The sequence below is a fragment of the Silene latifolia genome, chromosome 9 (assembly GCF_048544455.1).
Source record: "Silene latifolia isolate original U9 population chromosome 9, ASM4854445v1, whole genome shotgun sequence".
Taxonomy (NCBI): domain Eukaryota; kingdom Viridiplantae; phylum Streptophyta; class Magnoliopsida; order Caryophyllales; family Caryophyllaceae; genus Silene; species Silene latifolia.
Window position 1 is genome coordinate 114,291,801 of NC_133534.1, and position 72,089 is coordinate 114,363,889.

Sequence of the window (72,089 nt, forward strand, 5' to 3'; positions counted from 1 at the left end):
GTCTCAAGTCTACGCCACTTCTTGGCGGCGGGTAAAGTGGGAGGTGGTCGGAGTGGAAGGTGGTAGTCAGGCAGTGGTGGAAGACGGGCGCCCCTAGTGACAGTAAGCAAAGGGCCTAGACGGGGGAGAGTGTCACAAGGTAGGTCCACAGATAAGGAACCGTCTACCTTCCATGTCTGGTAGTCGGCGGTCAGCCAATGCTGACAGTGCATAGCATCCAGGCTCAAGTACCTCTCTCCCCGGATGTACGATATGTCACGAGGCCAGACGGGGTAAAGGGAACGGGCAAGAATGGTGGCTATGCCACCGCAGGCAATAGATCCCGTCTCCTTCAGCCCCTGGGCCTGGAAGTACTGGGCGGTCAGATAGGCGATGTTGAGGGTAAAGGGACCCTCGCAGTCAATGTTCAGGTAACCGCCTAAGATTGAGAGCTCGTTGTTGTTGATGTTGTTTGGCTCCTTTCGGCCAAATATGGTGCTCCCCATCAGTCTAAGAAAGTAACGGGTGGGGGGAAGGTGGACCTGTGCGAGCTTTCGCTCAGGAAAGGTGGTCTGGGCCAAGGTCCACCAAAGCTGAACAATGACCCTCCTAGGGGCTGTAGCGTCGCCCGTAGAGGAAAGGCCAAGTCTGCTACCAAACTCCTCCAAAGTCATCGAAAAAGTCCGGTTGAAAAACCGGAAAGACACACAAGGACTAGTGGGGGTAGCGTCGTATGCCCCGGAGGAGAAGGTGAAGGAGCTGAGGAACTCAAGACTCAGCTCCAGAAAAGTACGGCCACTCATAGTAATGAGTCCGGCCATCCCCGTGCCCCGTAAAAGCTCACAAACTGACTCGTAGATGCCGAGTCTCTCAAGTGTCGGTTTATCTAAAAACCGGGTAGGTAAAAACTCACAGCCTAGGAGGTTATAAAACCTCTTACGATGTACATCGTTAATGAAAATTACCTGCGGGTAGTCTGGGTGAGAGTCGAGGGAGTTATCCCCTCGAACAGTGCCCGTGCCAGAAGGAGCAGCTGAAGTGGAAGTGCTAGGAGCTGGCGTAGAACGGGAACGTCCACGACCTCGGCCCCGGCCTCTAGAACCCGAAGTAGAAGCCCGTCCAGTGACGGTGCTAGGAACTAAGGCCGCTCTAAAGGTAGCTGCAACTGCAGGTGAGTCCGCCACAGGTGTGAAAACAGCGGCTGGAGGAGAGGATGTGGCTACCGTGGCCACCACTGAAGAAAAAAGACTAGCAGCAGTGCTAGCAGTGGTGGTGGCCGAATCGAAGTGGCAAAAAGAGCTAGCAAAGCGGTGCTAGCTGGCGTAAAAAACAAAGCGGCAAGCACTGAAACTAAGAACACGGAGAGTCTTGGCCAGGTGCGGAGACGGTAGTAACAGCAGGGACTACCACCTCAGACAGAGACAAAGATGGACTGGCAGAAGAGCTCGACGAAGGCATTGAGCTAGAATCCATCCTGAATAAATAGGGCAGGGGAATTGATAAGAAAACAGCGGCTAAACAGCATGGAAACCAGCATGGTAACGGCATGACAATTCCCAAACAGTCGAAAAATTCGACTACAGCCCGAAAATTCCCAAAATTTCCTCAAAATTTCAAATTGAAGCATGTAAACAGCGATAGGGGCGGGGTAGCAAGCATCAACAGTAGCAACTAAACAACAAATGAAGTTGACTAAGCATATGACAGCAGCAAAAACCAAGCTTACAGTCGAAAATTTCGACTGTACTGAACCCGTATCGCAAATTTATCGCAAAATTCGAAATAAACATGTAAGAAGCAATGAGGCATGGGGATTGATCATCAAGTAATTCATAGAAGGGCATGCAGGGACAGTCATAGTCGAAAAACTTGACTAAGCAAGGAATTTCGAGACCCTAACCTAATTCACCTCATAAAAATGCGAAATAATTGAAATTAAAATGAAATGAGGTGTAGGAATTACTTACTTGATGCTAGAGGTCCTACAAAGAAGAATTAATCGACAATAAATAAGCAAATTAGGCGATTTTTGAACGAAAACCGCGGAACCCTAATTCCTTCAATAAACCGAGTAAAGCAACACGAATGAAGGGGAAAGTAGAGGGCTTTTGTCAATTAATTAACAATGAACACAATGTAGGTGACGGATTTGGTAAAAGGGCAAAAGAAATTGGGGATTTGGGGGTGTTTTTAATCGAAAATAAGAAGGGAGGTCGAAAAATTGGGGAAAAATGAATTAAGAATCAAAAGTAAAGGAGTTAAAGGAAAAACTCCCTGCGTCTCTTGCGATTTCACTCGATCGAGTGGTTTAGAACTACTCGATCGAGGGCTTTATGGATCCATCTACTCGATCGAGTAGAATTTTACTCGATCGAGAACTCCCCATTTCTGCTTTACTCGATCGACTGATATGACATTACTCGATCGAACAGAATCCACTCGATCGAGTACAAAAAGTACTCGATCGAGCTCTTTTTCTCGTGTAAGCTCTTGAATTCGTCATTCTTCCTTTAAATTTGCGTAAAAATTCCCCAAACCTGCATAAAAACACTTGCAAAAATATCCCAAAATACCAAATACGCAAAGTAACAGTCTATAGTCTCTATCTATGCTAAAAATTATCTTAATTCTAATTGTCCTAATTAAAAGTAATAAAAGAAATTCAACGGAAAATTAAAAATCGTTTATACAAGATGGTACACGGGGCGTTTACCCGCTCACTTCCCAAAGCAATTCAGTAGCCCCTCGGAGGGTTCCTGACTGGAGGACGTCACCTCAGCAACATTGAACGTCCTCTTCAGCTTCCATGAGCTTGAACTTGAATCATTCGGAGGAGAATAGTTCACATCCACATATGCTCGAACTTTTCTCACCCTTGCTCCTTTCTCACCGGCTATAACACTGTCACTCCCAACTTGACTGACATTAATTGCACAATGCCCTTTGACAGCTCTTTCATTGTTTTCATATGTACCTGCAGCAAGGAAAACAGACGAACTTTCCTCCTTTTTGCTCTCAATCTGAGGCGGAGGGGTCACAATAGCAGCACAATGCTCCAAATTTTCATTTGGAGTGTCAATAATAGGGTCAATAAAAGAGAGGGCATTGCAAGGCTGAGCTTGCATGGGAGCCCTCCGGAACTTAGACTGATGGAATATCAGCTCCTCGTCCCCAACCTGAAAAGTCAATGTCTTGCCCCCGACGTCTATTACTGCACGGGCAGTAGATAAAAATGGTCTCCCTAAAATAATAGGGGTATGTGCATCTTCGGGGATGTCAAGTACAACAAAGTTAACGGGAATAAAGAACCTCCCGATCTTAACAGGTACGTCTTCTATTACACCTAGTGGCCGTGATATGCTACGGTCGGCCATCTGAACAGTCATGTTGGTGCAATTAAACTTTGTCAAACCATGTCTCTTAGCCAGAGACAGCGGTAAGACACTCACGCTAGCGCCAAGATCGCATAACGCGTTATCAATCAAGTGGGTACCAATATGACACGGAATCGAAAAACTACCCGGGTCTGACTGTTTGGGAGGTAACTTATTCTGAACTTAGGCCGTCCCTACCACAGTTAAGGCTACCGTCTCATTATCACTAATGTGCCTCTTACGCGATAAAATTTCTTTCATAAATTTAAGGTAAGAGGGTACCTGTGTCAGCAGTTCGGCGAATGGCACAGTACGTGACCTGCAAGCTTCTCAGGATCTCGGCAAATTTGCCGAATTGTTGATTAGCTTTAGTATTCTACAGACGCCTCGGGAAGGGAACCGTGATGGGTATCTCGAGTCCCTTGTTTCTCTCTTCCAACGTCTCAGCCGGATCAATCTCTGTATCCTTTGGACGCTTCTTTCCTCTCGAACGAGGTCTTTCAGGTGATTTATCACTCAATCGAGCACTAGGAGGCTCTCGATCAAGCTGTCCATTATCCATACTACTCGATCGACCAAAATTCCCATTTGATCGAGTGGTTTCCTCAACAGCATCACTCGATCGAGTAGAAAATTCACTCGATCGAGCAGTTGGCTTTTCATGTTCACTCGATCGAGTAGAAATTCCACTCGATCGAGCACTTTCTTCAGCAAATCTACTCGATCGACCTCTAGAAACTAGTCAATCGAGTACTTTCTTAGCCGCCAGCTCATTTCCTTTGACAGAACACTGTTCATCAGCTTTTATTTCCTTCCTCGGGGCTGATTTCAACACTTCCGGTCCCTCATATGAACGACCGCTTCTCAAATTAATTAAATTTAACGTCTCATGTGGATTTTTGTCAGTTTGTGACGGTAAATGACCCGGTTTCCTTGTGGACTGGTTAGCGGCTAACTGGACAACTTGAGTTTCAAGTGCCTTAATAGAAGCATCTTTTTGTTGGTCGCTTAACTTCCACTGTTTTGTCAAAGACTGCAACATAGTCTTCAACTCACCTATCTCACTTACCCCACCAGAAGACGAGGCACCTTGATTAGGTATAGGAAAGGAAGGAGGCTTCTGAAAGCCTTGTTCAGTCTTATGTGGAGGAACATATGACTGCTGCTGGTGCGGAGGAGGGGTAGGATTGAGCACATTTTGACTAGTCCACCTCAAATTGGGATGGACTGCCCCTTGGTTATTCTAATAGGAACCCCCTCCTTGCCTGTATTGTTGAAAGGCAAGGACCAGTTCCTTCTCTCTAAGACAGCCAACAGCAGTATGGCCGTCGTTGCTACCACACCTCTCACATGTGACGATCTCCCCTTTATTAAGCATATGGACCGTCTGAGGCTCCCCAGCAGAATGTAACTCCAACTTGTCAAATATAACATTCATGGCTTCCAGCTGAGCCACAACTTGCTTATCGACTGCATGAACTGTTCTAATACCATCCCTCGGGTTTCCATATTCAGCACTGTGGTTTGCCATCTCTTCAATAAGGTTCCATCCCTTATCATCGTCGGTATTCTCTTGGAATCTCCCATTGGATGCCGCATCAAGTATGGCTCTGTGATCATCATACAGCCCATTGTAGAACTGGTTGGACAGAAACCACGGGTCAAAACCATGGTGAGGAAGAGACCTCACCAACTTCTTAAAACGGGACCATGCTTCATAGAAAGTTTCGGCAGGTGCCTGCTTAAAACTCGTAATCTTTGCCCTCAGCTGATTGGTGCGCTGTGGAGGGAAATATCTCTTATAAAAAGCAAGAGCAAGGGTCTCCCAGTTTGTAACCCCTGCGGCCGTACGGTCCAAATCAGTCAGCCACTCCCTGGCTGCATCAGTAAAAGAAAAAGGAAACAGAACTTCCTTAATCTTGTCTTGAGTTACCCCCTTTGTGGCGGGGATAGTAGAACAATAGTCCGTAAAGACCTCCATATGCTTCCTCGGGTCTTCACCTGCCACACCTCGATAGAGATTTCTCTCCACCAGATTGATATAGGAAGGATGTGTTGGAATATGTGTCCTCCGACAATAATGCGATCACGACTGTTGATCATGATGATCACATGTTTAAGTCTCATTAAAATGAATACAATTGGGAAGTAATATTGTTACTGTCAACTGGTCAACATATATCGGTAATGATTGGCTGACTAGAGTTTGACATTACTGTCGTGTGACGGTGGTGATCGATTGACCCCTAGGTCATACCTAAAGGGCAATACTCTTAATTGATTATTTAATTAATCGTATAATGTTGCGAGTTAATTAAATTACTTGAAAATTGACGGACGATTTTGGAAGTAAAATTTACGCATCATATTGAAATGTGATTAAATAAGATACGGTCTGAGTAATTGAATTGTATCATTACTCGGATGAAATAATTGTTTAATGTAACAATTAAATTGAATGAATTGTTATAAATACAATCAGTTGTAATTTATAAATGGTAAAATATTGTGGCACAAGTAATTATGAAATTACTAAATCGATTTTTGTATGTGACGTATTTTATTAATACGTTGATTTTTAATATGTTAAAAATACATAACAAATTTATGTTACATATGACATGTTACATATTGAGAAATTGACAAAAATAATATGGACTCCATATTATGATTGTACCGAAATTAGTGGGGTATTAGGTTAATATTGTGTTGATTAACTTATTATGTAAACATAATGATTGCCTAATGGTCTAGCCATGCAAGCCTATGAACATTGTTAAGAGCAACAATTTCATGCATTGGCTCACCCATAAAGCTCCCCTCCACCCGGTTTTTGATGACAAAAACCATCATTGGTTTTTCATCTAATTTTACCTAATATTACACTAAAATGTGTTAGTGAATTTATTCTTATTCATTCATCCAAAATTAGTATTCTAGAGAGATAAAAAGCTCTCTATTTCTCCCTCCATTTAACCGAAATATTCAAAGTGTTAAAAATATTTTGGTTCAATTTTCTACTTGATTAATATTATACTAGTATTTGTAATATTAATTAAATTAAGAAGAAAGCCTTGGGTATAAAGCTTAGGGAGAGATCTTATACTTAGATCTTGTTCATACATAAGGGAAAGCTCAAGATCAAAAGAGAAAGGTGATCTCTTTTGTGCCCTAATAACCGAAAATCATCATTGTAAGGACATGATTTCTCCTCTATTTTATTATTGTTTGCATGCATAAAATCCGTTTTAATTTTATGACAAATTATTTTAGACATATATGAGTATGTTAGTATGTATATGAATCTACATTTCCTTCAATCGGTATCAAGAGCCATGGTTGTTTGCATGCAAATCGGTTAAAAGTTTTTCCGAGTTATAAGAATAACAAATAAAACTTGTAAAATTTGTGTTATTATGAGATATCACGAAATTAATCCATGCATGTTAATATTTCTGGTCCTAAAATGTTTTAGGATATTTTGGTTAATTTTTCGGATTTTTATTGTTCATAATTTACAGTAATGACATTTAAATGTGATTTTATGAGTTAAAATGTCATTTTTAGTCTAAAATTAGCTATACTTCGAATTTTAAGTTGATTTTTGGATATGTTGTCACATATATTATTTTGAGATAACCTGTAAATTTTCATAATTTTTGGACTTGTTATGCTCGAAAAATGAATTTCTCATTATTAAATTTGGATTTAAGTGAAAAATAGGTTAATATGAGTTAAATTTCGAATCTGGTCATAGAAAATTAATATGTTGTCACATGAAATTTTACAAGATGTGTGTAAAATAATTGGCTATAAAGAAGTCTTTTTGCATGATTTGTGAATTTTTGAAGAAAAATAGCATAAATAGTGACATTATTAGTGAAAATTAATAAAACATAATCTATGACTTAGGAAAAACGTCTAATGTTGTATTTTATTATCTTTTTCAGATCTTAAATTGAAAAGTTAGTGAAAATAATTTTTCCATGTTTTTATGATTATTTTATTAAAAATCGATAAACCGCAACATTGTTTTTCCGGTAAATTTTCGAAATTTTTAACCTAATATTTTGAACATTATGAGTGTCATGGAATTTTTCCAGAATGTTCATGAGTTTAAATTTCAAATTTTGAATTTATTTGAAATTTTGTGATTTATTTGAAGTTTAATAGCTTATTTTGTAATTTTTAGTCCATTTATGAACAATTTTATGAAATATGGGTTAATTATGGTCAAATTATTAGTGAAGACTATATTTTGAGTCCTAAGAGGTTAGGGTAATTAACTTATGCATAAATATGAGTTTATGCATTTTTCTGATTATAAAATGTTGAAATCACACAAATCCGTAAAAACCGAGTAATATACGATATTGTCTATTTAAAGGCGATTTAGCATAAAAATTGAGCATGTTCATACATATTATAATGCTGCATTTTCTTTATGATTGTCATAATTTTAATTTATGTAATTTTTGAATTATGTAATTTTACTTAGTATGGCCTTAGATTTTAATTGGTATTTCCCGAAATGTATGGGAATATCGATTCGGTTGTAATTTTAATTGTGATCTCGTATCACCGTTTTGTAATTTAATAGATTTATTTTATTTTAGTTACAAATGTATAATAGGAAATTATGTAATTTGTTATGTAATTTTATTCATTCCGGAGTTCCCAAAGACGGATTTCTTCAAAAATGGCGATACATAAAGACGGTGTTACCTCGAGATGCGTGCCACAACCGAAGTTCAAGGGACCAATGGAGTTGGTTTCCGAATATGTAATAGTTAAATAGTTTTTCTATTTTAGGAAAGGCCATACTAGGATTTATTTATCTATATGCTTGCATTTTATTTTTATGTCACATGCATCGCTAAATCGCCATAACTAAAACATGCATCCTTATTTTATCGAGTTTATCGACCGTGTCAATTCAAATTATCGTAGTTCACCGCTTTAGTTCACTTAAAACGTGATATATAATAAATTGACATGACCTCTCGCTAAAACAATTAATTGAGACATAGCCTTACCAAATAGTAGAAACCATGAAAACCTATTTCGCGAGGGAGTGCACTCGGCTACCCCGGGGTACAAACCTTGTTACGTAGGGGAAGTGGGTGATAAATGTCTAATCCACCGAATTCATGTTGATGAGGGTTTCATCGGCTACCCCGTGCCTAAGTTAATGTGGGTTTGGATAATGGACACATTTATTCGAAATTTGGATTGAACTCAACAAAAGTAATCGATAAGGGTTTCATCGGCTACCCCGTGCCCTTGTTGATGTGTTTTGGGCTATAGATAAATATTAGAGTAATTTTATCGACCAAGAGTTCTAAAAGTAGAATCGATTAAAAGTTAATCCACCGAGTTATATTGATAAAGGTTTCATCGGCTACCCCGTGCCTAAGTCGATATGAATTTGGGTCTTGGAATCATTTATCTAGTTGGGTAGAGGTCACTAGAAAAATGCCTAAAACTTGTTTAAATCATACATTTTTACGAGTATTATTAAAACGACAATTGTTTTACTCCTTATATTTTGTTTTGTAGACCACTTCTTTTTCATAACAAATGGCAACATCAACACCAACTCCTAATGCTACACCACTCGCTAGTTCGTCTTGGCTCCGATCCTTTATGGATTATGTAAACTTGAAAATAATGGGCCAAATTTCTCCGAATGGGATGCCCAACTCAAATTAGCCGCCGAAGGTGACGACAAGCTTCGTTACCTTACCGAGGCCTCTCCACCCGAACCCTCCACTAGGTCCACCGCGGCCACTAGGGAAGCCTATGAGACTTACCAAAAGGAGTCCGCCGCAATGAAAAATGTCTTGATATTTGCGATGGAGGCGGACCTCCAAAGGAGAGCCTTCAAAATGGGCAATGCTAATGAGATTTACTCCAAACTTGTGACCATGTTTTCACAAACTCCGCGGATCGTCCAATATGAGGCGGCCGCGGCATTCTTTGATCTCGACTTCAAAGAGGGCCAAAAGGTTAGCCCTCATGTGCTCAAACTCATGGAGCTTGTCGAGACCTTGAAAATTCAAAAGGTTGAAATCCCCAAAGAACTCATCGTAGATAGGATTCTACACTCCTTGTCCAAAGTCAAGGAATATGTGCAATTCCGGGTGAATTTCAACATGCAAGACAAGGATGTGTCTCTTGAGGAGTTGCACAAGTTACTTGTGCAAGCCGAGAGGGACATGGGGTTAAATGTGAACCCTCCCAAAGATGTGCTTAACATAAGCACTAAGAGTAAGGGGAAGTTCAAGAAGAGTGGAAGGAAGGGTAAAAAGCAAGCTCCCACATTCACCAAAGCTAAGTCTTGTGAAGCTAGCCCCTCCAAAGTCAAGAAGGGTCCTCTTGATAAGTGCCATTATTGTAATGGCATGGGTCATTGGAAAAGAAATTGTTCCAAATACCTTGGTGATATCAAAGCTGGAAAGATCACTCCAGTAGGTAAATGACTAACCTTCTTTTATGTTTCTAAATTCAACTATGGTATTATGATGCAAAGTTGTGATTATGTATCTCCCTTTTTATTGTAAATAGGGCCTCCACCAAGCAAAGACAAGGGAAAAGAAAAACAAGCATGAGAAACCATGGAGAAGCTAAGGATAGCTTTTATGGAGCTTTGTTTTTCATTGTCTTATTTTAAGTAATGTTTTGGATTTTTAGAACTTTAAGTTTCCATGTTTGACATGGAAAGGTATTTTGGATAATGGGTTGTATTTTGGATGATGGTGACTTGGTTTGCAACCCAAGTCACCCGTTTTATCATTTATCCTTTTAATGTACTAAATTTCATCTTTAAATGCTTGCGTTTTGAAACATAAGTTCATTCACTTAAAGTGATCTAATAGACAAATATAATGACGGGTTTCATTATATGTCCACATGCTTAAGGCATGTGTATGATCATTTATAAAGTGATTTTGAGTCTATGAACTCTCTTAAAGGAATGTCAATCACCAAGAACACATATGAAATCAATTACAATTAGTCAACCTATGAGGTAGTTCTCCTTATACTTCAACATCATTAATTTGTGTCTCATATGCTATCTTTGAATGATTAGTGTATTTATTCTAAAGATAGAGTGGGAGAAAAATGAGGACACAACACACAAGGCAAGATAAAATTGTGTACTTGTGTAAATGAAGATCTACGCAAGAGAAAATGATTTGAATGAAGGTATATCTATTTACATAGTATGCCGAATAGATGAGATCTATGGTCTCAAGTTAATTCTATATGACTAAAGAGACCAAGTGTAGTTAACATAAGAGTATATTCTCAAGATAACTACATGAGGAGACCAAAAGAAAGTTTTGGAAGAAAATGACTAATGTAAAGTCTCAACAAGTTTTGACTATGTTTATGAAACATTTGACCAATAGTTTCAACCTTGAGATTTACTTAAGAGCCTAAATAAATCATAGCAACATACTAGTTATGATCGAGTTGCAAGGATTGATATACCGATATCTTCAATAGCCAAAGTTTTAACCACGTAGATGTCATGCTTAACCTCACTATGAATGGTTAAACCTCCTCCCAAAGGATATTTGCGAAGGATGTATTCTAAATATGTTTATATTTGAAAATGACATTACTACACATCATTATGACATGAGTGTGTTGGAGATTTAAAATCTCTTTCCGTAAGGTTAAGATGAGACCACTTCAAAATAGGCATTTTGAAAGGATATGATGGGAACATATATGGTTTTATCCTAATAACTTGGCAATGCAATTTATATTACAATTCTTGATAAATTTCGATTGAGAAGTCAATTTCGAAATGTGTAGAATTGAGTGGGAGTTAAGAAAATCTCATGTGAAGACATGGAATTTAGTGGGAGCTATCATCCTTGAATGTTTAAAACTCATCACTCATTAAAGAATGACGAGCAAATACCTTCTTTCATAAAGAAGCTTTTGAGTTTTCAATTCTGGATGAAAATGGACAATGATGAATCCAATTACATCAGGGATGTTGGATTAGTATTAAGAGATACACATCACATCAACATACACATAGGTTATTCATATGAATGAAAATGGAATTACCATTAGCAGTCATGGTCGTCCATAGAACCCACGAACGGTTGATCTCATGATTATTAGTAACTAATGTTTCCGCCATTAGAATAATCATGTACATGTCCAATTATGAATCATATGCATAAGAGCATGATGATAGAATTGGTGAGCCATAATGGAAACGTCATGTATTCTCAAGAAGAATCCGATGAGCGATTTCGGTGTTTGACGGAATACTCCATTATGTGACAAGAGGTTGCACATATTGTAGAAAATCCGAGCACATATGAGGATTTATGAGAATCCCAATTCTTTCAAGCCTTGAAAGAGAAATGAGAAGTTTTGAAAGATGCTTGGTTGAATAAGAGGTTATTCAAAAACAATCTTTCCTAGTAAAAGCTAGGACTTGTGAGAAGTGCTAAGCCAAATAATCTTTTCAATTGTTACAAGATTCTACAAAACATATACCTAGTGCATTGTGTGTGGATGGAATACTTGATCAGTACAAGTTGTATTATTCATCGCAAATTCGTTCGTTATGAGATGATCGATAAGAAAGTTCTTTCAAGTTAAAGAACCAAAACCAAGGTCGAGAACCTTGATGTGTACTTGGTAAGATTCATGCTATGAGAGAGAACATGAATGTGAAGGAAAATGCAAGTGTAAGAAGTTTGAACACATGGACACATGGGATGTTAAACTTCTATTGCAGTCAATGTGTATTTACACTTATGATATACATCACAAGGTTGTAATATGATATTGACTACCCGAGTGTGATGTTGACATTTGTCGTTTGAGTTATTATTAACTCACTTTGTACATTGTTATATCCAAACGGGTTGTAGAGACAATTGAACCCCGTTAAAGTGAACATGGATTAACATTGTTTTTGCCCATAGTTACTTATATGAGGTGACGTCTCGAAGTGACTAGAGTGTGATGCGATTGATGGCAAGTTCAAGTGCCATAGAGTCATGTGAGATGACTAGTCGATCACATAGGCAGATTGTTAGGAACTTTTTGTCGGGCCTAATGACCGCTTATAGAGTTCTGGCAAATTTATATAGCCTGGTCGTGGCGAGAGCTACTATAGTATTCAAAATGAGTCGATTCTTTTGACTAAAGGCTATTCACCTAAGATGGCACAGTTTCAGATTAACTTTGATTTGTGTTACTACGACCTTCGTAAATGGGGTCAAATGGGCATATTTTGGGTTATGATGGCTGTGGCTAGTCGAAGGGAATGAGTGCAATAGGAATTGTCCACCCCTAGTCAGGGTTATAACAATATCTCAGGGCCACTCGAGGAGCAATAAACTGGAAATGCGTGGCCACGCTCGGAAGGTATCCAGAGTGGATAAATCCGGTCAATCAGTTATTCTCCAGATCGAGGAAACCACTCTCGATATGATCACTTGCAAGTACGACTGAAAGACACCTTGCATTGAGTGGGAGATAGTAATAGGACAAGAGAATTGGTGACGCACACTTGTCGAGAACAAGTGGGAGATTGTTGGAATATGTGTCCTCCGACAATAATGCGATCACGACTGTTGATCATGATGATCACATGTTTAAGTCTCATTAAAATGAATACAATTGGGAAGTAATATTGTTCTCGTCAATGGTCAACATATATCGGTAATGATTGGCTGACTAGAGTTTGACATTACTGTCGTGTGACGGTGGTGATCAGTTGACCCCCTAGGTCATACCTAAAGGGCAATACTCTTAATTGATTATTTAATTAATCGTATAATGTTGCGAGTTAATTAAATTACTTGAAAATTGACGGACGATTTTGGAAGTAAAATTTACGTATCATATTGAAATGTGATTAAATAAGATACGGTCTGAGTAATTGAATTGTATCATTACTCGGATGAACTAATTGTTTAATGTAACAATTAAATTGAATGAATTGTTATAAATACAATCCGTTGTAATTTATAAATGGTAAAATATTTTGGCACAAGTAATTATGAAATTACTAAATCGATTTTTGTATGTGACGTATTTTATTAATACGTTGATTTTTAATATGTTAAAAATACATAACAAATTTATGTTACATATGACATGTTACATATTGAGAAATTGACAAAAATAATATGGACTCCATATTATGATTGTACCGAAATTAGTGGGGTATTAGGTTAATATTGTGTTGATTAACTTATTATGTAAACATAATGATTGCCTAATGGTCTAGCCATGCAAGCCTATGAACATTGTTAAGAGCAACAATTTCATGCATTGGCTCACCCATAAAGCTCCCCTCCACCCGGTTTTTGATGACAAAAACCATCATTGGTTTTTCATCTAATTTTACCTAATATTACACTAAAATGTGTTAGTGAATTTATTCTTATTCATTCATCCAAAATTAGTATTCTAGAGAGATAAAAAGCTCTCTATTTCTCCCTCCATTTAACCGAAATATTCAAAGTGTTAAAAATATTTTGGTTCAATTTTCTACTTGATTAATATTATACTAGTATTTGTAATATTAATTAAATTAAGAAGAAAGCCTTGGGTATAAAGCTTAGGGAGAGATCTTATACTTAGATCTTGTTCATCCATAAGGGAAAGCTCAAGATCAAAAGAGAAAGGTGATCTCTTTTGTGCCCTAATAACCGAAAATCATCATTGTAAGGACATGATTTCTCCTCTATTTTATTATTGTTTGCATGCATAAAATCCGTTTTAATTTTATGACAAATTATTTTAGACATATATGAGTATGTTAGTATGTATATGAATCTAGATTTCCTTCAGGACGGATGTCAAATGTGTTCCCATCCTCAGTCTGGAGATTGAAATCTTTAGGAATATACGATGCTTTAGGCTCCGAGTGACTAGCAATGTTCGGCATCTTTACTGGTTGATCGGCAGAAATAGGAATGTCTTCTTCTAAAGACTGGTCTTCTGTGAAAAGAAAATGATGTAGCTCTGGCTCGAAAGTACTCAAGTCTTCCTTTCGTGATTCTCTTTGCAGACGGAGTCTATGCCTGAGCAGTCTTTCTGGCTCAGAATCAGCTACAACTAACTCAAACCTGTCTGACCTGGGCATAAACAACACTGAAAAAGAATAATAAGCACTGCCTCAAGGAATAAAAATTCCCTAAGACAGATAAAATAAATGAAACAAAGACAGATAGGGCAATTGCCTCTCCGGCAATGGCGCCAAAATTTGATACGTCTGTCGTGTACCTATTAAAAATAAACTAACTAAACTAACTATATAGCTAGGGAAGTCAGGTCGATCTCCTCAGGGAGGCAAGATATCTGTAGAAGTCCGTCTATTTGGTCACAAATGGGGGGTTGTTTAAATTGGTTTTCTAAACTAGAAGGCTTAAAGGAAAGAGAAGCAGAGATAGAGCAGTAAAGGCAGGAAATAGAGTTAAACTATCAGATAGAGAAGGGACATGTCAGGATTTAGGTTCACTACGGTAGTCCAGTGACTCAACTGTAAACAACTTAGACAAATTAATGCGAGACGGATATGGAAATGTCCTTCCGGTCCACTTTCTACCCTAAACTTCCACTAACTTAACTTCCGTCCTCGTCTGGGTAGTCTACTGTTCACAGCAGGTCTATTTAGTCCAATCTTCCGATCCAGGATTAATTTTAGCCAGATTAAAGGGTGACTCAGAAGCGTGCACTCAACTAAGTCGGTAAAAATACAATTAAATTGCTATGTTGACAGAATCTCACAATTAATTCATCTAAACTATTCACTACATCGTCACATTTCTACCGTAGATCCCCTAATCCCAACATGAATTAGATTTAGCTACTCATATCGCTATTTAAACTATTGAAACTAACAGCAGATAAATAACCAGCATTCAACATATTAAAACTATAATTAAATTGCATAAAGTAAATTAGGGCAGAAATTAAATGAAGTAAAACAAAGGATTAAAGTAAACAAAGATCGATTATTATTAAGAGAGGAGAAAGAGATTACAATCGTACGAATCTGGCGTAAAGAACGACAAAATCCAAGCGAAATAATCCCGAAAGCAAAGTTACATAGAAAAGGGAAAAGCAGCGTAGTGTTTTCTGTGAAAGCTAAAATGATCGATGATTAAAAGATTCTAATGACCTAGTAACGTAATGCTTAAATAGAAAATAAACTAACTCCAAAAGCTAAAACAAGCTTACGGGCTAATTAAAGCCCACGCCAGTAGGAACCACTCGATCGAGTAGAATAGATCCACTCGATCGAGTAAAACACAAGAAAATCTACTCGATCGAGTAGAATAGTTACTCGATCGAGTAACCTCTCTTTTTAGCACTTCTGGATCGAGTAAATAACTACTCGATCGATCAACTAAGGCCGTAAAAACCACTCGATCGAGTAATAAAACCACTCGATCGAGTCTTCTTCCTTCAAATCAGCCAAATCTCGTACCCGACTGCCTCGTAAACTGTGCCTTCATGCATTCCAATGCAGTATCTCACTCTGGAAAATTCCGTCTCCTCTAAATGCATGCAAAAAAGACGAAAAGTGGTATGATTCCACTACTTTCGTGTTCATTTCTACAAAACGGACAAAACGAACCAAAGTAGCCAATTCGGGGCATAATACTATATAAACAGTACAAAAATGCATGGAAATACGAGCTAAAATAGGCTATAAAGACTATACAATATGCACGTATCATGTAGCATGAGCCTTATACATGTGGTTGAGCAAATGGAGCATGGTAGAGATCCATCATGGTTGGTGCTTGGAGAGATCATTCAAGCTTTGGACAAGGAAGGCTCTTGTGGAGAAGTTCCTTCATTTGGGTCCCCTAGGATCCTCCAAGTGTGGCTATTGGAGAGGCTAAGGTATGTAGAGCCTCCAGTTGATTCTTCTTCTTATTCCTTCCGTCACCTTACCATGAGGAAGAAATTGTACTCGGATAGCTTTGCTTCCACCGAGGCTTATTGGGCCGCAAGATTGGCGGAGGAGGGTGGTCCTCACATCCTTGGGTGGTGCCATGGTGGCACTTGAGGTCTTTTACGGGGTTGCCCGCTTCGAATGCTAGTCCTCGTTCTTTGATGGTGGTGGGTTTGAAGGTCGCTTCCTTCATTTATCCCAAAAGGCTCATGAGGCAAATGGGGCGTCAATAAAAGGTGCCCGCTCAAGATACCCTTGACCAAGAGAATGTTTTCCGAAACTCCGAGCTTGTGGAGGTTTTCGAAAGATGGTGGGCCACTCGGCCGCTTTGGGAGGTACCGGACCCCGTTGCCACGACATGGGTGACTCCCGCTTATGTCAAGTGGTCACGTACTCCGTCCTTGGAAGAGAGGTCCAAATTTCGTAAGGACGAGGTCGTCGACTTGAAGTATCGAGAGGTTGGCAAGGCCAACCGTGCCTTCTTCGAGGAGTATGTTGATGGAGCTAGTCTCAATGTGATGAGACCACCAAAGAGGAGAAGCTCGGGTCCCAAGAACATGGTGGGCCGTGCATGGGCTCGTTTTGGGCCGAACATGGGGTCTTGCACTAGACCGGAGGCCGTTGCCGTTGTAGATCCGTTGAGGATCCTTTTTGAAGAGGAAATCCATGCTCGGCGGGCCAACAAGAAGAACAAGGGGAAGATGTACCCCGAGGGAAAAGGCAAGGGTAGAATAAAAGAGTGAAGACCTCCATTACCCACTTTATTATTATGTTGTATTAGTGTTGTGAGTTTTTATTATGTTGTACTAGCTATGTTTTGTGTGTTTTGTGCTAGTTTTATTATGTGAGGTGCTTTAGTCGACACCTTAGTTTTGACAAGTTGTAGACTCGTCGAGCTTTATTTGTTGTTGAAATTGTAATCCCTCCTATTATTAATTAAATAAGAGGATTGCTTGTGTCAAAAATTGTGAACGCTTGTTTCTTCCATCCATTTTGTAAAGGCAATTCGGCACGAATCGTCCTAAACATTTGCACTTGGGAAGTGGAATTTTTGGTGGGAAGGGAGAAAGGCTTGTTGTATTTTGTGGGAAAGGGGAATGTTTTTCCCTTTTCTCCTTTTTTGATGGGGATGTTGTTTTATATGTGGGTGATGTTTTTTGATTATGGGGATGGTTATATCCTTCTTGTGTAAGAAAGGACTGCCTACGTATCCACCTGGAGAGGTAAAATCAAACCATGATCATAGTTCGAAATGTTTTGTAAATTTTGATTGGATTTTGTGGTTGTATCCCTCATGTATAAGAGGGACTGCCTACGTATCCACCTGAAGAGGTGGAATCAAACCATGCTCGTAGTTCAGGGGGTTTTTGTTTGTTTTAGTGCAAATGGATGTTGCCTTTGACAGATCAAAGGACATTCGAAACGGGCAAGGTGCCGCGACTTAGACTCGATAAAACATGCAATTTCAAATCAGAACGTGTTTGAGGAACTTGACTTGAAAAGGGTTAAGGTGGACGCTAGTTGTAAAACTAGGCTTGGATCGTTGGTTGCTATGGTTCAAGGGTAGTATTTCTTGAGTTGGTCTAGGTTGGTCGGGTTTGTAAAATCCTCCCCATCTAGGTCACTCAATCTCACTGCGCCACCGAAATTATTTTCTTGACCAGGTATGGCCCGGCCCAGTTAGGTTTGAATTTTCCCCTCGGATCGACGGGTAGCGGTGCTCGAATTGACTTGAGGACCAAGTCGCCCTCCTGGATGTTCATGGGTTTGACCCTCTTGCTGAATGCCCGTTGTATACGTCGTTGGTATAGCTGGACGTTGTGCAAGGCGTTGAGCCGCCGTTCGTCTAGAAGAGTGAGTTGTTCGTACCTTCGACGGGTCCATTGCGCCTCAGGGACTTGACTCTCCAGTAGGATGCACAGAGATGGGACCTCTAACCCTACCGGTTGAACTGCCTCCATACCGTATGCTAGGTAGAAGGGTGTGGCACCTGTCGGTGTTCGAATGGAGGTTCGGTATCCCCAGAGTGCGAATGGGAGTTTGCTCGGCCAATCGCGATAGTTGTCTTGCATTTTCTTGATAATGGTGACGAGAGTTTTGTTAGCTGCCTCCACCGCTCCGTTGGTTTGGGGACGGTAGGGGGATAATCGATGTCGTTTGATCTTGTATTTGTCCAGCAAGGTCTGAGTTTCCGCCCGGAAGTGAGAGCCTTGATCGCTGATGATTTCATGGGGTACCCCATATCTGCAGATGATGTTGTTCTGGATGAACTTGGCCACTTGTTTGGCGGTCAAGACTGCATAGGACTGCGCTTCCACCCATTTGGTGAAGTAGTCGATGGCGACGAGGACGAAACAATGCCCCTTGGTGCCCACCGGGTTAACTTTCCCGATGATGTCGATGCCCCAGGTCGAGAAAGGCCAGGGTGGCGTCATGGTGTATAAAAGGGATGGTGGTATATGTTGTATGTTGACGAAGATTTGGCAATTGTGGCAATGTTTGACGTAGTTACGGCAATCGGCTTCCATGGTGGTCCAGTAGTAACCTAGCCGTATGATTTTTCGGGTAAGCATCATTGCGCTCATGTGAGGGCCACATTCTCCGTCGTGGACCTCTCCCATGACTTTTTTGTCTTTGTGATGGTCAATGCAAAGGAGTAGAATCCCTTGGGGTGTTCTTTTTGAAGGAAAAGTAGATCTATATACTTAACATACTCATATATGTTTTATTTTAATTTGTCACTTTAAGTGGATAATCATATGTTTCTAAGAGAAAGCATTTAAATACGGATTTTAGAACAAAGGATAAAATGATAAAACGGGTGACTTGGGTTGCAAACCAAGCCACCATTATCCAAAATACAACCAATTATCCAAAATACCTTTCCATGTCGAACACGGAAACTTAAAGGTTCTAAAATCCAAAACATGAATAAAATAAGACAATAAAAAGCAAAGCTCCATGAAAGCTATTCCTAGCTTCTTGATGGTTTCTCATGCTTGCTTTTCTTTTCCCTTGTCTTTGCTTGGTGGAGGCCCTATTTACAATAAAAAAGGGAGATACATTATCACAACTTTGTATCATAATACCATAGTTGAATTAGAAACATAAAAGAAGGGATAGTCATTTACCTACTGGAGTGATATTTCCAGCCTTAATATCACCAAGGTATTTGGAACAATTTCTTTTCCAATGTCCCATACAATTACAATAATGGCATTTATCAAGAGGACCCTTCTTGATTTTTGAAGTGCTAGCATCATTAGCCTTAGCTTGGGTGAAAGTGGGAGCTTGTTTCTTACCCTTCCTCCCATTCTTCTTGAACTTCCCCTTGCTCTTAGTGCTTATGTTAAGCACATCCTTTGGTGGGTTCACATTTAACCCCATGTCCCTCTCGGCTTGCACAAGTAACTTGTGCAATTCTTCAAGAGACACATCCTTGTCTTGCATGTTAAAATTCACTCGGAATTGAACATATGCTTTGACTTTGGACAAGGAGTGTAGAATCCTATCTACAATGAGTTCTTTGGGGATTTCAACCTTTTGAATTTTCAAGGTCTCGACAAGCTCCATAAGTTTGAGCACATGAGGGCTAACCTTTTGGCCCTCTTTGAAGTCGAGATCAAAGAATGCCGCGACCGCCTCATATTGGACGATCCGCGGAGTTTGTGAAAACATTGTCACAAGCTTGGAGTAAATCTCAATAGCGGTGCCCATTTTAAAGGCTCTCCTTTGGAGGTCCGCCTCCATCGCAAATATCAACACGTTTTTCATTGCGGCGGACTCCTTATGGTAAGCCTCATATGGTTCCCTAGTGGCGGCGGTCGACCTAGTAGTAGGTTCGGGTGGAGAGGCCTCGGTAAGGTAACGAAGCTTGTCGTCACCTTGGACGGCTAATTTGAGTTGGGCATCCCAATCGGAGAAATTTGACCCATTCTTTTCAATTTTACATCGATCCATGGAGGATCGGAGCCATGATGAATTAGCGAGAGGCGTGGCGTTAGGGGTTGGTGTTGCCATTTGATATGAGAAAAGAAATGGTCCACAAAACAAAATAGAAGGTGTAAAACAAATGTCGTTTTAATAATAATACTCGTGAAAACTAATTTAAACAAGTTTTATTGCATTTATCTAGTGACCTCTACCCAACTTAGATAAATGATTCCAAGACCCAAATTCATACTAACTTAGGGCACGGTGTGCCGAAATACCCTTTGTTAACATAACTCGGTGGATTAACCTTTTAATTGATTATACTTTTAGAACTCTTGGTTGATAAAATTTACATTAATATTTATCTTTAGCCCGAAACACATCCGGAAATCGTCGTGAATACTTTCGTTGAGTACAACCCAAATTTCGAATAAATGTGTCCATAATCCAAACCCATATCAACTTAGGGCACGGTGTGCCGAAATACCCATTATTAATATAAATTCGGTGGATAGACATTTATCACCCACTTCCCCTACGTAACAAGGTTTGTACCCCGGTGTGGCCGAGAGCACTCCCTCGCGAAATAGGTTTTCATGGTTTCTACTATTTGGTAAGGCTATGTCTCAATTGATTTGTTTTAGCGAGAGGTCATGTCAATTTATTATCTATCACGTTTTAAGTGAACTAAAGCGGTGAACTACGATAATTGTATTTGACACGGTCGATAAACTCGATTAGATGAAGATGCATGTTTTAGTTATGGCGATTTAGCGATGCATGCGACATATAAATAAAATGCAAAGCATAAAAATAAATCCTAGTATGGCCTTCCTAAAATAGAAAACTATTTAACTATTATATATTCGGAAAACAACTCCATTGGTCCCTTGAACTTCGGTTGTGGCACGCATCTCGAGGTAACACCGTCTTTATGTATCGCCATCTTGAAGAAATCCGTCTTTGGAAACTCCGAAATAATTAAAATTACATAACAAATTACATAATTTCCTATTATACATTTGTAACTAAAATAAAATAAATCTATTAAATTACAAAACGGTGATACGAGATCACAATAAATTACAACCGAATCGATATTCCCATACATTTCGGGTAATACCAATTAAAAACTAAGGCCATACTAAGTAAAAATTACATAATTCAAAAATTACATAAATTAAATTATGACAATCATAAAGAAAATGCAGCATTATAATATGTATGAACATGCCCAATTTTATGCTAAATCGCCTTTAAATAGCCAATTTCGTATATTACTCGGTTTTTACGGATTTGCGTGATTCAACGTTTTATAATCACAAAAATTACATAAATTCATATTTATGCATAAGTTAATAACCCCAACCTCTTAGGACTCAAAATTTAGTCTTCACTAATTATTTGACCATAATTAACTCATATTACTAAAATTTGTTCATTAATGGACTTAAAATTATAAAAAAAGCTATAAACTTCAAATAAATCACAAAATTTCAAATAAATTTGAAATTTGAAATTTAAACTCATGAACATTCTGGAAAAATACCATGACACTCATAATGTTCAAAAACTTAGGTTAAATATTTCGAAATTTAATCGGAAAAACAATGTTGCGGTTTATCGGTTTTAACAAAATAATCATAAAAAACATGAGAAAAATTATATTCATCAACTTTTCAATTTTAGATCTGAAAAAGATAATAAAATGCAACATATGATGTTTTTCCTTAGTCATAGAGTATGTTTTATTAATATTTCACTAATTAAGTCACTATTTATGCTATTTTTCTTCAAAAAATCATAAATCATGCATAAAGACTTCAATATAGCTATTATTTTACACACATCTTGTAAAATTGCATGTGCCAACATACTAAATTTATATGACCAGATTCGAAATTTATCTCATATTAACCTATTTTTCATCTAAATCCGATTTTAATAATGAAAATCCATTTTTCGAGCATAAGAAGTCCAAAAAATTATGAAAATTTACAAGTCATCTCAAAATAATATATGTGATAACATATCCAAAAATCACTGGAAAATTCGAAGTTTAGCTAATTTTAGTCCGAAATGACATTTTGTTCATAAAATCATATTTTTAATGTCATTATTATGTAATATGAACAATAAAAATCCATAAAATAACCAAAAATATCCTAAAAACATTTTAGGACCAGAAACTTTAACATGCAAAATTATTTTCGTGATATATCATAATAGCACAAATTAAACAAGTTTTATGTGTTAATCGTATAACTCGGAAAAACTATAACCGATTTGCATGCAAACAACCAAGGCTCTTGATACCGATTGAAGGAAAAGTAGATCTATATACTTAACATACTCATATATGTTTTATTTTAATTTGTCATAAAATTATTTGGTGATCTTATGCATGCAAACTTATAAACAATATAAAGAAGAAATCTTTATCTTACATTGAATTTTTCGGTTTATTAGGGCACAAGAGAGATCTCCTTCTCTCTTGTTCTTGTGCTTTCCTTTATGGATGAACAAAGACCCAAGTGTAGGATCTCTCCCAAAGCTTAATACCCAAAGCACACTCTTAATAAAATTAATATTATGAATACTAGACAATATTAATTTTGTAAGAAAAATTGACCCAAAATAATTTGGTTTGATCTCCTAAAAACCGGTTTAAGAGAGGAGAAAGGAAGGTAAATATTTTATCTCTCTAAAATATTTTTTGGTGAATGAATAATAAATGAATACTAGAACAATATGTTATGTATTGTTTATCAAAAGATAGGGCAAAAACCCCTTTGTTTTTCCTTGTGAAAAACCGGGCAAGAGGAAGGGAGGGGAGCCAATGCATGCCTTTGTTTGTCTTCACAATGTAAACTAGGTTGCATGGCTAGTCTATTAGGGAAATGATTGTGTTTTCCATTAGCATAATCAATCACAACATTAGCCTAATCATCCTCTTTATTTTCGGCACATATGGATAACATGGAATCCATTTTATTTTTTGTCAATTTGTCAATATGTCACATGTCACATAAAATTGTCATGTATTTTTAACATATTAAAAATCAACGTATTAATAAAAAATACGTCATACACAAAAATCGACTTAGTAATTCATAATTACTTGTACCAAAATATTTTACCAATTATAAATCACAATGAATTGTATTATTAATAATTCATTCAATTTCAATTGTTTCCTTAAACAATAATTTCATCTGAGTAATGAAACAATTCGATTACTTAGACCGTATCTCATTTAATCAAATTTCAATGAGACACGTAAATATTACTTCCAAAATCGTCCGTCAATTTTTAAATAATTTAATTGACTCGTAACGTTATACGATCAATTAAATGATCAATTAAGAGTGTTGCCCTATAGGTATGACCTAGGGGATCAACTGATCACCACCGTCGCACGACAGTAATGTCAAACTCTAGTCAGCCAATCATTACCGATATGTGTGGACCAGTTGACAGTAAAATGTTACTTCCCAATTGTATTCTTTATAAAGAGACTTAAACATCTGATCATCATGATCAACAGTCGTGATCGCATTATTGTCGGAGGACACATATTCCAACACTTTTGTATAATTGGTCTTGGTTTATCACGAATTGTGATGTAAGTAAACGGATGGCTCTTTGTCCTCTTTGGTCAGAGTTAGGAGGGAATTCGTTTTTGGTTTTGTAATTGAGGATGGCTTGGTACCAAGGTTCATCATGGCTTTCCTCGTCGTTGTTGATGGCACAAATGTGAGCTGGCTCGCTTCTTCTCTCGACACATAGGGGCATCAACATCATGTCGTCAGGTATGTTGACGAGCGCGGCAAGTTTTGCCAGGGCATCAGCAAATTGATTTTCCTCTCGTGGCAAGTGGAAGTAGTCGACTTGGTCGAAGAACTCGGCCTCTTGATTTATTCTTGCTTGGTAGGGAGCTAAGCTGTCACTTCGGATTTTCCATGATCCGGACACCTGATTGATGATGAGAGAGGAATCGCCGTGGACCCTCAGTCTCTTGATGCCGAGTGTGATGGCTGCTTGCAGGCCGATGAGGCATGCTTCATATTCAGCGGCATTGTTGGTGACGACGAAGTCTAGTTTGACCGAGATCGGAACGTGTTCTCCTTCCGGTGATATTAGGAGGATTCCTACCCCGAAGCCTTTCAGATTAGATGCACCATTGAAGTATAGGTCCCATGCGTCGGAATCAGCACAAAGGATGTCTTCGTCAGGAAGTGGCCATGTGTCGGTCGTTAGATCCTCGTTGACGGGATTTTCTGCCAGGAAATCGGCGACTGCTCTTCCCTTGATAACCTTAAGGGGTACAAACTTGAGATCAAACTCGGACGGCATGAGTGTCCACCTAGACAGCCTTCCGTTTAGTACGGGTTTTTCGAAGATGTATTTGACCGGGTCCATCTTGGAGTAGATGTGGACCGTGTAGCTGAGCATGTAATGCCGCAGCTTCTTTGTTGACCATACTAGGGAAAGGCATGTCTTTCCCAGTTGGGTGTACCTTGTCTCATACTCAATGAACTTTTTGCTGATGTAGTAGATGGCTCGTTCTTCGCCGTCGACTGTTTGTGCTAGCATTGCTCCATGGTCGTGTGTCTCAGAATAATCGGGTATAGGGATAAAGGAATCCCCGGTTGAGGTGGCATGAGGACATGAGGTTTGGATAGGATTTCCTTTATCCTGTTGAAGGCATTTTGACAGTCGTCGTCCCAATCGGTGTGATCGGAGGCGCGAAGTTTCTTGAATATTGGTTCACAAATCATGGTGAGCTTGGCAATGAAGCGGCTGATGTATTGGACCTGACCGAGAAATCCCCGATTCTCCTTCTCGTTCCTAGGCCGAGGCATTTGCTGAAGGGTTTTGATTTTGGTTGGAAAAATCTCAATGCCTCTTTTGCTGACGACATGTCCCAAGAGTTTTCCGGAGGTGACCCCGAATGCACACTTCTGAGGATTTAGTCTCATGTTATATTTCCGCATACGAGCGAAGAATTTTCGAAGGGCGTTGATGTGGCCGTCCCGTTCTCTTGACTTGACAATCATGTCGTCGACATAGACCTCTACCTCCTTGTGCATCATATCATGTAGGAGAGTGGTAGCGGTTCTTTGATAGGTAGCCCCGGCGTTGATGAGACCGAAAGGCATGACTGTGTAGCAATATTTACCCCATTTTGTAGTGAATGCAGTCTTGTGCATGTCTTCCTCAGCCATTTTAATCTGGTTGTACCCGGCATACCCGTCCATGAATGATAGGAGAGCATGTTCGGCAGTGTTGTCTACCAGAATGTCAACCTGTGGCAAAGGGAAGTCGTCCTTTGGACTCGTCTCGTTCAGATCCCTGAAGTCGATGCAAACCCGAATTCTCCCGTGTTTCTTCGGCACAGGAACAATGTTGGCCACCTAGTCAGAGTATTCAGACACTTTGATGAAACCAGCCTTGAACTGCTATATCCACTTCTTCCTTGATTTTTAGGGCCCATTCAGGATGCATTCGACGCAGCTTCTGCTTCACAGGTTTAGCTCCGGGCTTAATGGGTATCCGGTGCTCTGCAATTTCCCTGTCAATCCCAAGCATATCTCTGTAGGACCAGGCGAATACGTCCTTGTATTCGGTGAGGAGGTTAATGAACTGTTGTCTTTCCGAGGTGTCCAGGGTTGTCCCTATCTTAAGTTCTTGAGGTGTGTTGTCGGTTCCTACGTTAATAGGTTTGGTCTCCTCAATAATGGGGGTTCTTGTTTCCCGTTTGTCAAGTTCTTTGGCTAGGTGAGGTGGGTAGTCACTCAAGTCAAATTCCTCATAGTCATTCAGAATTGCATTGCAGTTAAATTGAGACGAGTCATAAGCAAACTTAGCGTTCATTAAGTTGACACGAGCGAAAAGCTCGGAGAGGACAGACATCTCTTGGTCGTCGAGGCGACACAAACAGAGGAGGTGGCCCCTGGAACAGGCTCCAGGTTGTCACCTTTCATGGGAGTGGGGGTGACCCTAGTAGACTCAGCCTCTGAATCAGCCACGACCTTGTGATAAAATAATGGGAAGGGGACCTTGATTGGGACATCAGGAGTGTTAGGAGCTATGACAGAATCTGACTCTGACTCTGACTCAGATTCAGATTCTTCTCCACTTCCTTCTTTGAACATAGGGCCTTCTCCTGTTGTGATTTTGAGAATGCGGCCTTGGCGATCGGTCCACTTGACGGTCTTCCTCCAGCCTTGTCACTACAACAAATCCCTTGCATTCTCAACGCTTTTTTAGCCTATTCTCGACGCTTAAAAGCGTCATCATTTTATTTCTCGACGCTTTAAAAAGCGTGGGCATTTGGGGCGTCAGGATTTTCTGACACTTTTTAGCGTCAACATTGTCGACGCTTTTCGGTGTCAAGTGTCGCGACGCCTTTAAAGGTCAGTTTTTCTCTACACTTATTTGCGTCGCAATTTAGAAATTTCTCGACGCTTTTCCTGCACAAGATAAATTCACTACGATTGTTCTTTTTGTCAATACGATTGAATTAAATCGTATAGATTACTAGATGATATCATAGTGTGTATAAACAACATTGATATGACTAGAATATATGCAAAACAAAATTTTATAGCATAAATTAAAATTGCATTATCAAATTACATGCTTTCAAAATTCAAAAGAACTATTGTAACTATTTCATCCGAACAATAGAAATGTTTTCACGCAAAAATAATAAAATATCCCCAAAAGATTAAATCCAAGCCAAAAGGTGCGACTAAACTACTCCAAAAGGTGAATTCCAGATTTGCTCCTTTCATCTCGATGCACCGCCACCATTTGTTGAGTCCGATATCTACATGCAAGGAAATTAAATATCATCAACAAGTCATATAAGAACCGTTCAGCATATATGAAACGACCAACATTCCTATAAGAACCGTTCAGCAGCATATACAAAACTACCAACAACATCATACTACGATTCAAGCTCTAAGGCAACAACTCCAAGGCAGGTACATGTATTAAATTTAAAGACAAAATGTTGAATGAATATAGGAACAAGTAACTAAACGAGAGGTGGTAGTCTGGTAGCTTGTCGAAGCAAAGTAAGGAAAATAACACATCAAAGTTCAGTACTTATTTGAACAGAAAACCACGTAGCACAGGTACTATCAAGAGGCAATGAAGAACTTACAGCAACCCCATCTGTGCAGTTGTATATTACGTGGTAAAGAATTCCCCAAGCTATTTCTAGTTGTTGAATAGCTTTATTATACTTTAATCCACTGCTTTTGAGAAAATGACAAATTATTTCAGTTAGCTAAGAACATCATGATGACCCACGAGTAAGAGTAAGAGGCAGTAGAATAGTAGATTATAAAAGAGAACATTTGGAAATAAACTAACAATCCTTTTATTGTATAAATGTTTTAATTGAACCATCTTAAGGAGAAACTATCCTGATTACAGCAGATCAGCCCCTTGTTAAGATGAATGGTTTTGGAGGGGAAAGGATCAAATGGAGGGGATCAGAGAACAAATCCCGTCTTAGGATATGTTGTAGTATTGAAAAAAAATGGAGGAAGGTAAATGAATGGGCACAATCCCACTAGGGAGATTAAAAATCCTTCCAACATAGGAACGATTTGGAAGGCAAGCACGAAGCTCCCTTCCTCCTCCCCTGTCATCCTATTCCTACTATACCATCCAAAGAACGCCCAATCTCAAGCCATTAAACAGAAGACAATTGGAAAGATATATAATTAAGTTGAAAATGGAACTAGGCACAAATAACTTTAGTAAAAAACTAGTTAGCGAGAGCATTGTAAATAAGAAAAGCAATATGAGTATATCATGTTTGCCATTTATTAGGACAATTTTTTTTTACTTGAGAATGGAAATGAGCATCGTCAAAAGGGTTTAAAACTATAACCAGAGCATGTGAATCAATTTGTGAGTGAAAATAAGTGACACACCTAATAAGCAGAAGTGGGCTGTAATAAGAAGTAAACATGTGTAATATAAAGATCATTCCATTGAATTCATTTTTTTTGGCATACAAACCCAAAATGGGTACATAACACAGCACTTCACACTATAGTGTTTAGATAAATGGATTTGGAGGAGAGGAAATATTTGATCCTAGACGTTCAACAATAGGTTTGGATGCTCAAGTGGAATATTTGAGAACACCCTATTCTACTTGTGACTTGGAAGAAGAAAAATCAGGTAATAATTGTAGATCTAAGCGAGGGACCCTGCATTTTTGACATAGGAATCATCTTCCAAAGAGAATAAAATTCCAAATAATAGCCAAAAAAATGAAAAGATAAGATTTACCTCTATATTGTAGTACAGAGATTTATTTTCGCATAGATGACGTCGTACCTTGTTTAACACATACAACTCAGCAGACAGTAAATAATAACAACAATATCAACCCACCTGCACACACACAAACCAACCATGTTAGCTACCATGAGGCGGAAAATACACTTGGCTTATCTTGGTTGTCCGAAAGCATCAAAGCTATATTCTTTTCCAAAGTTTATTTGATAAAGAGGAAGCGAGATTGTCAATGACAGAAGAAATTTTGGGAGTTTTAACAACTTGTTTCCTCGAAACCATATAATAAACATGTAAAACTACAACAAAAAGGTATCTGGTAAATAACTTCCTATTTCAATAGATCTTCTTAACCTATAATTACTTTAGTTCACTCATTTCCCCCTGAATGATTTTGAACATTCACATCTAAATTCTAACCCAAAAGCAAAATTAAGGGATAGATCAAGGCAGCTAATTTACATTAGAAAACAATTAAGATCTAACTTAAATATAAGGGATAGATGGGCAGAACACCATAAAAAAGACAAACTGCTGTGATAAACAAATATAGCAAATATAACATATACTGGTAATAATGAACCAAAGGAGCTGAATTAGAAATATAGATACAACCTTATGCCGTTAGGAACTTTGCCAGCCCAAATCAAAATCTGCGCTGCTAAAATAGACGGAATAATTAATTCAATTCGATCGAGGAACTTCTAATTCAACAAAATAGACAGGAAAATAAGTTTTACATAAAACAAAAATACATATACAAAAGAAAATTAACATATCAAGATCAAAAATAAAAGGTAGCCTTCACTTAACCTAGAAAAATGAGAAAAATATAGATCATTCATACACATAAAATATATCGTATTCTCATTTTTGCTCAAAGTTTCGCTGAAGCTCCATACAAAAATTATTATCATCTTGAATCAGTTGAAAACGAGCAACCATTTTCCTTCTATCCCCTTCTAATACTATTTGGTCAGAGTGATTTTGTAATTTGGCCATTTCTCTATAATTATAGCCTAAACAAACATTTCAAAAAACAAGACACACTCCTAAAGAACCAGTTTCTTTTTCCATAGACTTATAAGGTAAGAAAAAGGGGAGGGAAGAGTTCAAGTTGTGTGATAAAGGAAAACACACCAAGCGCTTCTCCGGAGGTTTGAAAAGCTCGGCCGATGATCGATAGTATCCCATTCAACCTGATATTCCTTGGCTATTTCCTTCATGACTTTGAGCTTCAACACCCTGGAAGGATTACAGATTAAGTCTTTGAGAGCTTTTCCATAAGTGAAAATAAAACAATTGCATTCTCGAGAACGCAAAGAGATTATACAGTAAAAACAAATCCCAAATGATCAGATTATAACCACTTGCAGTAACTAAACAACAGTAAAAACTCATACAGAGTAGTGTATTTATGAATGCATAGAACTTGAGATTGTAATCAATAACTCTTACAAGTGATTCATGGACATGGAATCAATGGAATGTTTTAGCAAACAGGAAATCAAAATATGACGAAGTACTTAAAAGGCAACCAGAATTATGATCACTTGGCTTACGGAGATCAAAATACGCCGAACCCACAGTTAGACTCTCAGCTACCAAATCGCAGCCCCGTGGAGTGCAAAGGGGTTATCAACAATGGCGATTCAGAAACAACACGAAAATTAACAGTTTGCAACATCTTAAGCAGTGCAGCTAATAGACGTGAAATTTTGCGACAAGAATACCTGTCCAACTGCTTGTCTCTCATCATATTCTTTAAAAACTTGATCTGAATATATAGCTCGAGGATTCATAATTCTTTGGACGGCAGTTATGTTGTTTAAAACATAAAAGCATGCAGCTAGCACAACTTGCACCAGAGAGATAATCTAATGCTCCACACTTGTTGAACTATGAATCGCACAAAAGCTCTTCCAATCCCATGAGCAAGCACCAATACACCATTCTGCCTGGCACTCTTAACTGGTTTCTTGACAACTCCGGACACAACAAAGGCAAAACCCTGTGCAAGAGCTTCTGTTCCTTGGATAAGCCCATCGCCCACGTTTGTAATTCTTCTCGACCATACCAGAGACAATATTCCAATTAAGTTAAGGTTATTCATATGAAAGCCATAGATCGGAAAATGAGATGTTAATAGAGGAAGACGAAATTCGGGTAATCAGTGAAGGACCTTGAACAGCCTGGGAGTTTTCACCGCTAGAAAAGTACTTCTAACTAGTGAACCCGTAACCCGGCTTTCATCGCTAGTCCATACCCAGGATCAACCAATTCAATGCTTACACTAAACGGGATAATCAAACACCTTAACAAAATATAGAACAAAAGAACTAATATGAAACACGGAATAAAATAATATGAAACACGGTTGGGATAATCAAACACCAATGATTATAATATTACTAAAACTTTACAAAGTCACGAATCAATCAAAGACTTGCAATGACGATGAAACAACGATCGAAATCAATAAATTAGGTTTTGACTAATTACCTAATTAGCTGATGATTGATGAGAGACGCGATTCACTGTGATAACGGTGATGATTGACGAGAGGCACAAGGTTTGGATAATCAAACGATGATTGATGAATGGAGGATGAGCAATAATGTAATTGAATCGGTGGTTTGATTTTTTGGGGAAGCGGCGCGATAATGAAAAGTTTTTAGTAATTAGAGCACTGAGCAGGGAAGAGTCTAGAGAGTAGCGGTTTTTTTAATTAAAAATATTATTATATTGCTAAAATGGTTGTTGGGGGTAAAAATGGGTCGACGCTTATAAAAGCGTCGATCAAAAAGTGTCGGGAAAGTAAGGGAATTGTAGTAGTGTGTGTAGCTTTCTCCGGGTCAGTGTCGGAGATCAAGGCGGTTGGGTCAAATTGGTTGTCCTTCAGGGCGATGTTGATAATGTCCTCATAGTCGAGGTGCTTGATGTTATCCTCTCCAAAGTGGAGGGTGACAGCTTGTCCATCGAGGCATGACGACGGCTTAGACTCAGTTGATGCAGCTTCGGTGTTGTCGGGGATGAAGTAGCAGTCCTGGAAGACTTCCACACCCGGGTATCTGGCCTTGGCCATAGAGTCATATATCGGCTCTGGAAAGCCATGGTAGAGCTATGATTCTCCCTTGGGGACAAAGTATCCGTTGAGGGTCAGATGATAGAGACGGAGGATAACTCCGTGCTTCTTGCGTTTTTGAACTAGGAGGTTCATCTCCTGGATATCTTCATCGGTAGGTTCATATCCCAGTCCGAAGGGAATGTTGGGGACCTTAGCCTGTTTCAAGGGAGGTAAGGTGCTCTTCATTGGATTGAGGGGCAAGCCCGGGAAGTAACCCTGGCGCATCATGATGCGGTTGACCGTGAGGTTGGCGAACGGGTCACAATCAAAGGGTGTTGATTCACCAGTTATGGCATTCACAGCTTGGAACCCCCACATTTCATTGTCATCTTCCTCAATGGTCTGGGAGGCTATTCCCTTTCTCATGACAGCTTTGATCGGGGAAGCAGGAATTGTGATTGTTTTCCCGTTGAAGGGGACCATGATCTTCTGGTGGAGAGTTAAGGTAACTGCCTTGACGGCGTGAATCCAAGGACATCCCAGGAGCATATTAAAGGAGGCGTCGATGTCGACTACCTGAAAACTGGTTTGCCTTTCCAGTTGTCTGGTTGCGACAGTCAGAGTGATGAGCCCCGCAACCTTGCGACGAGTGCCGTCGTAGGCGCGTACTCCTTGATTTGTTGGGACCAAATCAGCTTCCTTAATACCCAGCTTGTGAGCAGTCTTGAGGGGAATGACATTTACCGCAGATCCGTCATCTACAAGGACCATGGGTACATTCTTCTTAAGATATTGTACGGTAATGTACAGGGCAAGGTTATGATTGGCTCCGAAGGGAGGGATATCTTCGCCAGAGAAGACAACCGGGTTGTTCAAGTCAGGGGCGTCCCTCGTCATATGTGCCACTATTTATTCAGGGGAAGAGGTGAAGGGCACAGTTAATTTTCCCAAGGCCTGTAGCAAAGCCTGTTGATGCTCAAAGGATGTCGCGATCAGTTGCCAAATTGAGATTTCGACTTTTGCCTTCTGAAGCTGCTTGAGGATCAAATTCTCAGGAGCTCTTGGTTGAGTGTCCGCTTCCGGGATGACTTGGTCGTTTGTTGTCGGAGTGACCGTTGAACTGTTCGGGTTCTGATAGGGGCGTCCGGACCGGGTAAGGTGACCGATCTCTTTCGCCCTTTTCTCTTTCCCTGGGACAATATAGACATCTTCAACATCGTCTCTCCAGATGCCATTGATTTCAGGATCTCGAAGGCACCTTGGAGGGGTATTCCTTGGTGGGCAGTTTTTGTGAGGGATATTTCTGTGAGGGTAATCTTTGTGAGGTTGATTATTGTGAGGGTGATTATTGTGAGGATGATTATTGCGAGGGTGATTATTGTGAGTTGCATGCCAGAATGGTCGCGGGAGCAATCCGTCCTGGTGAAGGTAGTTTTGGGCGCTCGGGGGACTCTCCCTCGGGCGTGGTGGTGGAGGATGGAAGATAAGCCAGCGGTAGGCATCGTCAAGTTGGGTAATCCTCTCGGAGAGGCTGGCTATGGCTTCCTCAACCTGTTGGAACATGGTGAGCATAGTTGCGGCACTGAACACAAATACCCCGTCCGAGGGATCTTTCTCCAAGGTGTTCACCTCATCATCAATTGGCTGGATGAGGTGAGAGCAGTCCAGAGTTGGTTCATCTTTGGAGATAGCGTGGATTCCGAGAGGAATTGTTTTGTTGTTTGGCTTAGTCGGTGGGGGTAAAGGCAATTCCCCTTTCTCAATCATGTCTTGGATGATGTGTTTGAGTTTGAAGCAGGTTTCTGTATCATGCCCTTTCACTTGATGGTACTGACAGTAGGTATTGGGGTTCCAGAAACGGGATTTCTTAGCATCGGTCGGATCCGGGGTGGGTCCGATTGGTTGTAACTTTCCCTGGTCCATGAGCCTGTTCAGGGCACTTGCATAAGTTGACCCTATATTAGTGAATACTCTCTGGGGGCGCTCAGCTCTCTTAGCAAATGGTTCAACGAGGTTGACCTCATCGATCTTGTTTGTTTGGCCGTAAGGGCAAGACCCGGTCGATATGGATCCCTGGTAGCCTCTGCCAGTGGTCTTGGCCAAGACACCCTTCCGGAGGTCATCTTCAATGCGTGTCCCCAAAATTTGCAGATCCTGGAAGGTCTTAATATTTTGATACCTCACTAAGTTGGCATACACTGGGCGGAGATTGTTGACGAACTTTTCCATCAAAGTTGATTCACTCGGCTTGCTGACCAGCTGAGTACTTACCCTCCTCCAACGGGTTAAGAACTCGGTGAATCCCTCCTTGTTGTTCTGGGTTAGGACCGCAAGGGTACGAGTATTGGCTTGGATTTCAACATTGTCGGCGTATTGCTTAGCAAATTCAACTGCGACCTCATCCCAGGTAGTAAGGTTCTTCGGGTCAAGGGAGTAATACCATTGGCGAGGGATCGGTTCCAAGGATGATGGGAAGATCCGGGTGAAGAGCTCCTGTTTGAACCCTTTTATGGCCATGTAGTCTTTGAAGGCTCGAATATGATTGAGCGGGTCCTCTACTCCCTTGAATTTGGGCACATCAGTCAGGGTAAAGTTGTCAGGTAGTTGATCCCCAACAGGTTCAAACCTTCGATTGTTCTCAAGATGGATATTGTTATCCCGGGCTAGAAGTTGTTCTTCCAAGAGCTTGAGCTTTTTCTCAGTTTCAGTCAAAGGTGGAGTATTATGTTCTCCAGCTTCTTTTTTTTCCAGGGTGTCGATACGGGTCTCGACACGATCCAGAGTGACCTTATGAGTGGTGAGCAGGCTGGCTAGCTGAGCAGTCGTGACATCCCTGTTGTTATCATTGTTGTTGCTGTTGACAGACGAAGTTGAAGACGGGGCCATGGTTCTGAGGCAGAAAAACGGCTCACATTACAACTCAATCCGTCACGGTTCGAAAACTGAACGCATACAACATAAAGGACGAGACAAAGATCAGACTCAACAAGACGAGGATGACCGTGTGTGGTACCTAGGTGCTGACTCGATTTATGACGTGACGGTGTTGACCGAACCTTTGACATGTGTCCAACGTAGCGGCGTGATGCCATTGGACGAGTCTTGTGGTGAGACGAATCATAAGTAAAGACCCATAAGTATGTTTGCTTCGACTCGGTAGACACGAGGCGGAATTGGAATGGTGGACTGAAGTTTTCGAAAATAGAAATTTTCAAAAGGATTCATTCGTCGCTTTGTGGACGGCTTCCGAAGATAGAGATCCCCGCAAGTAGGTCAGTTGAAAGGGTTGTCTTAAGTTTATTTGCAAAAGACGGTTTGAGTTTGAATCGGCTCAGAAAACAATGCATTGCCTCCCAAGACGGTTTTTGAAATTCAAAATTGTATATTTTGAAAATCGAGTTTGAAATGTTTGAAGAGGTCTCGGGGACGGTGCATGGTGCCCGGGAACTCGAAAGTGTCTCGAGAAAAGGGTATGTGCTTTTCTCGGGTTTTGAAAGAGCCATTGTCGGCGCGAGACGGGTTAAAGTCCGTGTCTAGACGCGGCGTTTATAATGGCGTAAAAAGGTGATTTGAAATGGTTGTAAAAAAACCGGGTTTGAAAATCGTCATTACGACGGCCTAGAAAGGCGTGTTAAAGTGGTTATAAAAACCGGGTTTGAAAATCGTAATTACGATGGCCTAAAAAGGCGTGTTGAAATGGTTATAAAAACCGGGTTTGAAAATCGTCATTATGACGGCCTAGAAAGGCGTGTTGCGGTCGGCAAAAGACCGTGTTTTGAAATGGTCACTATAACGGCGGAAAAAGGTGTTTTTTTAAATTTTGAAAATGACACGGAAGGACATATGATCAAGTAGCACATAAGCACTCACAGTTCATTATATTATGCATTATGCTGACACGGGTTTTGGCTAAGAAGGGTGGGTTACACACCAAGAAATCAAACCCCGATTTGCGAGAGGGATACCAATCCAAACAAAATGTGTAAGGAGGGTGCCCTAGCCTCGTGTTCGAAAGTGATGAAAGCTCTTTGACGAAACAGAAATGTGTGACGTCAACGGTATGCTTGACACAATCGGGATTCGAAACGCGGGGATGAGAAAACTCACGCCGACGAGACGAGGCAATTGGTCAATGAAGTTTAGGTTGTGGGCCCGAACAAGGAACCCGACCGTGACCGTAATATCAATTAATGCATTCCAACCAAAACCTCGTTCGAGTCTCACCATCTAGGGATCACAAAGACGTAAGCGTCCTAGTTTTCCCCAGTGGAGTCGCCAATCTGTGGACATGGCCCACCTGTAAGCCCAGCCGATCTGTGGACATACAGCGGTCTTTTGAAAGCCACGCTCGGCGGCGTAAAAATGCTTTCGACCGGATCGTTTTCGATTGGTCGATTTCGTCTCGGTAAGGGTCTCGAAACAATTAGAGATGTTCGGAGTCGCCACCAAGCATTTGTGGGATGCTTGGAACCCGTTCGAATCCACTTTATACCTCGGTCAAACGAAGCACAAAGCAGTGTTTGACATAGGTACTAAAGATAAGGAATCGTTCCTCTTTAGCATCCTATCTCTAGAATGACTCTCGTACGCCCTGGATAAGGTCGTCCACTATCGAAAGTTTCTGAGTAAGAGGTGAAGGTATGTATTGGAAAGCCCTTTAATCAGATACCCAATCCCGCCCGCGGTAGCGGCCTCTCCTGATCGATCTTGGTTGGTTGAATGCAAAAGTTGATAAAACGGTTTAAATGCATGAATGCGCATCCATTAATTTAAACCTAACATGTGAGAGCTTTCTAAGTCGGTTGATTAATCCAAGTATCAAGTATAAGATGTCGAGTTGGATTAATGGTTGATTCGCATGCAAGACAGAAATTAAACATCCATTTACCGTATTAGATTTAGGGTGCATAACATGATCCATTTGTCTTAGTAAGGCATTTTGCAAATGTGGGTTGAATAGTCATCTGATCCGTCCTATATCCGGGTTAACCGGAGTCGGGATCGTCCTAGACTAATGCTGGAAGGGAACAGGCCCTGTGCCAGGCGGCCATATGAGGTGCGAGCATGCCGGCAGTGTAAGGGGGCCTCCCCTGGTTTTGGAAATAAGAGAAAATAGGCATGTTTAGGCGCGGGTCAACCAACGGTTATATGCCGTGTTCCGACCATTTGGAAAACGTTTATAAAACGTATTGAAAAATGGGTATTTGACCCGATTTGGTTTGAAAAGGTCGTCTAGACCGTATTTGTTGAGTTGAAGAACGAGACTCGAATAATCCTCATTATTTTGATGATATTCGGTGTCGAGTTTGACTTGACAAGCTTGACATGAATAGTTTTGAAAATAATTATGAACTAATTCTTTTAAGTTCATTTGAATATAATTAGTCGTTACTCATCATCTTACCCGGGTTAAAATCCGGCATGGTATGTAGAACCAAGGACGACTTTGTGTTGGTGACTAATATGCTTGTTTTGAAAATGTAAAGAAATGATGAATGGCTTTAAAATACCTCCCAAAATGTAAAGAAATAAAATAAAAGGCTTTAAATACCTTTTAAATGTTATTAACCAAATATTATCACCGAAACACGGATTTAACCGTCATGGTATGAGGAACCAAGGGTGAAAAATGTTTTATGGTTAAAAACAAATAAATAAATAAAAAAGGTTTGAAAATATTTGAAATGGTAAAAACCGATTACAAATATGAAAATGGATTAAAGGGGAAAGACGAGAACAAACACGGTTGAGTTCTGACCTGGGCACCCCATTGAGGCGCGAGCCTATGTGCACAATAAGGGGCTTCTGCCTCAGGCTAAAACTCAGTTTTGGCTCGTCTATCCCATGTTTTGGATCGTGTTATGCATGTTTTAGCATGTTATATTCATAAAACAAATGAAGACATGATAAAAGAAGGATTTTTACACCCTCATACTTACATGTTCGGTTATGGCGAGAAACCGACGTAAGTGTAACAACTCGTTTGGTCGGAAAAGACTCGGTTTAAAACCATTTTGGTAAGTAAAAAGAGTATTTTATTAAGATTAGTGACGGTGTAGTGGTCGAAATGGTCGGTCAAGTGATTTAATGCACGATGACGGTACCAAACAATGTGTAAGGCTTGTATTTACGATCGGTAGGTCGTAAATACGCGTCGGATTGTGACTTAAGAAGTCGAGTCGAGAATTTTAAGGGAGAAAAGAGGGGTGGACACTCGCGTAAGTTCTCAAATGGGGGCATTTGAGGGGTTTTTATAGGAAAATATGTGGTTGTGTGAGTTTTGAGCGACGTGGCCACCTGGGCTGCTCAAAGAGGCGCGAGCCACGTCGCGGGTCTTCGAGTTGTCTTGTCGCTTTCACACAAATGCAATCATGATTTGTTCTATCCTAGGATTTATAGTCACATGTTTGGTACTTGACCATTCATGAATTCGGGAAATCTTAGTATAGAATGTAACACCCCCATACTCCAAGTGCCTTGCTAGGACCACTCAAGGCATATAAGTGCTACCATCTCGGTTACCCGAGGCAATGATAATCATAAGACAATAAAGAAACGTACTTTAAAAGTAAATATAATTTAAGTGATTACATGTCTCAGACCAAAACTGTCAAACTGAAATACAAGGTTCTCAGACGATCTACTGATAAAACTATCAAAGCTATAAAACATCGCCTGACACAGTGGAAGACTTCTAACTGCCACGTGATGACTCATCCCAGCTATCCCATACAAGTCATCTCATACCTGCTCAATAACTGCTCACCACCCCCGAATGGATCACCACAGTTTTTAAAACAATAAACGGGGTCAGTACTAATCACACAATTTATATAATCCAACAACACAACAAACAACACAGCTCAATCGTCACAGATATACTCCCAACTCCATCACCAACTCCACAATACTGACTACACACTAAAGTGTGTAGCCCTGCCAGAGTGCCCATCGCAACAGGTCACTCCACGCCACCAGTGGGGGACCGCAACCGTTCCCACCTAAGCCCCGCTCATCTCCGTCGAGCGATAAACCCAAATCCATTAATGTGCACATCCCTTATGTGGCGGGTTCCACAGAAGGCGAATAATGGGCGTGAAGCCACTCCCGCAAGTGACTCCACTCAGCCAGGGACGCGCCCCGAAGAACACAGACAGATACAAACAATCACAACTATTAAACAGCAATCAAAACCAACAACTGTCACAATACTCGTATGATAACAATCAACAATCACAAATCACCACCAACACATTATGGGACTAATACTAAGTAGGGAAAACCCTACCTGGAACGCAATACAGTCAGACGATCTCAATAGTTGTTATCAAAATCTTTCTTCTACGAATCCTCCTCCTATTCACATAATCATACAATTACTACTAACACAACAATCATAAAAACCCCCAATTCCCAAAATTAGGGTTTAAACAAAGTCAACCAAATCCTATAAAAATGGTACGCGGATCTTACCCTTGACGCAAGGATCAATATGATGCAAAGAACAACGAAATCCGACCTCTCTAGTTCCGGGATTAGCCAATAATGCGAATGGGGAGAGTAACGTAGTTTGCAATCTCTTTTTGAGTGTATACGATTTATAAAAGTGTTTATAAAAGATAACGGCGTATTATATATACTAATTCGCATTATTAACAAAACCCGTCAAAACTTTACCCGTAAACCGGGCTACTCGATCGAGTAACCGACGTACTCGATCGAGTGCCGCCTACTCGATCGAGTACCAAGGCTACTCGATCGAGTACCCTACAGGTCAGAAACAATTTTAAATTACAAAACACCCTTACTCGACAGAGTAAGGCCCACTCGATAGAGTACCCAGAGACTCATAAAACCGTAGTATTACAGTCTTCCCTCCTTAAAAAGAACTTCGTCCCCGAAGTTCAACCCATACTCAAAAACAAACATACTGTCAAGAGACAATAGCATAGCTAAGAACTCAAAACAAAACCCCAACCTATAAAACATGAAACCATGAACTCTTAACACCAACTATTCCTACCTCCACACATCGCTCACGATATCGTATCAACTACATCATATTCTCTCTCGACACCAACTCCCAACACCACCAACTATTATCCACAACCGCTGCTAGCTATGTAACATATTATCCATTAGAAAATCCAATATCAAGACATTCACAAACATCAAACGGAATGTTACATTCTACCACCCTTAAAAGGAACTTCGTCCTCGAAGTTTACTCACACTCATAACATCATCTTCCTACTGTCAACACTATTGAAATATTCTCGCTCTCCTAGACATCACACTACTACAAGCACGGTCATGACCTTTAACAAAATCAACCACAACAAAAAACCATCCTTTGTTCTCCATTAAGACTCAAACTTCCAAATATACTACAACATCTACAACCATCAAACTATCTTTTCCGCATCCTTCTGCTCTTAAGATAAATGTTACGTCCTCGTAACTCACTAATACTAAATCCTTGCTATATCTTCTCATTATCCTCATCAGCACCGTATGTCAAAGATAACCACCTATAATATAAACACTCGCCATGCATATACCTAAGGCCCTCTTACATAAACAATTCTCATACTTAAATTCACTCGTCACACTACCTAACCTATGCCTCAAAATCTTTAGCTTAACCCAAAACTTCAACTCTTTCACATTACCGCAACATGACATACCTCTCTATATAGACTATATAAAACTTCTATCGCCAAAAGCATAACTCACGATCCACACTTGTTACGTACACTCACACTAGATCCTCAAGTTCTTTTCTTTTATTACCGCAAAACTCATACATAACTTAACATGACACCAATTCCCAATACCTGCACTCACTATCTCAACAAAACATTATGAACCACCTGCATCTTTCAGGTCATTACCACACACGTTTTACGAATCACTTGCCATTACCATGTCCACTAAAGCCTTATCTAGAACAAGATCAAAATTACTGTAACAACCTCTCACAACCGTGTCCCATCAACAGAATATCACTATACCATGACAACAACGAAAACATATACAACTCTATTTTATATCATACTCTACCCTCATTCCCAAACTTAACCTGGTAAAGAAAACATCAATAAACAAGACAACTGTCTATCTGCACAAACTGAAACTCGCAGGGAGCAACATCAAACAAAACAACAATCTATGTATAACTGGTATGTACTTCCGAAACTCGAATCACAATCATCCCGCCTACTCCACCACAACCGGTGACGGCATCGCAACACCGCCACCAACAGCCGCACCGCAGTGCGAAAATACACGCATCACAACATGAAGTACCACGCCCGGATCACCACTCGAGGCACACCACCACATCGATAAACATCACAATCACATATAATTCCCATAAACACTGACTCAGTATGACATTTCGAACAAGAAAACTCACTCAAAACCATTTTACTAGATTATAACACAACATATTATACAGAATAAACTGACAAGAATCTCATGAACATCATCCTTACCACTTCACGGAATAAACATGTATCATCAATACACATACAATTTTAACTATCCATGCCAGATCAATCAAATTATTACCTTTTGAACCTCATTCCATTAGTATACCGTACCCAACATAAATTATAAAACAATCATATAACAACTTTATAATTATCGCACCATACCACTTCTTGTGAGGTAAGAACCTCACACAAACATTTACATATATCATAGACCCGTAATCACATCCACCTAGTCAATCCTGATCACGTAAGTTACCATCTGATAAAAGTTACCTCTCACCCGAGCTTAACTCGTATACCCCTCATAACATATTCTCCCATTCGCATATCCATCACCCCCTGCCAATTGTAACCATACCATTAATACTCAACTACTAACAACCGCCTCATATAACCACATCTTATACTCTCTCACAACCATACATATCAATCTGGTCTCTACAAAATCAACCTCTTTAGAATTGCTACCTTTCTAATATACCATCACCCTTAACCACTAGTCACAAACCATAACACTACCACTGTCCGGACATCAAACCTCTTACACTCATCTCTAAACATCACGATTTCTTTCCTATCTTTGGTTAACATCCCAAACAACGAACATCGAATCCATCAACAAAATTACCTCAGCATTCTTCCCAATACTATCCTTAATTGTATCATCATCTAACTCTCCACCAAAAATCTCGTATCGTGCAAATACTCCACCAACTTCATACTCCCTTAATTCCTCGAAACTCATGATTAATCATGTTGTCCTGAAACTTCTGTATAACCATTAACATACTTACTCTTGATAGTATCATACATCTCGACGATTCCTTACTTTTATGTCACATAACTCCGGTGAACATTTTTCTCAGCTTACTTTTATCCTTCTTTTCTCTTTATACTCAACAATACCATTTAAAAGCTCAACTCCTTATTACTTTTACCTAACTCTTTAGCGCTCCAATTACCTTCTCATCGCTCTAAAACTCAAATCCCATTATTTTATATCGATATCACCTCACTCTTTCTTACCATGGATCTTCTCTTATTATGCTATCACTCACACTTGCCACTAATCTATCCATAAAATCAGCGTTCACTGTTCAAACAATTGCATCTCATTTGTACCTCTCTAGAAATCAGAATTCATTTCATACCGTTAATTGCCCAAGGAAATCACACAGTAGTTTCATCTCTTAATAAACCAAATCTCCCAAACTCACTCACCGTGTACAAATCTACCTCGCGACATGTCTCCATAAAGTTCACTGTATACCACTCTTCTCTGATACCATTTTGTAACACCCCTATACTCCAAGTGCCTTGCCAGGACCACTCAAGGCATAGAAGTGCTACCATCTCGGTTACCCGAGGCAATGATAATCATAAGACAATAAAGAAACGTACTTTAAAAGTAAATATAATTTAAGTGATTATATGTCTCAGACCAAAACTGTCAAACGGAAATACAAGGTTCTCAGACGATCTACTGATAAAACTATCAAAGCTATAAAACATCGTCTGACACAGCGGAAGACTTCTAACTGCCACGTGATGACTCATCCCAGCTATCCCATACACGTCATCTCATACCTGCTCAATAACTGCTCACCACCCCGAATGGATCACCACGAGTTTTAAAACAATAAACGGGTCGAGACTAATCACACAATTTATATAATCCAACAACACAACAAACAAACACGGCTCAATCGTCACGAGATATACTTTGAACTCCATCACCAACTCCACAATATCGACTACACACTAAAGTGTGTAGCCCCGCTGAGTGCCCATCGCAACAAAGTCACTCCACGCCGCCGATGGGGACCCCACCGTTCCCACCAAATCCCCGCTCATCTCCGTCGAGCGATAAACCCAAATCCATTAATGTGCACATCCCTTCTGTGGCGGGTTCCACAGAAGGAGAATAATGGGCGTGAAGCCACTCCCGCAAGTGACTCCACTCAGCCAGGGACGCGCCCCGAAGAACACAGACCGATACAAACAATCACAACTATTAAACAACAATCAAAACCAACAACCGTCACAATACTCGTATGATAACAATCAACAATCACAAATCACCACCAACACATTATGGGACTAATACTGAGTAGGGAAAACCCTACCTGGAACGCAATACAGTCAGACGATCTCAACAGCTGTTATCAAAATCTTTCTTCTACGAATCCTCCTCCTATTCACATAATCATACAATTACTACTAACATAACAATCATAAAACCCCCCAATTCCAAAAATTAGGGTTTAAACAAAGTCAACCAAATGCTATAAAAATGGTACGCGGATCTTACCCTTGACGCAAGGATCACTATGATGCAAAGAACAACGAAATCCGACCTCTCTAGCTCCGGGATTAGCCAATAATGCGAATGGGGAGAATAACGTAGTTTGCAATCTCTTTTTGAGTGTATAAGATTTATAAAAGTGTTTATAAAAGATAACGGCGTATTATATTGTAGATACCCGTATCCGTCGATATTGGAATTTATAGAGAACCCGACAAACACCCGATGATGATAGGACACATGTATTCGTTAGTTGTCATTGTCATTATTTGGAGCTCGTTTTACGAGGTAGAATGGGCGTCGTCGATGAAGTATTTTATTAATTTAAATGATATTTAAATTAATGTTTTTTTAGTGAGTTCATTTTATTAATTTAAATGATATTTAAATTAAAGCTTTTTTCAAAGTGATTTCAATTTAATTTAATTTGAATTTTATTTTCCCAAGCTTTTATTTTATTGAAAATAAAATAAATAATTGATTTGAAAAATCATTTTATGAGTATATTTGATTTGAAAAGTCATTTATTTTAATGGGTTATTGATTTGAAAAATCGATTTTAAAAGCGAAGAACTCGTTTTTTAACCGTGTGTTTTGAGCTCGGTTTTAGCTCGTTTTTTAAGCCCGTGTCTTTTGCGAATTGGCACGAATCTCGAGTACACTAACCCACCTATACCAATACCCATCAACCCATGTTCGAACCCCCATACCATGGCCCAAATTCTCGTTCAAAACCAACCCCAAGCAGCCCGCACCAAACCGCAAACAGCCCCTGTTTTGCGAGCCAATTCCCGAGCCCAAACCCGCTCCAAACACTACCAAGACCCGTACCCATTAACCCTAACCCATACCCTAGTATCCTACCCATATTATCCTAGCTTAATCACCAAGAAATCCTCCAAAACGAACCCTAGAAACCCCTCCCAAAGCTGCTGGACAGCAGCTATTCCCAGCTAGCCCGATTGCTCCTTACTCCCTTTTAACCTATTTTAACTCCTTATAAATACCACCCCTTCTCCATACATTCATTCCTCTAAGTTCTCCATACATCCAACCATCACCCATAAGCTTTAAACCTCAGAAACAAACCCTAAACATCCTCCAAAAACCCTACACAAAACCGACACACAAACAGAAACTGTTTGTGTGCCTCCTTCGAAAATCATCTCGTTCCTCCATCAAATCACCATAAAGATTCGAGTTTCTTGTTCCTAATTAACCATACAACATCCATACACACATTAGATAAAGAATCACGAGCCAAATTGCCCTTGAGAGTACACGAAATCCCTCGAAAAACAGAGTGAAATAACACTCTGTTTTCGCGGTTTTTCCTTGTCTGTCCAGTTCTGTTTGTGCTCGTTTTTCGTGCCCAATAACCCAAATCGAGCAGGGGTTGCTTTAAGATCCTTGTTCTCCTCTCTTTCTAGTTTTCAAAACATCTTTCGGATCGAATTTTCGTCGTGAAACGAGGGAGATATCACTGTTTTAAAATCGCTGTCCAGAAACTTTCCAAAACGCGCGTGTGCTTTGTTCTTCGTCGACGACGGCCTCTCGAGATAAAATCTACCTTCGATTACGACCCAAGACGGTGTCAACGATACATGTAGGTTGAGGGTGCATCAAATCCCCTTCTCTTTCCTTTTTTATTTCGTTTTTTATGCCTTTTTTTATAGCTTGTTTTTGTTTGTTTTTTGTTTGTTTATCGTTCGTTCTAAATTAACTATGAAACTAGTTAGTCCGAGTATGAGTTAAAGTACCACCATGAACACCCGCGTTGACTTGAGATGGGAAAAGAAACCGCTCCTTCTGTCGGTCGTACACCCCTGTCTCATTTACATATCCTCGTGTTCAAGGTAGGGCATAAATAAAACGATTGTCTAACTTCGCTCTTCGCTTTTGACCCCCTTGTTGTTTCGGCCAATTCGATATACCCTAGGACCCGTTGTATGTTAGTTTAACTTCTGATTGTTAACCTATGACGTAATTAGATGACTTTAAATCAATTTAATAATCTAATTAGACACTTTAGGTGGCTTCGACGTAAGTTATAAAATCAATCGACGATTTTTGTAAATAATTGAATGCATCTATCTCTTTCACCTAATTTCTCGCTAGTATGAGAGTGCGTGATTAGCACCTTCTCATTGACACTCGATGAGTTAAATTAATTAGCAAATTTGACCTAAATAGACCCTTTAGGCCGTGTAGAATGCACCATAACGCGACAATCAATCAACATCGTTTTTAACTCGTTTTTTCGACCTTGTTTCCTATCCCTTTTCGCAAACATTCGATCTAACCAATGAATCTAACTTAGGAACTAGTTTGGCCTTGTCGTGGCCTTGAGGGTTGTTGTTGGATTGGGCCATGAGTTGGCCGTGTGTTTTGGCTTTCTTATTTCGTTTCTCCTTCTTTGTTTATCATTTGTTCTTTGTTGTTTTGTAGCTTGTAATTTACAGTTTGTTTATCGAGTTGTAATCTTTCAAATTTGTTCTCTTTTATCGAGTCAAATGATTTCTAAAAACCTTAGTCTTGTTTGGTTAGACGGTTGTTCCCAATGCTTGTAGAAGCGTAGTAAACCGCGTGTTGTCTAAAGCAACATGGCCCGGTTTATGCTAATGCATGCTTTGGTGCGTAGCCCTATGTCTAATTCGATGAGATTAAGCGCGAGCACGCATTACGAGGAGTGACCCAAGGCCGTGGGTCATGTGAGCCGTGGGCCACCCCTCATGTGCACGGTTTTCTAGGCCAAACGGCCGTGTGTGTTGTCGTGTATTGCGTAGTATGTAGCATTTGTATTTAGATCGAGTTGTATCTTTAATTTATTGTTGTGTCGGCATGAAATGCCTGGTTTGTAATAGGTAGATCCCAACGGCTCCCCCATTCCCCCTTAAGCCTTGTTTGCTTTGTTTGAATGTTGTTAAATCAATCAACCCATATGCTAAATTACAACTTTGACAAAGTTAGTTTAGTTGCATCTAAAACGACATAGAAATTGTTGTCACATGATAGGGTTAAAACAACGTTTGCATATCATACATCGTAGTAGCTATGACCTTGTTTGAAATCCGACACTTGACTTAGTAGAGGCCGTTATTGACGGGCGGGGTTGGGTGTCCTTATGGGCTTCCCAACACGTACCCTCACCCCTTACTCAAGATCTATGGTTTGTGGATCCGTCTAAATACCATTGGATTACGAGAGTCATTCAAATCGAGTGATATAGGGTACAAGTCTTTATCTTTAATCACTCGTAGTCGATTGGCTTTATGCTTTTCGATGAAAGGTGTAAAGTTGACTTGAACGGTTCCAAGTTCCCAAAAACTTGGTGGCGACTCTAATTGGTCTTAATTCGATTCGAAAGAACCTCGAGTCGATTATGCCAGTGTGGATCCCGCGGACGCCAGATTCCCGAGGGCCTTGTCCTGATTTGGCGACTCATTTGGGGAAAAGAGGACTAGTTACACTTTGTGTTTCTAGGGTCTTTTCCTCCGAGGTGAAACTTGAAAAGAAAGTGTTGGAAAGTAAAACATTACTCATAGTGCTACGATTCATGCATAAACCCTTAAGGACTTGCCGGGCCGTCCCAGCGTTTCTTCGTGATGCGTGGGGGCGACGTCCCACTATGCCAGGAAGCTGCACATTGCTCGCTTCCACTTCGCCTCGCGTGGTTCTTGGGAATGGGGACGATCTTCTAGGTACTTTACCTTAAGACACCTCGCTTTATAAGACCGCAAAAGGATGGAGGGCATAGACCTTCTTGTAGAAGACTTGCCGAGACTTAGAGATGTCTAAGAGCATACATCCTTATAACATGAGAATGACAATGTGCAACATGTTTTCCCGAGTCCTTTTTTTCGAAAATTCCAAGTCCTTTTCAAAACCGAACTTTTGAACAACTTACTTTCAAACCTAGCATGATTTTCAAAACGCGGAATGCTGCCCAAATAGGACTAGAATTTCGGCCCAAAACAAGCTTTTATAGCCGGCATGCTGCCCATTTCAAATCTCATTTTCAAATCAATCCTTCATTTTTTCAAAATCAATCCAAAATGTTTCTCGAACCTCAACCAAGCATGAAATGCGTCGAGTCGTGTCCAAGTCATGGCCGTGTTAGGCCGGGTTTGTTTTGTTCTAAGAGTCTAGAACACGACCTTGTTGGGTCACCCAAGCTCACCTCTTGGGCTTCGAGTCATGTTGGTCGACCTTTTGGTCTAGGATAGTCCACAAAAAAAAACGTCCAAGCTAGGCCCTTTAGGACGTTTTCACTCGAATCCATGGGCTATGTTAGCCCAATCACGGGTTTAGTCACACCAAGTCCAGTTTAGAATCGAGTTATGACAGTTTGAGTCATGTCGTTTTGTCGAGTCTAAAATGAACCGATGTCTAAATCAAACCGTGAGTCGAGTCTTTGTTTGAGTCAAGTTGGGGTCGTGTCCTTAAGTGTGCAGGGGCTCTTACTTTAAATATTGACTCAGTACGGGGTTTTCTTGTAGAAAGGCCGCCCAAAACCCGACGTCAAGCAATGGAAGATGCTATCAACAAGCTCACTGAGGCCGTGAACCTCATGATGACCCGAATGGATGTGATCGAGTCTAAGTTGGTTGAAGATTCCTCTTCATCTACCCCACCCTCGACTCGATTTGGAGAAACGGTTCAAGTTCATCGAGGACCGTTTGAAGCTCTCCCAGGGGAAGAACATTCACTATGAGAATGCTAGGGCTTATGCCCCGATTCAGACAAATTGCCCACGAACATGGTACTCACCGACATCCCCAAGTTCAAGGGCATCGAAGATCCATCCACCATGTTAAGGCCTATAAAGGGTACTTAGCACTAAAGGGAGTACCTGCTGATATGCTCTCTGAAATCTTTGCTCAATCTCTGGATGAACACCCGAAGGCGTGGTTCTACAATCTGGACCTTAAGAACTTCCCCACTTTCGAAGATATTACGGTGGAGTTCTGCAAGCACTATGCTGACAATGTTGAGATCCAAACCAACATAAGAACCTTGGAGGTTATGACGCAAAAGGAGAAAGAGGGCTTTACTGAATTCCTCGCAAGATGGCGCGCTGAAAGCGTGAAATTAGCTAAGAAGCCCGACGAAGTTGAAATGGTGGATAAGTTCGTAAAGAATCTACGACCTGTTTACCGTAATGCTCTAAAATACCAGAATTTTGGCTCTTTCAAAGAATTGATAAGAATCGGGATAAAGGTAGAAGATGATGTCATAAGGGCAGAGGCTGAAAGGCCGAAAGGGTACCAAGGGGCCTCATCGTCTAAGGGCAAGGCCCCAGCAACGACCCATATTGACGAAACCATCAATCTCTTAGAAGGGCAATCAAAGAAGTCGCAGCGCCAAACACCTAGGGCATTCACCGATATCGGATGCACTTATACATATGCTCTCCAAAGGCTCATAGCCCAAGGGAAGCTGAAGCCTATTGGTCCAACTCCGGACCCACCCGCTGATCAACAAGGTAAATGGTATAAACCAAATGCCTACTGTGCCTTTCATCAAGGGAAAGGCCATGATACTGAAAGGTGCTATCGACTGAAGCACGAAATCCAAGACATGATTGAGAACGGAACGCTCCCGATCCCAGCTGTTAAACCTAATAACATCACCAATCCATTTGGCGATCACTCCAACTTTGTTTCTGTCGAAGACAATGTCGATTATTCCCATCGTATACGCCCATGTCACTTGAAAGGGGTGTTCATCGGGAAGATATTTGTGGATTGCTTTGAATTCTTGGCAAACCCGAAGAATGAAATTCAAGTCGGGAGTCTTGCTCCAGAATGTACTCTTTTCGTTAACGAAGTTAATAAAAGACAATTCGATTCACCAACCTTCATCATTGGCGTAGATCCTCAGAGGACTACCTCGGGATGGAGGCAGACCATCGAAGGGATCAAGGACAAAAGCCGAGCATCTAAGTTGACAATTGAACAAGGGAAAGCTCAAAACCAGATTTGAAAAATTATGAGTCGGATCTGTTTTCTTATTTTAGTCGAGTCGAGTCTAGGACTTTCTTTTCCTGAAGTTGAGTCGTTTATTCCACGATGACCTAGGGTGTGTCCTAGGAATCGTTTCTTCGAGTCTGTTAAGCATTTCTCATTCCAATATAAAAGTCGCAGTTTCGTTTCCAAATATGTCTTGTTTCCAATCCTCAATCATTCCGAAAACATGACAAAATGCACAACACACTCAAAGGCATCCCTGGGGTAGAAATATGTCCCGTTTCAAAATGTAAGGTACACTAGGATCCCGTGTTTGATTCCTTTACCTATTCCATGTCTGGTGGTAGAAAACCTCCATCTAAACCAGTGCTTATGACAAGCTTTTAGATGATTCTATGACGAACCCGGACTATGTCCTTGTTTTCCCTATCGATGATGGAAGGCAAGCCTTTCCCCCACAAAATCATCCCATCTCGAAGAGAGAGGATATCAACCCGTTCTAACAAGGAATTGTTAGTTCCTACCCAAATTAGTTGGCGAAGCCCAGTTTTCAAGGTGTATCTATTTGCGACTAAGGGAATGAATAGAAGACCGTTTTCAAGAAGAGAAGAAAAAAAGAAAAGATGAAAAAGAATGAAAAGATGAGGAAAAAGGACGAAAAAAAAAAAAGCAAAAGAAAAAAATGAAAAATGAAAAAAGAGAAGAGATGAAAAAGAAGAAGAAAAAGGGAAAGAAAAAAAGATGTTGAAGTCATTGCAGAACGCTTTTGGTTGAATGTCGAAGTTACGGAAGCCAGAAGTCAAGTCAAGTACCCATAGTTGAAGTTCAATGGGCGAAGCCCAAAAGCTTAAGTAGTAACCTCTTTACCCCTAAGTCCTTCCTGAGACAGTTACAAAGCGATAGTCGGGAATTTTGAGAATCATTCCGCTTGTGTTGTTATACTCAGCCTTTAGGATCCAGACATGGAAATTTGAACCCACATCGATTTCCAACCCGTTTGCACTCGGATTTCGTCAGAACCGAGACACCTTTTCCAACCACATCAGCAGCCATAGCCCTTGGCCTTAGCACCACAAAACAAACCTTCAGAATGATGGTTAACCATTCCAACTTGTTATTAGCAAGCTCCACATCCCAAAAGATCCAAGCCTTTTACACCTAACCCCAGACACGGGATTTAACGGTACCTTACAGGCTAGAATGGGATACGACATGATACCTTAGGTGAAACCTTCGAGTGTGTACACACAATCAAAATGCCATGTTTATGCACCATGATCGAACTACGTCGGATTTGATTTCGCTCCACGCGAATACGTAGGCAGTCCTTCAGAATAAGGGATTCAATCCACTCATCAACCAAGTTGTCATCTTGTCGGTTTCTTACGGGTTTTAACCAAGTCCAAATGAAGCCACCTTTGTTTGAGTCGGTCTTAGCACTCGATGTAGACTAGGATAAGGATATAGGTTCGGATGAATAGTATCAAGTCTCAGAATGAGCTTTATCTAACGGTTTAGGCAGAGATGCTGAGTCACATAGATGTGGGTTTGTGTTGGGGACATAAAATATGAAAAAAAACCCGCTGAAAAGAAAGAAGGCGTGGAAGAAAAATAGTAAAAGCCCGCTGAAAAGAAAGAAGGCGGTGGCAAAAAATGATGAAACTCGCTGAAAAGAAAGGAGGCGAGGAGAAGAGTGACAGAATGTTCCCAACAAAAGTCATGTGTGATGTCTAAGTGTTCTCATAAAATGAGTCTGTGTTTAGTGTCTGGGCGAAGCCAACGTTGTTGCTCCGTGAGTTTAATCCACCTTGTCAATGCCAAGTGATCTTGATTCCCATGTGCCCTCGGGAGCACGCCCATGCCATACGATATCTCCGTCCCAAGTTCGACGACCTTGTGATTCCCATTTGCCATCTTTTGGCGCCGGAACGGCCAATTTACATTTTTACCCCCAACAAGTCCATAATCGAATTAAAACCCATGCACACTTACGGTTTTATTTTCCTTTTTTGTTTTACGGTAGCGGGCTACGCCCACGTTGTCTGCAAGTCATACAGAGTGTCTGTGTCGTATTTCATGCTCACCCGTCAAGGTTCGATTTCCGTCAAAGTTCGATTTCAAAAATTTCAAAATTTCAAAATTTCAAAAACTTTTTAAACATTGTGGATAGATGATCCAAGTAGTAGAATCTTTCCGGGTCGATGATCCAATCTTTCAAAATTCAAAAACCTCAAATTCAATTTTTTGGGTCGATGGCCCAACATTCCAAGTGATGTCAAATTCAAACGTCGGGTCGATGGCCCAATTATTCAAAATTTTCAAATTCAATTTTCGGGTCGATGACCCAATCTTTCAAATGATCCAATTTCAAGATCGATGATCCAAATGTGCATATGTGATGATTATTGCTTGTACATTTTCTATGTTTCAAATGTAGCAGGATATGCTTCAAGTGGGGGCTCTAAAGTCTTCGACTTTAGAGCCATTGCAAACTGGGGGCTCTGAAGCCGTTGGCTTCAGAGACCATTATCAAGATGTAAGGGATGACATCCACCAAGAATTCAATTCAATACAAGAGTATGAAATGGAAGAATTCCGTAGCTGAAAGCAAATGATGAAAGCGGCGGCAACCTCTTCGGAAAGTCCCGTCCCATTCGGACAAGCGCCAGCAGATGATAAATTTTGGGCAAATGTCAACAGATGATGAATTTTGGACAAATGCCAGCAGATGATAAACTTTGGGCATGAGTCAGCAGCGGCCGAACTACGACGCGGGTTTGATTCCGTCAGAAACGGATACGTAGGCGCCTAAGGATAAGGCTCAACCCACCATTTATGCAATTTATGGGTCGATGACCAACGATGATGTTTCGACGCAACAGAAGCAAGAGTCAACCCCAACGAAGTTTCAGGTATGATCTCTTCTTATGGTCAAGCGAGCTTATATACGCAAGTCTAATGGACTATAAACGACCGAAGAATCCTCGGTCGAAAGGGACAGGGTATACTTTGACTTTCGCCTTGTCCAAGCCTCAGTCAAAGTGGGGGCTCTGTAGATACCCGTATCCGTCGATATTGGAATTTATAGAGAACCCGACAAACACCCGATGATGATAGGACACATGTATTCGTTAGTTGTCATTGTCATTATTTGGAGCTCGTTTTACGAGGTAGAATGGGCGTCGTCGATGAAGTATTTTATTAATTTAAATGATATTTAAATTAATGTTTTTTTAGTGAGTTCATTTTATTAATTTAAATGATATTTAAATTAAAGCTTTTTTCAAAGTGATTTCAATTTAATTTAATTTGAATTTTATTTTCCCAAGCTTTTATTTTATTGAAAATAAAATAAATAATTGATTTGAAAAATCATTTTATGAGTATATTTGATTTGAAAAGTCATTTATTTTAATGGGTTATTGATTTGAAAAATCGATTTTAAAAGCGAAGAACTCGTTTTTTAACCGTGTGTTTTGAGCTCGGTTTTAGCTCGTTTTTTAAGCCCGTTTCTTTTGCGAATTGGCACGAATCTCGAGTACACTAACCCACCTATACCAATACCCATCAACCCATGTTCGAACCCCCATACCATGGCCCAAATTCTCGTTCAAAACCAACCCCAAGCAGCCCGCACCAAACCGCAAACAGCCCCTGTTTTGCGAGCCAATTCCCGAGCCCAAACCCGCTCCAAACACTACCAAGACCCGTACCCATTAACCCTAACCCATACCCTAGTATCCTACCCATATTATCCTAGCTTAATCACCAAGAAATCCTCCAAAACGAACCCTAGAAACCCCTCCCAAAGCTGCTGGACAGCAGCTATTCCCAGCTAGCCCGATTGCTCCTTACTCCCTTTTAACCTATTTTAACTCCTTATAAATACCACCCCTTCTCCATACATTCATTCCTCTAAGTTCTCCATACATCCAACCATCACCCATAAGCTTTAAACCTCAGAAACAAACCCTAAACATCCTCCAAAAACCCTACACAAAACCGACACACAAACAGAAACTGTTTGTGTGCCTCCTTCGAAAATCATCTCGTTCCTCCATCAAATCACCATAAAGATTCGAGTTTCTTGTTCCTAATTAACCATACAACATCCATACACACATTAGATAAAGAATCACGAGCCAAATTGCCCTTGAGAGTACACGAAATCCCTCGAAAAACAGAGTGAAATAACACTCTGTTTTCGCGGTTTTTCCTTGTCTGTCCAGTTCTGTTTGTGCTCGTTTTTCGTGCCCAATAACCCAAATCGAGCAGGGGTTGCTTTAAGATCCTTGTTCTCCTCTCTTTCTAGTTTTCAAAACATCTTTCGGATCGAATTTTCGTCGTGAAACGAGGGAGATATCACTGTTTTAAAATCGCTGTCCAGAAACTTTCCAAAACGCGCGTGTGCTTTGTTCTTCGTCGACGACGGCCTCTCGAGATAAAATCTACCTTCGATTACGACCCAAGACGGTGTCAACGATACATGTAGGTTGAGGGTGCATCAAATCCCCTTCTCTTTCCTTTTTTATTTCGTTTTTTATGCCTTTTTTTATAGCTTGTTTTTGTTTGTTTTTTGTTTGTTTATCGTTCGTTCTAAATTAACTATGAAACTAGTTAGTCCGAGTATGAGTTAAAGTACCACCATGAACACCCGCGTTGACTTGAGATGGGAAAAGAAACCGCTCCTTCTGTCGGTCGTACACCCCCGTCTCATTTACATATCCTCGTGTTCAAGGTAGGGCATAAATAAAACGATTGTCTAACTTCGCTCTTCGCTTTTGACCCCCTTGTTGTTTCGGCCAATTCGATATACCCTAGGACCCGTTGTATGTTAGTTTAACTTCTGATTGTTAACCTATGACGTAATTAGATGACTTTAAATCAATTTAATAATCTAATTAGACACTTTAGGTGGCTTCGACGTAAGTTATAAAATCAATCGACGATTTCTGTAAATAATTGAATGCATCTATCTCTTTCACCTAATTTCTCGCTAGTATGAGAGTGCGTGATTAGCACCTTCTCATTGACACTCGATGAGTTAAATTAATTAGCAAATTTGACCTAAATAGACCCTTTAGGCCGTGTAGAATGCACCATAACGCGACAATCAATCAACATCGTTTTTAACTCGTTTTCTGACCTTGTTTCCTATCCCTTTTCGCAAACATTCGATCTAACCAATGAATCTAACTTAGGAACTAGTTTGGCCTTGTCGTGGCCTTGAGGGTTGTTGTTGGATTGGGCCATGAGTTGGCCGTGTGTTTTGGCTTTCTTATTTCGTTTCTCCTTCTTTGTTTATCATTTGTTCTTTGTTGTTTTGTAGCTTGTAATTTACAGTTTGTTTATCGAGTTGTAATCTTTCAAATTTGTTCTCTTTTATCGAGTCAAATGATTTCTAAAAACCTTAGTCTTGTTTGGTTAGACGGTTGTTCCCAATGCTTGTAGAAGCGTAGTAAACCGCGTGTTGTCTAAAGCAACATGGCCCGGTTTATGCTAATGCATGCTTTGGTGCGTAGCCCTATGTCTAATTCGATGAGATTAAGCGCGAGCACGCATTACGAGGAGTGACCCAAGGCCGTGGGTCATGTGAGCCGTGGGCCACCCCTCATGTGCACGGTTTTCTAGGCCAAACGGCCGTGTGTGTTGTCGTGTATTGCGTAGTATGTAGCATTTGTATTTAGATCGAGTTGTATCTTTAATTTATTGTTGTGTCGGCATGAAATGCCTGGTTTGTAATAGGTAGATCCCAACGGCTCCCCCATTCCCCCTTAAGCCTTGTTTGCTTTGTTTGAATGTTGTTAAATCAATCAACCCATATGCTAAATTACAACTTTGACAAAGTTAGTTTAGTTGCATCTAAAACGACATAGAAATTGTTGTCACATGATAGGGTTAAAACAACGTTTGCATATCATACATCGTAGTAGCTATGACCTTGTTTGAAATCCGACACTTGACTTAGTAGAGGCCGTTATTGACGGGCGGGGTTGGGTGTCCTTATGGGCTTCCCAACACGTACCCTCACCCCTTACTCAAGATCTATGGTTTGTGGATCCGTCTAAATACCATTGGATTACGAGAGTCATTCAAATCGAGTGATATAGGGTACAAGTCTTTATCTTTAATCACTCGTAGTCGATTGGCTTTATGCTTTTCGATGAAAGGTGTAAAGTTGACTTGAACGGTTCCAAGTTCCCAAAAAACTTGGTGGCGACTCTAATTGGTCTTAATTCGATTCGAAAGAACCTCGAGTCGATTATGCCTGGTGTGGATCCCGCGGACGCAGTTCCCGAGGGCCTTGTCCACATATATATACTAATTCGCATTATTAACAAAACCCGTCAAAACATTACCCGTAAACCGGGCTACTCGATCGAGTAACTGACGTACTCGATCGAGTGTCGCCTACTCGATCGAGTACCAAGGCTACTCGATCGAGTATCCTACAGGTCAGAAACTATTTTAAATTGCAAAACACCCTTACTCGACAGAGTAAGGCCCACTCGATAGAGTACCCAGAGACTCATAAAACCGTAGTATTACATAGAAGGCTTTGAATGTTTTGTTTTTGGTGGTTGACTCGGTTTGACTCGTTGTTGGAGTCGGGATTTGAATTTTTGAGTCGGTTTTTAGTCCGGTGTCGGTTTTGACTCTAGTTAGTGTCATTGCGACCCTGTCGTCGTGCATTAAACACTCCAGGTACTTTTGAAAAGTTTTGAAATGTTTTATTTTCGAAATTGTTTTAAGTTTTCCGACGTAAAGTTGTACACAAATTGTCGATCAAACGCCGCGATTCCAAAACAGGTTATAGTCCGATAATCATCGGGTGTTTGTTGGAGTCCTAGCAGATACTGGGTATCTACATACCTATGAAGATGATTCCAAATAATAATGCAAAGAATAATAGAAGTACTTGATGATTGATGGAAGGTTGTCAATCCTCCAAATAAACCTAAATAATCTTCTAATTACCCAAAATAAAGGAAGAACAATAGAGAAATTAAGGAAAGATTAAGATATGATTAATATTGAGAATTGTATTACAACGAAATTAAGACTAATTTGAGAGTATTAGGATGAGATTACAACTTGATTAAAAGTTCATTACTAATTGATGATAATCTAGTATGTACAAAGGGGTATTTATACTAAAGATTAGGTATAAGGATTAGGGTTACTAAGGGCTTAAATTGTTAGGTTCATATACCTATTATTAGACTCCTCTAATAGTGAACTAATTAACTTCTTAATTATTTGTTCTTTAGATCTAGTGCATGCATAACAAAATGAGATATTTATAAGAAAAACAATGTCCCTTACATTGTATATTGGTTCGAAATTAATGGGCACAAATAAGGTCACCTTCCTTATTTGTTCTTGAGCTTAATATGTTGGATGATCCTCCTAAAATCCCAAAGTAGAGATTCTCCTCTTGATTGCACCCAAGATTTAACCCTTATCACTACTAAATAATATGTGCTAGATATTTGTTTAGTAGTCTACCTTAAAATTGATTACTAATACTCATATATTACACTAATAATATTAGCAATTTCTTTGAACAATTAGAATCATCATTTCTCAAGTTTTTAGAGAAAGATGAACAAGAATGTGTGAAAGAGGAAAGTTTTGCATGTAGTATGAATGGTAGTGTGTTAGAGTAGGAAAATAAGAGAACAAATCTCTTAAAAATAAGAAGGGAGAACCGGTGGGAGGCAAGGAGATAATGCCAAATGTGGAATCTCCTTTTTCCTTTTACTCTTCTCAAAATATAGATAGTGTAAGCTAGATTAGGCTAGGTTCTATTATTTATATTTTATCACATAAAAGAAAATAATCACAACCCACTTACACTCCCACCATTTCGGTCCATATTACATAAAATGGACTACCATTTTATTTTGTCAATTTGTCATTTGTCACACAATGTATCACATGTAGTATGTTACATGTTATTAATTAATTTAATGCATATTTATCACATAAATATCATTTTACAAATTAATTAAATTACATACAACAAATTGACTAGTGATACTTGATCACATAAATAAAATGGGTCATATAATTATAATTCACAACATCTTTTAATTATAATAAACCATTCATTCTTATCTCTATTGTTTCTCAAACAATAAACAATTTTAGTAATAAAGCATTTCAATCACTAAAATAAATCTTATTTAATCCCATTACAATAAGATATCAATATTCTCTCTCACAAATGAATTGTTCAATTTTAAGGAACTGATCAACTTGTATCATCAAACAATTAATCAAATTTACTGATAAGGGCATCATCCTTTAGGTGTGACCTTAAGGGATCAACTGACCACCACCGTCGTTTGACAGTAACGTCAATCTCTAGCAAGCCAATCGTTACCGATTAATGTTGATCAGTTGACTATATTAATGAATCATCCCTTACGTATTCTTAATATGAGATTTAATTATGATATTAAATCATGTGATCGCACTATTGTTGAGGACACATATTCCAAAAATCTCCCACTTGTCCGAGACAAGTGTGCGTCACCAATTCTCTTGTCCTATTACAATCTCCCACTCAATGCAAGGTGTCTCGCAGGTCGTACTTGCATTTGATCATATCTTGAGCGGTTTCCTCGATCTGGAGTGTAACTGTCTTACCGGAATCATCTACCATAGATACCTTCCGAGCGTGGCCACGCATTTCCAGTTAATTACTCCTCGAGTGGCCTTGAGATTTGAAACAACCCTGACAAGGGGTGGACAATTCTTATCGCACTATTCCCTTTGTTCAGCCACAGTTCATCATAACCCAAAATATACCCATTTGACCTCATTTACGACAGTCGTAGGGTATAAATCAAAGCTAATCAGAAATTTGTGCCAACTTGGATGAACAGTCTCTAATCAAAAGAATTGACTCACAAGAATACTATAGCAGCTCTTGCCACGACCAGGCTTTATGAATTACCAAAACTCTATAAGCGGTCACTGCCCGACAGAGTGTCCCATACAGTCTGCCTATGTGATCGACTAGTCATCTCATATGACTCTATGGCACTTGAACTTGCCATCAATCGCATCACACTCTAGTCACTTTGAGACATCACCTCATATAAGTAACTAGGGGCGAATAGCATGTCAATCCAGTTCACTTTAATGGGGTTCAATTTGTCTCTACAACCCATTTGGATTTAACAAAGTAATGGGTGAGTTTTATAAAACTCAAACGATAAATGCGATTATCATATATGAATAGTCAATACACTATTACTACTTCATATCTCATAATCTATAGTGTACCATTAACACTAGTTAAAATGCAATAAAAGTTTGGCAAGTGGATATACCCTATATCCATATATTCCAACTTTGTGAATTGCTATTTCCTTCTATTCAATGTTATCTCTAATAACTTGAATTTATCTCCAAGTATTTGTCTAGTCTTCTTACCAGACTTGGGCTCTTTAACTTAAAAGATGCTCCCACTGTTATCGCATAACTTGTGATAAAGTCATTTGTAGAGGGATTCACCCTTAATCCCTACGTTGACCATTTTATCACAATTTACTTAGATTCCTTTTGTAGAATTTGCAATGCGCGAAACTAAAACACTTTTCTAGTATCTTACTCCTTAGTCAATAAGACATCCTAGGATTTCAACAAATCCTTTTCGGTTTGGAAACTAAAGTTTGTGCAACCCTTCAACACATAACTTAGTTCATCATCCAAACATATGAATGAATCCTTAATTCTTCTCAAGAATCTCAAGGATGTTCTTTAAGGCTTTCACAAGACAAATCATGGGAATTATCTTATTAATGACTTATCATGCCCTAGGCATATATCACATCATGGCATGTGCGTCTGTTGGCATACATGATCATTCTAATGGCGGAAACACAAGAAATTGATTTCATGTAATCAACAACTTAATAGGTTCAGTGAACGACTATGACTCCATCATAGTAATTCCACTTCCATCAACATGAATAACCCATTCAACCTTGTTGATGTACAACAGATATGAAAGATCTTATCCTCATAAGACTCTCAACTTTATGCCAATATTCTCTCTCATAGATTCAAAAATCTAGAATATATATCACACCTTTTCCTAGTCTCCCAATCATTCTTTCACAGAAGAGAGCATTGGTACATTATTCTCAATAAGTAATATGTTATCAACATATAAGACATGGGAAAATGATTCTGGCTCCCACTTAACTTCATGTATAATCATGATTCTTCAATCATGTGAATGAAACCATTCACTATTATCACATGAACGAAAAGTGTAATCCTTTAATGCTTGCTTAAGACCATTCTAGGATCACTTAAGAAGGCTACGCATAATATGTTAGGATTCTTAGATCTTCATCTATGGTTTTGTGTTCCAAACACATCCTTCTCTAAATTCCCATTTTAGAAAAGCGAACTTTTAATATCATTTGCCATCCTTCATCAAAATGAAATGTGGCGATTCCTAACATTATTTATCTTGATCAACATCTTTATGTCAATCTTATGAATTTGAGTTTTCTAAAACTCTATTTACCTTTAAAGAGACCCTCGCTTTAAAGTAAATCCACTCTTGAGTAACAATTTTCGGATTGTAATGCTATGGCTTGTATGCAACAAGGTTGATTTGGGACAAGGTCATAATACCATTACTTTCGCAAAGCAATATATTAACAACAAGACATGTGTGCTAAACTCTCACTGAGCTATACTCCCACTCCATCTTTATAGATTATAGTTTCATTACTTTCACAAAGTAACATTATAAGACATGTTTGTAACGATCCAATCTACTCCCACTCTATCTCTCAGAAATACATCTATCTTCTTGAGAGATAGCTTTGTGAGTTACAAACATATATATGGTGGAGTATTAGGAGTTTATCTAGACTATGCATTAGCTTTCAAAAGGCCATCCCTATCATGGCAGTTTGATTAATGTAATATGTGAGTCTTATCCATGTCATTTGTTTAATAGACTCTCTATTTCAGGTATCTCCTTGTTGACCATTTGTTTAGAATTACTTGTCCGTTTTGGATTGCAAATTCCCAAACTTGAGTTCAACAACTCAAACTGACTCATAGTAGTTTGATCTTATGGGTAGTGACACTTGGTCATAATCCATATACTAATAGATCAAATTCATTACTCAGATCTTTTCCACTACGATCGAATCGTAATGCTTTCGTACCTTGTTCAATTGGTTCTCTACATGATTTAGAAATTTCTCAAATTTCTTAAATGATTAAGTAAATATACCCATATCTACTTAAATCATCGTTAAAAGTGACTAAGTAGTCATAAATTCCCTTTGCGGTGATGCTCATTAGAACACATACATCGGCATGTATTAGTCCCAACAAATCACTAGCTCATGTCCCTTTACCACTAAAGAGAGTACATATCATTTTGCAAAGGTGACAAGATTCGCATATTCCATATGATTGAAAATCTAATGGTTCATTAAATCTAGTCGACACTAGCCTTTAATGCGTTTCTCATTTATGAGACCTAATTGACAATTGCCAAATATAAATCATTTGGATTACTTTGTTTGAGTCTTTTGGATCATATTATGAATATATCTTTACTTCAGTTGGAAGTGTCTAAAACTAGTATATCATAAAGAATAGTGTCATGACTCACAGCCATGTCTATTTTCAACAAAATACAACAATTGTTTTTGATGGCAAAATATAAATCCTTTCATGTCTAACATAGAAATGGAAATAATGTTTTAGACAAAATGGGTACATAATCACAACTATGTTGATTACAACTCAAAGCTAATAGCTAAAAGAAGTACACAAGTCCCTCTCGAAGTGGCGGCTACCCTAGCTCCATTTCCTTGTCGGAGATTTATATCACTCTTGTTTAGCTTTTCCACATTTCCATGTCCCACTTGGAGTAACAAGTCCAACTTTGATATCTCCCAAATACTTGGGGCAATTTCGCTTCCAATGGCCCATGACATTACAATAATGACATTCCTCATATGATTGGGCACCCTTCCTGGTCTTGGTTTTGGTAGTCCCACTATCCATTTCCAATTCATTATCAGGTTTGGGTTTCTCACCCATCTTTGCCTTCCCTTTAATAATACCAATACTTCTTTCAGTTGCAAGGACACTCTTGCTAGAACTCCCACTGAATTTAATACTTCTCCTTGTTTCTTCAAACAAGGATGCCTTGGGTTTAGCGAGAGTTTCTTCACAAGATTTTCTTACCAAAGTGGTGGGCATTAATATTGGAGTGGGTGGTGTGGAGGTGGTAAAGAATCAAAGATTTCCATCCTGACCAATGCCAACGCGTAATTCTCTAATCGTATCATTGTCATACTCGGAGCACTTTTCATCGAATGATTGGAGCCATGAATCAAAGGTGATCGGTGTAGGAGTATTAGATGAATTCATTGCGTATAATTAACTACAAAAACGGAAATGAAGGAAATAATTAACATCTATCGTTTTAATAATACTTGTAAACAAGTATTGCATTTATATAGTGACCTCTACCCAACTATTATAAATGATTCCGAGATCCAAATTCATATTAATACGGTACCGGTAAGCCGAGTCATCCCTTATTAATATAACTCGGTGGATTAACCTCTTAATCGATTCTACTTCTAGAACTCTCGGTCGATAAAAATTACTCTAATTTTCATCTTTAGCCCGGAATACATGCAACTACGGTCACGAATACTTCCGTTGAGCTCAATCCAAATTTCGATGTAATAACATTTTATTACCCACTTACCCAACGTAACACGTTTAGTACCCCGGTGAGCCGAATCTACTTCCTTATGAAATTGGGATTCATGGTTTCTACCATTTGGTAAGGCTAATTCTCAATTATTAAAAGTGAGAGGTCTTGTCAATTTATTATCTACAACGTTTTAAGTGAACTAAAGCGGTGAACTACGATAATTGTAATTGACACGGTCGATGACTCGATATGATATGCATGTTGTTGATTATGGCGATTTGGCAATGCATTTAACATATTAAAAGAAATGCAAAGCAATAATAATAAATTCCTAGTATGGCCTTCCTAAAAATAGAAAATCAAATAATCTATTACATATTCGGAAACTAATTCCTTTGGTCCCTTGAATCTTCAAATGGCACGCCTCCCAAGAACTCCGTCTTCGTCGGAACTCGGAACACCTTTCCGAATGGCACCGTCTTGAAGAAGCCCCATGATTACAAATAATAATAAAAATACAAAGCTATTCCTATTATACATTTTTAAAATGGAAAAACTAGTAAAAATAAAAGTGATATGAGATCACATTAAATTACAACCGAATCAATATTCCCCTTCATTACGGGTAATATCGATTAAAACTAAGGCCATACTAAGATTAAATTACATAATTCAAAATTATATAAATAAAAGACATTCAACAATTGAAATATGCAGCATTATAATATGTACCTATCATGCCAAATTATGTGCCAAATCGCCCTACTTAATTTAAATTGTATATATAACCTGGTTTTATGGAAATGCACGATAATAACTTCTTAAAATCTCAAATTAACACTTAAATCACATCTAAGCTCAAGTTAATTATACTAACACTCTTAGGACTCAAAAATTAGTCATCACTCAATTTTTGACAATAATTCAACTTGATTTAAGTTTTATACTCATTTTTTACCTTAAAATCATCATTTATATGAAATAAATCCAAATTAAATTTCAATAATTTCAAAATTTGAATTTTTAATTTTTGAACATTCTGGAATATGTTCATGACATCATAATGTCAAAAATCATGGTTAAAATTTTTGAATTAATTTTGAGAAAATATAGGTACATTTTATCGGTTTTATCTCATAAAACTTCTAAAGTATCCAAAAATTAATCCAATCAATTTTACAACCTTAGATCTGATTAGTGGGATATTTATGCAACCTAAAATAATTTTCTCATACCATGCAATTCGTTTTAGTTATTTATGCTAAAATAGTCACTATTTATGCCATTTTACACTAAAAATTCATAAATCATGCTAAATGAGATCATTTCATCTCAAAATTTGTATACACTCTGTAAATCATGCATGTGACAACATATTAATATTTCATGGCCCAATTCGAAATTTAACTATTTTTAACTATTTTACCTCTTTTAATCCATTTTTATCTCATAAAAATCATAAATCATGCAATATTAATCCAATTAATACGAGATTTTACACACAACTTGTAAAATATGCATGTGATGTCATATAAAGTTTTCAAGGTCAGAGAGTAAGTTTAACCATTTTTAGTCATTTTAACCTCCATTTATACCATTTTTACGCTAAAAATTCATAAATCATGAAATATTAATCACATTAATATGATATTTTACATGCAATAAATAAAATATTCATGTGAGGTCATACTAAAATACCATGGCCAGTAGTGAAGGTTAACTTATTTTAGTGAATAAAAGTTCATTTTACTCATAAAAATGTAATAAAATCACTAAAAATCATTAAAATGAGCTATAAATTTCCATAAATCATAAAAATGACCTAAAGACATTTTAGGACCAGAATATATAACATGCAAAAATTTTCGTGGCTTTATCTTCATAAAACTCAAATTTTTAGTTTTATATGTTAACATTTTAACTCGGAAAAACAATAACCGATTATGCATGCAACATCCTTATGCTCTGATACCATTTGTTAGATTCATATACCTATTATTAGACTCCTCTAATAGTGAACTAATTAACTTCTTAATTATTTATTCTTTAGATATAGTGCATGCATAACAAAATGAGAGATTTATAAGAAAAACAATGTCCCCTTACATTGTATATTGGTTCGAAATTAATGGGCACAAATAAGGTCACCTTCCTTATTTGTTCTTGAACTTAATATGTTGGATGATCCTCCAAAAATGCCAAATTAGAGATTCTCCTCTTGATTGCACCCAAGATTTAACCCTTATCACTACTAAATAATATGTGCTAGATATTTGTTTAGTAGTCTACCTTAAAATTGATTACTAATACTCATATATTACACTAATAATATTAGCAATTTCTTTGAACAATTTGAATCATCATTTCTCAAGTTTTTACAGAAAGATGAACAAGAATGTGTGAGAGAGGAAAGTTTTGCATGTAGTATGAATGGTAGTGTGTTAGAGTAGGAAAATAAGAGAACAAATCTCTTAAAAATAAGAAGGGAGAACCGGTGGGAGGCAAGGGGATAATGCCAAATGTGGAATCTCCTTTTTCCTTTTACTCTTCTCAAAATATAGGTAGTGTAAGCTAGATTAGGCTAGCTTCTATTATTTATATTTTATCACATAAAATAAAATAATCACAACTCACTTACACTCCCTCCATTTCGGTCCATATTACATAAAATGGACTACCATTTTATTTTATCAATTTGTCATTTGTCACACAATGTGTCACATGTAGTATGTTACATGTTATTAATTAATTTAATGCATATTTATCACATAAATATCATTTTACAAATTAATTAAATTACATACAACAAATTGACTAGTGATACTTGATCACATAAATAAAATGGGTCATATAATTATAATTCACAACATCTTGTAATTATAATAAACCATTCATTCTTATCTCTATTGTTTCTCAAACAATAAACAATTTTAGTAATAAAGCATTTCAATCACTAAAATAAATCTTATTTAATCTCATTACAATAAGATATCAATATTCTCTCTCACAAATGAATTGTTCAATTTTAAGGAATTGATCAACTTGTATCATCATACAATTAATCAAATTTACTGATAAGGGCATCATCCTTTAGGTGTGACCTTAAGGGATCAACTGACAACCACCTTCCTACGACAGTAACGTCAAACTCTAGCAAGCCAATCGTTACCGATTAATGTTGATCAGTTGACTATATTAATGAATCATCCATTACATATTCTTAATATGAGATTTAATTATGATATTAAATCATGTGATCGCACTATTGTTGAGGACACATATTCCAACATAAATGACTATTAAGTCCCTAAGAAAAGTTGAGGAAATGCTCCTCTCGAAGGAACTGAGCAGATTCCCGTGCTAGTCTTGCCACGATCCGCCCGTCCTGTGCTGTGGCACAGGCTCTCTGACTTGTGATCCGCTCGGATCCCGGGGGAGACGCTCGGCTCCAACTGTTGCAACCCGCTCGTCTTGGGCACAAGACGCCTGGATCTTGCTATTGTGAGACGCCCGGATCGTGCCTGATCCGCTCGGATTCCTGGGCAGACTGCTTCTTTTCTTTTCCTCCTTAACAATCCGCAAGGATCATTTCGGGGATGCAAGGATCCTTTCATCATTGCCCATTTCACTTTATTATCTACTTAGGCCTCTAGTATTGGTATTCTCCTTGATGCTTGGTCATTGGATACGATCAATGTAGCTCCATTTTGCCTCATAAATGCAAGGTTAGCACTTCTTTCCTACCAAGGAGACAAAACCTCAAAGAATATGCAAAATGGGAAGCTAAAGATAGTAAATGACCCAATTATATGCTATAAAGCATATTTATGAGGTTAATTCGGGGACTGAATGTGCTCAAATATGAGTCACATCGTATGCACAAGATAGAATCATCCACATCAAAGCTATACTCCTCCCATACCCAAATCCAGTATGAAAACTAGCCAAAGGGTATCCAAACAACCATGTAAAGTCACCACAAACACTACAAATCAACCCCATACATGAGGAACACATAAAGACTTAAACTTTACGATAAACGAAAGTAGAAATCGAGTAGGAAGGGTGAGTTCCCGGCGTTTTGTCGAGTAACCTATCACCGTTACCTTAGCTTCTTCAATCCTCTATAGAATCATCCACATCAAAGCTATCCGCCTCCAAGTCAGCCAAATTCACACCTAAAAGGAAAAATATAGGATATTAGTAAGAGATTTCGAACCATAAATGGTTCGTCCGAGAAGAAAAAGCGAGGAAAGTTGGCGTCTTTCTTACATAAACGGATGGAGAATGGAGTGAGGAATATTTTGACGCAAGAATTACGGAATTTGGTCAAGAAATAGGGCCGAAATACGGGTTCTAAGCTCGCACAAAAATGACGATGAGGTCACTGTTTGGCTTTTGTTGTGGTTTGCAGGATATTTCGAAAAGGAAGGGGAAGAATTTGTATTGGTCCGTTGGTCCAAATTGTGAGGGTGAGAGACAACAAATGAAAAGGTTATTTTATTTAGGTGTAAAAGTGAGCGGTGTGTTGTCGATATGGGATAGGTCGAGATTAGTCTAGTCTCACATGTGAACATGTGACAGTCTTTTGCTAGACGGAAATACGTCTTAAACCTACTATAATTTAAGACGGAACTTTACTATTACTAATATTATTATTATTATTCCTATCCGACTAAAACATATATTTTATATAAAATAAGCTTTAAAATTATAGCTTTAATAAAATTTACGTTTAAAATAAAAATTAATTAAATAAAATAATGAATTATTTTTATAACTATGATACGAAAAGAGTGGGTGTTACAATCACCCCTCCTTTATAAAAAGTTTCGCCCTCGAAACTTGAAGTAAGGGAGGTTACCTTAAGAAAATAAATCCGGGTACTTGATACGCATAGAAGCTTCCGGCTCCCATGTCACTTCTTCCATGTTACCGCACTTCCATAAAACTTTCACTAAGGGGACAACTTTACTCCTTAACTTCTTATCTTTCTTATCCAAAATGCGAATCGGTCTCTATTCAAAAGAAAGACTAGGCTCAAGCTCGGGAATTTCATTTTGCAACACATGACTTGGGTCGCTAATGTACTTCCTAAGTTGAGACACATGGAACACATCATGAACTTTACCCAAACTCGGGGGCAAATCCAATTTGTAAGCCACGACACCAATCCTTTTTACAACATCATAGGGTCCAATGTACTTTGGACTCAACTTCCCTTTAACTCCAAATCTCTTCACTCCTTTCATCGGGGATACTTTCATGAACACTTTATCACCAACTTCAAACTCCAAGGGTCAACGGCGAACATTGGCATAAGACTTTTGGCGATCTTGAGCGGCTTTCATTCTTTCTCAGATGATCTTACTTGGTCAATTGTCTTGGCTAGCTTGTCGGGACCTAGATCACGAACATCACTTGCTTGATCCCAAAAAATCGGACTACGACACTTTCTTCCATATAAGGCTTCATAAGGAGTCATCTTGATAGAAGTATGATAACTATTGTTGTTGGAAAATTGATCGGTCCGTTTCGTGTTCACAATTGAATAGATGTTGTCGTTGGGTCACGTCCGAATCAAAACACAATTTATAGCTTCACAAACAACTCTACAATTAGTAAAGAGGCAAGTAAAGGTCGAATCCCATGGGACGAGAATTGAGATGAGATTTCTATTGCAACTAGTGGTGTCTTAGGGGTGTCACCATTTGGGTTGATGTAGAAGGTCACTAAACTAGATAGCAATGAAAATAAATAAGCAAGATGAATTAAAAGGGTTGAAAACAATTGATAAAAAGCACTAGGGTATCATGAGGTCATAGGGGAATCATGGGAATTGATCATACAAACATGTTCTCAAATTATAAGCAAGCAATTATTGTTGTGATGGATTGAGTTGGGTTATATCTTACAATCCTAGGAAAGTTTGGGTCCCGGAGCCGAATCGATTAGATTGTACAACACCTACAATTCGACTTAATCTTTCCTACTCAACAACATGCTTGGTCTAATGAGACTCGAGTTGGTTTATGTCTTACAAGTCTCATTGAAAAGATAGGTGATGGGTAAAAATGCAAGGATTCATAGGCTCACATTTCATCAAACATAACATGTGCATGATTTGAGATCAAAACAAGCAAGCAAATAAACCATGAAAGCATATTAATTTAAGCATGAATCATTCCCCATGTTGGTTTCCCCTAATTACCCATTAACCCTAGCTAGGTCACTACTCACTCATTATCATGTTTATCATGCTAGCAAGGTTGTCAATCATACCAACAAAATGAAACATGATGAACAAATGAAAGTAATTAACAATAATTAAAAAGGGATTAAGAGAATTATACCTACTAATGATTTCAATAATAAAGCACAGAATAAAAGAAGTACTTGATGCTTGATTGAGAGGTTGTCAATCTCCCAATAATAACCCAAATAATCTTCAATTACCCAAAATAAAGGATGAACAAAAGAGAAATTAAGGAAATAAAACTTGTATTAAAACTTGATTAATTGTTGATTACAAAACTAAAGAGAGATTTGATTGATATTAACTACCCTAAGAATTGATAAGAAGAACATGCTCTTCAAATTAGACTAATGGGGTATTTATAGTGGAAATTAGGTGGATGCATTAGGGTTAACTAAGGGCTAAACTAGTAATTACACTTTTTAGATTGAGCAGGGAGACGCCGGTATTTTTCGAAGGAAGGGCTTCTTTCTTTGAAGCTTGAAGAAGACGAAATTGTGCTGGACTGGAATCCGTGCGTCTTAGGCACGGGACGGGCTGATTCGTGTGGCTTTGCCCGGGCGTCTTCAAGGGAATCCGGGCGTCTTCTGGGCTTGCTGCCCGGGCGTCTTTGGCAGAAGACGCACGGATTGTGCTGTGGAGGACGGGTGGATTCAGGGCAATCCGCTCGGATTGCTGCTCAGCTTTGTTCCTTCTTCTTTTCTTCCCTTTTCTTCATAAAATCCTTGGGGATTTCCTCGGGGATGTAAGGATCCTTTCTCGTCATTGCCCAACTACTATAATATGTACAAAGGCCTTCTAATCTTATCTCTCCTTGATGCTTGGTCATTGAATTCATTCAATTTAGTCTCGTTTTGCCATGAAAATGCAAGATTCTTACTCCTTTCCTACCAAGGGATCAAAATCTCAAAGAATATGCAAAACAAAGAACTAAAGACAATAAATGACCCAAATATGCACTAAAAAGCATGGGAACAAGGCTAATTCGGGGGCTAAATATGCGGTAATTATGGTCACCTCAAATATCCCCAAACCGAACCTTTGCTCGTCCCGAGTAAAGAGGTGACAAAGACTAGGACCATTATTTAAACTATGCTAATAACATAGCCGATATGAGACAATTAGCGGGTCTCACTCCGCCCCTTCAACTCACAACAAGACAACCATGAGGTAGGATGCCTTCTTGTAAGGCAAGGTGGGTCTTGCCAAAATGGCGACACATCCAAACATTAAGCACACAAAATCAAATAATGGATGCATCTACAAAAGGAATAGCAACTTCCTCATCAAGTGGCGGAGGCACTAAAAGAGAACAAATTTAAGAGCATATAATCCTTCACAAATACTAGTTCAACAAATTACTAAGGCTAAGAGGATGGCACTAAATCACCTCCAAATGGTGTTAAACTAGACTACTTTCGTCCTTAATTTCCAAATGCTTTCGTCAAGAGCGATCGGATGGTGGTGGAATGATGATCCCTATGATGCTAGTAGCATATGACATGACAAGTCTCGAATTCTCTACAAAAGTAAAGGTCATGGATCGTCCCAAGCTCGACAAAGTGGCTTGACAAAAAGGCTTTTTGGGAATGAAATGCTCAAATCATTATAAACAAAGGGTGGATATGACTAGTTATTACACATTCAACTTTCACATTTCAAAAATTTAAGATGGGGTTTGTCCCTTCTGGGCAAGTGTCCTTTGCTTTCGCCAATCGCTTATTAGGCAACCGGTTAACCTCTAGACAATAGCTTTTCGGGGTGATAGTCACTCTGTCTCTGGGCGGTTGAATTCACAATCGTGTGGGGGCCCAATTCAATGGATCCCTCTCCAAAGCACATCGAAGTGGTACGCCTCCATCAAAACAACTAAATTTCTCAACATTTCAACATTTCATAACATTTGAGGTTTCCTTAGCAAAAAATTACTTCCACATAACAAAATTTTCGAAATGAGCACTTCAAACTTATTGATAGAAAAGTATTTTTGGGTTGCCTTACCACAAGGTCAATCAAGGTCACCTAGACAAGTTAACCAAGTCCACATCGCACGACGGGGTTGGATAGGCGACTCACATGCCAACCCTTGACTAGGCTTTGGGTCATGGGTCAAAAGACACTAGTATGACACAACCTAGGGTGTTTTACAACCATTCTAGTAGGCAAAGTCTTAAGTTGAAAAAGTATTTATAATGGCTTAGTTTCTCTTGTCAAAGTTCTCAATTAGGCACTTTTCAAAATATTACATCTAAATGCAACTATATTCCATGATGCAACTATTATATACATCCTAATGCAAGTGATTCTACCAACTAATATGACATATAAACTAAATGCAAGTCCTAAGTTCACATTGTTATACCGCATCAATCAAAATAAAGCCACATAGTCATTAACATAAAGAGGAAAAAGGAGATTGGAAAGATCATACCATGCGGTCTTCATGATCCTCATGTCTCGGATGTGGCGTAGTCAATCAATGTGAACAAGGATAGAACAAACACAATATATACAATATATACATAACTACACTACCAAAGAAATAAAAGTTAAGTTAGAATTCCCCATCCCCACACTAATATGGGCATTGTCCTCAATGGCCAAAATGATGGGAAATTATGCAAACATGATGCATGATTTCTACACTAAATGCAAGCTACACTAATCTACACTACATGATGCATAGTTTTTGTTTATGACGGAGAGGATAATTTAGATTACCTCCCGTTGTGTATGCGTTGACTTCCCCAAACCGAGTTAGACATTATTGCTAATGTCCTAAGGATGGGTGTAGTTCATGCACACACTATGCAATGCATGAAACTAATTTGTCATTTTGGATTTTGAAAGGTGGGAACAATAAAATGGGAACACCTCAATAGGGCCGAGGTGTGAGTCCTCTATGGTGCTAGGACTACTCCAACAATGATCAAGATTATTAAATAAAACAAGGAAAGAAGTAGAACAAACCTCGAGAGGGTAGGAGCCTCTAAAGCTTGCTAATCTTCCATCATATCATCACTATCATCATCTTCCTCACTAAAAGCGGTGTCATCGCCACTTTCTTCTTCACTTTCTTGTTCACCTTGCTCATCATCCTCTTCTCCTTGTTCACTAGCTTCTCCATCAATGTTATCATCAACCTCTTCATTACCGACAACCTCATTATCACCCGGAACAACCCTAGATGCACTCGGAAAGAAGACTTCCCTATCCGCCCAACTAGGCAAAGGACATGAAGGGTCAAGTAGTCCTTGCCTAGCTAAATGAAGGAGGGGTGGATATTGGGCTATGTAAGCATTTTTATGATCCTCGAAAGCTTGCTTGTGCATCTCTTGCATGAGAAGAGTCAAATAATCATTTCTTGCTTCAACGCCTTCGGACTTGAACTCTTGGTACTTGAAAGGGTAGGGTGGCATGACAATGGAAGAGGAGGGCATTTCAATTTCACCCTTTTGTTGTCGGATAATGTACTCGACCTCTTTTGAAAGGGGAAGTAGATAGTTGGTCCGGTGGACACTCAATCGACAAATCTTTGAAGGCAAAGTGAAGGATCTAGCCTCACTAGTAAGCCATCCATAATTGGTGTCAAGAGGGTTATGGGTAACCCACTTGTACTTGTATATCATAGTGTTAATATCAATGAGATGACCACCCTCTTTCGCCTTATACTTGCTATCTTTGTTGAAGTTTGGATCA

At 39.1% G+C, this 72,089-nt stretch overlaps 1 long non-coding RNA gene and 1 other non-coding gene across 4 annotated transcripts; one reads left to right on the forward strand and one right to left on the reverse strand.

The window, feature by feature from the left end:
- The first annotated feature begins 5,017 nt into the window (after positions 1–5,017).
- LOC141603776 (small nucleolar RNA R71) lies at positions 5,018–5,123 on the forward strand. The gene has a single exon (XR_012525629.1). It is a non-coding gene; the product is annotated as a small nucleolar RNA R71 (small nucleolar RNA).
- Positions 5,124–26,835: 21,712 nt separating this feature from the next.
- Positions 26,836–31,410, reverse strand: LOC141600016 (uncharacterized). 3 transcript variants are annotated; one of them, XR_012524089.1, is made up of 6 exons: positions 31,075–31,410; positions 30,306–30,635; positions 29,188–29,817; positions 28,567–28,671; positions 27,422–27,512; positions 26,836–27,079 (listed from the first exon to the last, which is right to left on the reverse strand). It is a non-coding gene; the product is annotated as an uncharacterized LOC141600016 (long non-coding RNA). The 3 variants fall into 3 exon arrangements; XR_012524091.1 differs by having other exon boundaries at positions 30,306–30,865; XR_012524090.1 differs by having other exon boundaries at positions 30,306–30,886.
- Between the last annotated feature and the right edge of the window lie 40,679 nt (positions 31,411–72,089).